We start from the raw sequence: 72089 nt of genomic DNA on the forward strand, positions 1-72089 counted from the left end.
TAGAAAGTCAGGGCCTCCCAGGCTATCATACTGGCACTTCATCCTTTCTAGGCTGGATATTTGTCAATATTTTTTTCTTATCATTCTGCATTGACTGGGATAACCAGTAGAACGTTGAAGAAGAATAGTGATAAAAGACATCCTTGCTTTATTCTTAATCTAAAATGGAATGGTTTCAATATGTCACCATTAATTATGGTGTTGGCTGAGGTGTCTCTAGAGACCTTTTATCTGGCTAAAGAAAGTTTTCTTCCCATTCCTGGTTTACTAAGAACTTTTTTTTTTTATCTTGACTGGGAATTGAATCTTATCAAACATGTTTTTTGCATATGATGATATGATCATCTATGAAAGCATAAATTAATTAATTTTCTAATATTAAACCAACTTTGTATTCTTTGGTGAATGAACATGTTGACTTTTGAACATGTTTATCTCCTTTTTGTAAATAACCAGAATTTTGACTTATTAATTTTCTATTTTTCAAGTATTTTTTTATTTCTCATTTATTAGTAGTAATTTCTTTCTGTTTTTTAAGTTTATTTAGTTCATTCTTTTATTGTTTTTAATTTCCTGAATTAGCTATGTCACTTATTTGTTCATTTTCATTTATTCTTGTTTATCGGCATAATTATTAGGACCGTGAATTTTTTCTAAAACACTTTAGAGTTATCCCATAGCTTCAGATGTTTATAGTCTTAGTAATAATATTTTAGAGAAATTCTTTAATGTGGGTTTTGATTTCCTTTTTTATCTGAGATTTATATGAACTTTCAGACCACATTGTCTTAATATTTTGTTGTTGTTTTGTGATTAATTTCTTGTTTTGTTACAATCTGATTGGAGAACGATCTCTGTACTCTTTCTATCTTTGGAAATTAATTATGATTTTCTTTGTAGCAAAATTAATGGCCAATTTCTGAAATTGTTTTATAGTTAGGTTTTTCATTTTTTTTTTTTTTTGATGAATTGATTGGTCATGTGCTATAAGAGACTGTTACAGTTGTGTTTCCATCCATTTCTCCTTGTACTTCTGGTAGTTTTTAACTTATGCTTTATGTGATGCTATGTTAGTTGATGCATACTTATTCTTCATCATGGATCATAATGTATATCACTGTAAAATTCCCTCTGTTGCTTCATTTAATTCATTTGGCTCTAAATTCAGATTTGACTGATATACATATGACAATCCTTGCTTTCTTTCTTTTTGCATTTGCCTAGGTTGACTTTGTTCTTTCTTTTATTGTCAGCCTTTCTGAATGACTTTGTCTCTCTCTTCTTAAAGCAATGGATTTGCTTAATATATGTAACAGATATTTGAGAAGAAATAAACCACAAACAAGTATGTTTTAGCTATTCAAAGGGCAGCCTGAATTCTTGAGAAAATTTTCTAGTTTGAATTTCTTCCTTGTAAGGAATAATGTAAAATGGCCCAGAGCCACCAAAAGCATATTTCCTGTTCTCCAGGGGACAGAGAAGCAAAAGGTCATACGATTTTCCCACAAAGAAATATGGAGGAAACTCACTTCATGATTGCACATTTCTTTCTTTTTGAGAAAAATTAATAATTCTATTTCTTTTCAATTACTTCAAAGTAGAAAATGAACTGTTGGACCAGTTTTTACTAGTAGGAATATACCAGCTCTCTGAGTTAAGCTTGGCTTCTATGGTCTCTCCTTGCTTAAAAATATTTTTGATGATGACAAACCAAATTCTTATAGGTCTGTTGAAATTGTTATTTAATTACTATTCTGTACCTGTTTCTGTCCTTCAGTCAGTACTTTTCTTTAAAAAAATCATCATTGCCATCATCATAATCATATTCTCTGAGGGTCTTTTATTCATTTAAAAATACGTATTGAGCTGTGAGCTATCAGATGTTGTATATAAATTCATGATCTCATTTAATCCTCACAAATTTGTGAAAGGTGTTATCAAACCAGCCTTATAAGTGAGGCTAGTGAGGCTTAGAGATCTGAAGAATGTTACAGACCATAGGTTCATGCAGTTCGTAAATGACAGAGCCATGATTTGAACACAGGTCTGTCCCAATCCTTTCCTTTTTTAATACACTTGGTGTCCTCCCTATACACACAGAGAGCAATTATATAGAAATATTGGTAGAAAATAGCAACACTCCAGGCTGTAATTTGAGTTTTATAATCTTCTGTGATGATATTTTAGCTATTCCTTTCTTAAAAATAAAAAAGGCCTATATGAGCAAAACGGTACTTGGAGAGATCATGAACATCCATTTTTCTAACTACTCTAATTTCTCGCTTTGAATCTAAAAGGACCACTGGATATCTGTAACACTTGGCCCAAATTACCTTTTCCCCTAACAGAAGAGCTTTTCCGTAATCATGTTTTAATGGTGTACTTTCTGCCTTTCTCAAAAGTCTTACAGCAATAGCCAAATAACACATATTTCTGCATCTGTGGAAAGACACCAAACAATCAATCACATTAAAGTGGATGTGTATGGGCCATGGAAGAGTGGGACTAGGACTCAGGAATAAGCCTGAGCAAGAAGATAGTAAAAAATATACAAACTAAAACAGAACATGCAAACACGGATGGAAAACAAACAAAAACAATGAGCACATTGCCCCATTGCCGAATACTAAGCATACTCAGCACCCAAAGCTGACTCAAGACTTACGGAACACACAAGCACACACATACACACACACAGACATACAGCCTCCCTTGAGGATTATTTTGGTAATGTAATATTTGCCATCTTCCCTATTTGCCTTAACAACCAAAAACCTCAAAGTCAAATTTGAATTCAAGTCATGGCAATTATTTTAACTCCCCCAGTAAGCATATTTTATATCTACTCTTTGTCTTGAAACACATTTTCTATTTAAGTTTTTTGTTTTGTTTTGTTTTGTTTGTGGTGCGCAGGCCTCTCACTCTTGTGGCCTCTCCCGCTGCGGAGCACAGGCTCCGGACGCGCAGGCTCAGCGGCCATGGCTCACGGGCCCAGCCGCTCTACGGCATGTGGGATCTTCCCGGACCAGGGCGCGAACCTGTGTCGCCTGCATCGGCAGGCAGACTCTCAACCACTGTGCCACAAGGGAAGCCCCTCTTGGGTCTCTTTTATGAGGACACTAATCCCATCCATGAGGGCTCTGTCCTCATGACTTAATTAACTTCCAAATGTAATTAATCACCTAATACCATCACCGTGGAGGGCTAGGGTTTCAACATATAGATTTACGGGGCGTGGGGGAACACAAATATTCAGACCATAGAACTTTCCTTTCAGCAAAGATCTTACTCAGTTCAGTCAAGAATGACAGGCACCGAAGGGGGTCATAAGGTTGTCAGAGGAAGACGCTCTCAGTTTTCTTGCTTCAACACATAGGACAGAGAGAGGTAAAAATTATGTCAAAGTATCTTGTGGATTTCACAATCTCTATCACATAAGTACTACCCTTAATAGTATTTTACACATTGCATTAACTCTGACCCATCAGATCTTACAAAATAAGTAAATTAATTTACGTTACCAAATAATTAAAGTGTGCCGTAGACTCTTTGATGTTTTTGCTGCCTAAAAAAGCATGTTTCACTATACTCTGCTCAAAATATAAAATGTGTATTGATGGCTCTCTTCCAACAGGACTAGAGCATGCCATTGGCTACGTTTGGTGGAGTTTTTCTATGTCTCATTTCAAATGATATGTACCAAATGATATTTCAGACATGTAATATTGGTCATGGTTCACAGCTGGAGGCCATTGATCGCTGTATCATGTAATCAGTGTGGGCTAGCATAACAAAATAGCCTAGACTGGGTGGCTTAAAACAACAGAAATTATTTCCTCACGGTTGGGGAGGTTGAAAGTCTGAGATCAGGGTGCCAGCATGGTTGGGTTCTGGTGAGAGCGCTCCTTCTGGCTTGTAGATGGCTACCTTCTCATTGCATCCTCACATGACAGAGACAGAGAGAGAGAGAAAAAGAGACAGAGGGAAGGAGGCTCTGGTGTCTCTTCTTATTAGGTTGTCAATCATATCTTGAGGGTCCCACCCTCCTAACCTTATCTAGACTTAATTACCTCCCAAAGGTCCCATCTCCAAATATCACACTGGGAGTTAGAATTTCAACATATGAATGGGGGGGGCACAGCTAGGTCCATAGCAATTGATTAATAGGAATTATTAGCATTCTTTCCCTTCCTCTGCCTGGTGCAATTCCTCAGTTCTTGGTAGTAATCCTCCCTTTTAAGGTCATCCATATTTGGCATCCATATTGGCTTTGTACTTTGTTATGAAATATAAATATCTTGCTTTCTTATAATTTTTACCTTTCTATTATCCATTATCTTTTTCCTGTAAATAGCAGCCTGATTTTCCCTTGGAAAACCCATTGATCCATTTATGTAGAATGTGGTATGGATTGGCCTGACCTGACTTTGGCTCCAGAGTTAAATACTTAACCTAGGTATAAACCAGTCAGCATATTCCATCCCATGTCTCATACTGATTAAATTAGAGTTAGGCAGGAACTAAATTCAGGGCAATTAAATCATGCCAATTTTTATCAGAAAACCTACAGAAGAATAGCTCTTTTGGGTTGGTGTTGCTGAGAGAATATGGTCCAGAGATGGACTGCTGGCAACTATCTTGTCCCCTTGATGGAAGCCAGTGAGTGAGAATGGAGCTAGGATAAAGGATTGAAGAGCTGAACAGGAGACATACATTCTCAATGATATCATTTAAACCCCTGGATGCAGCAGTGTCCTGAAATTTACCATTGGACTTCTCACTTAGAAAAGTCAATTATTTTAGTGTGAGTTCACCCAGCAGTAGTCCCGGAGATAAGGATGATAGTGCAAGTAGTTTGTGTAGGGATTGAGCCCAGAAAATACTGGCAGGAGAGTAGTTTAGTGAGACAGGCAAGATAAAAAAAGCCAATTAAGGGTACATTATCAAACAAGCTGTCATTCTGGGCAACAGGAACCAACTCCTACTGGGGAACTCCAATATAGAACACATGCTTCAGTTATCCTGCCTGAGAGGCAAGGGAGCCGGGGTGTTTATCCACCAACTCCTGTCGCTGGTGGATGAATGCTCCTAATTATTAATTCTAGAGCACTTCCAGCCTCCCCCACTCAAGGCCAAAGGAGCCTGCAGGTAAAGAGTCACAGGTGCTGGACGTCAGCAGTCAGGCCAGTGAGAACGGAAGTGTTGGGTGCAGAGGGGATGTCCACCAGAGCCGAACAATCCATTTCTGACATTCCTTAAGTCCACTTAAATGGGGTTTCTGCCACTAAAACTGAAGAGCTCTAATTAAAACCATATGCCAGCTAGATATAAGTTCCCGAAGGTCAAGGATCCTGTCTCTGGTTCTTTCCTTAATTCTTTACCTATAAAGGACACAGTAAAACTTCCATGGTTGATTTTTAAGAGCACATTTTATCTGTTAATTCCAGCAATTTTTTTAAAGAAGCAAGGAGATTACACATAAGCAGAGCTATGGTTCACCAGAAATATAAACAATTTTCCTCCTGGGACCACGAAATTTATGGGAAAGAGCAAAATGTTTATTCAAAAAGCTGATAACAAGAATTTGTTCATAAAAGCATCTGTACAGATTTGTCTTGGGGTCAATATGAAATCTGTTCAACCCACTACTACGTCTGCAACTAAAACCACATTGATTTCAATAAAATAAAATAGCATTTTATCTGCAGAAAGGATAATGAAATTCATTGTTTAGCAGTCAAGAACAAAATCAGAGAGTATCTTTTTTTCAATTTCTTTATTGTGCTAAAATACACTCAACACAAATTTTCCATCTTAACCATTTTTAAGTGTACACCTCAGTGGCATTAAATACATCCAAACTGTTGTCCAACCATCACCACCAGAACACTTACCATCTCTCAAATCTGAAACTCTATGCCCATTAGATAAGAACTCCGCATTCCTCCCTCCTTCCAGTCCCTAGAAACCATGATTCTACTTTCTATCCCTGATTCTGACTACCGTAAGTGCCTCATATAAATGAAATTATACAGTGTTTGTATTTTTCTGATTAGCTTACTTCGCTTATCATAATGTCCTCAAGATTCAACCATATTTGTAGCATATATCAAAATTTCCTTCATTTTTAAGGCTGAATAATGTTCCATTGTATATACAGTAAGTCCCCTACATACGAACATTCAAGATTTGAACTTTCAAAGATGCGAAAGTGTGTTCGCATGTCCAATCACGTAAGTTAGTTCACGTGTCTGGCATACATTGTCATGTGCGTGCATCTTCTACAGGTGGTTGTGTTTTGTGTACTTTACTTACAGTACTGTATGGAGTACCGTAGTACAGTATCTTTATTTCAAGCCCAGGATGTGAGTGAGTGAAATTACAGCTAGCCCTCCATCTCCTTTTGCTGACACTCCTCTCCCTCCTCCAGTCAGTAACTTTCCTTGCCTGTTCACTTGATGTCAGCCCCTGTTTGCAAGCCCTTGTACTGTATTACTGTACTTTTCAAGGTACTGTACTGTAAGATTAAAAATGCTTTCTTTATTTTTTGTGTTTGTTTTTTATGTATTATTTGTGTGAAAAGTACTATAAATCTATTACAGTACAGTACTATATAGCTGACTGTGTTAGTTGGGTACCTAGGCTAACTTTGTTAGACTTATGAACAAATTGGACTTGTGAACACACTCTCAGAATGGAACTTGTTTGTAAGGGGACTTACTGTATCTCTTTTGGTTACTATTTGCATAGAATATATTTTTTACATTCTTTCACTTTTAACCAATTTGTGTCCTTAAATCTAAAGTGAGTCTCTTGTAAACAGCATATAGTTGAATCACCATTCTAAAAAAAATCCATTCTGCCAATCTCTGTTTTTTAATTGGAGAGTTTAATTCACTTACATTTAAAGATATGAAGGGACTTTATTTTGCTGTTTTTCTCTATTTGCTTTATAGCTTTTTCCCCTCATATCCTGCATTATTGTCTTCTTTAGTGTTGATTTTTTTATAGTGAAACATTTTAATTCCCTTCACATTTCCTTCTGTGTATATTCTGTAGTTATTTTCTTTGTGGTTACCATGGGGATTACATTTAATATCCTAAAGTTATAACACTCTAATTTGAATTTATACTACCATAGCTTCAATACCATACAAAAACTGCTCCTTTTAGCTCCATCCCCAGCCCTTCAGTTGTTGATGTCACAAAATTACATCTTTATATAGTGTGTCCAAAAACATAAACCAATTGTTTTTTTAATGAATGAGTCTGTTAAATTATGTAAGGAGCAAAATGTGGAGTTACAATGGTACCAGATTCTATAATTGCCCGTGTGTTTACTTTTACTTCAATCTTTACTTCTTTATACAAGTTCAAGTTACAGTCCAGTATCCTTTCATTTCACACTGTAGGACTCTCTTGAGCATTTCTTGCAGTTCAGATCTAGTGGTAACCAACTCCTTGGCTTTTGCTTATCTAGGAAGGTCTTGATTGCTCTCTCATTTTTGAAGCACAGTTTTGCCATATATATGATTCTTGTTGGCTTTTTTCCCCCTTTTAGCACTATAAATATATCAGTCCATTGTCTTTGGCTTCCAAAGTTTCTGATGAGAAATCTGCTGATTATCTTATTAAGGATCTCTTGTATGTGAAGAGTCACTTCTCTCTCCCTGCTTTCAAGTTTCTCTGTCTTTGGTTTTGACAGTTTGGTTATAATGTGTTTTGCTGTGGGTCTCTTTGAGTTCATCTTACTTGGAGTTTGAGGAGATTCTCAGATGTTCATATTAATGTACTGTATCAAATTTAAGAAATTTTAGCCACTATTTCTTCAAATATTCTCTCTGCCTCTTTCACTCTCTTTTCTTTCTGGGACTCCCAAATGCATATGTTGGTCTACCTGATGGTGTTCTATATAGGTTCTGTTCACTTTTCTTTGATCATTTTCTTTCAATTCTTCAGACTTGATAATTTCCATTGTCCTGTCTTCAAGTTGGCTGACTCTTTAATAGCCTGCTCAAATTTGTCTATGAATTCCTCTAATGAATATTTTTCATTTCAGTTATTGTACTTTTCAGCTACAGAATTTCTTTTGGGATTCTTCTTAGGTTTTTCATCTCTTTATTGATATTTCCCTTTTGTTATACATCATTTTTCTTTACATCCTCCATGTCTTCCTTTAGCTCTTTTAGCATCTTTCAGACAGTTCTTTATCTAGTAAACCTGCCATCAGGTCTTTCGCAAGGACAGTTTCTGCTGGTTTATTTTTTCCTTTGAATGAGACATACTTTCTTGTTTCTTTGTGATTTTTTGTTGAAAATGAAACATTTGAATCTAATAATCTGGTAATTCTGGAAATCAAATTTTCCCCCTTCCCTCAATGTCTGTTGTTTGTTGTTGTTGTTTTATTTTGGTTGCTTTAGTGTGTCTCTGTGCCAAGGATTAGCCTGAGGTGTAAACTTAAGGTCTTTTCATGTCTTTTCTGAGTCTATGCCTTTCCCAGGACATGGGCGGTGACTTTCTAATTTCCTCTATATATGCAGCTGCTTTTAAATGTCTTTACCATCTGGATCCTAATGGGGGAAAAGAGAAAAGTGAAAGTGGGGAGGGAAGGTGTTGGCCCCTTAAATCCCCTAGAAGTCAATTCAGCCTGAGGGGAAGGGTCTTGAAACAATGGATGGAGATGCAACAACACTGTTGCCTGCTTCTGTGACTCTACCTCTAAAATCAGAAGCAGTAATCAGTGATCAGATCACTGATCTTCCGTATTTGAAGGAGAGGGTCTTATTTCCCACTCTGGCTCCCCAAAACTACACGCAAGCTGATTCAGGAACACATGTACAGTTGCCTGCCACACCTGGGGTTTGGGGGATGGGTGACTGCTGCCAAGCTAAGCCTTCAATAGACTGCAGAGTTCCACAATAGTTACATCTGACATATTCTGCCAGTGCTATTGTTGCCTGGTTGGGGACATGGATTCCTGATGCTTCTTACTTCATCATCTTCCCAGAATCCTCCCCCAGAAGGTATCTTTTAATTCAAAGTAATAGATGAGTATAATTAGCGCTAATACTGGACATCACATGTAAAACATAAACATACGATTGTATTATTTCAAGCATGCACAAACTCTCAGTCAGCAGTTTTCTCCAATGAGTCAGAAGTGGTTATGGGTCTATCCAACTTAGACACAACTGACTAGCTTTATTTAGGTTTCTTTTTTTGCTTTGCTTTGTTTCTTAACAGTTGGAGATCAGCAGTTAACTGAGTTATATAACTTTAATTTTCAACATTAGAGTAATGCAATAGGAGCTACAATAGTGGAGATTTTAATAAAATAAGCAGTGTAGTTGTGGTCTCTTCAGTACTGTGTGGTTCATCAAGTAAAACTGGCATGTGTGCTCAGCTACCCTGTGGGAAGGTATGCATTGTTTAATGTCATAAAGGACTGCTTCCTCCAGAAAAACAGTTGAAAACCCTACAGCCGGAACTCCCTTCTTTGTGAGAAATGAGATTAATGGCAGAAGGCTAATAGATGAATCTGTAATCAGAGAACAGCTCAGGTGCTGATCTTAGCCACATGCCCTAGGGTCAAGCACAGGGATATTGCCTTCTTTTCCAAATGCTCACAGAATATGTTCTCACATCTGATAACTCAGCTTTTTATACAATTGGCTCTCATTAGGAAGACAGCCTTCAGCAGACCATTAATTTATTTGTGGCTTCTAATTATTATAAATTAAGAACACTGAGGTTTGATATAGAAATACAAGGGGTTCCCAATTTATTATCCATCTGGATTCCCAGTGCTTAAAAAAAAATAGTCAGTTGTTAAAAATGTTTTTCCTATGGGTGTAATGCGATATATGCAGGTTAGATTACAGACAGCTCTAAAAGGCTTATCAACCATTATGTTACTATCCCAGCTGTAGAGTTCAACCCAGTCACCTAACACTATTTCCTTGAGAAAATATGACAAGAAGGCCAAACTTCAGCTACTACAGAACCGACTCCCAATGCACAAGGGGCCCAAAGATCCATTTTCTATGACTTGGTACAGAAGTCTGAGGTGAATGGGAGCTTTGGGGAAAGTGAGAATTAGGGTCAGATTCTTGAGTGGAGCATAGAGTTAAATAGGAGCTGGTACTTGGATGAGAGAATAAGAGATAAAGAGACTTAGGGTCCGAGTCATATGACAATCTCAGGTAATTTTTAAATTCTGAGGCCTATTCCCTAATTTCCTCCTTTCTGTTATTCTACAACCTCTACTTCTTGGGACTTGGCAGAAAGCCTTGCTGTTACGGAAGACACAGACACTTTAAGACAAGAAGGAAGAAAGGAAGTACTTCAGGCAAGAGCTAAGTGGAAATTTTTGTGCCACTCACAGGTATAAAAAACAGACGAAAGTTGGTATAACACTTTAGAAACTGGCAGTTTCTATCAAAGCTGAACATGCACTTTACTATGACTTAGTAATTCCATTTCTAGGTATATACCGAACAGAAACACATACATGTAGTCACCCAAAGAATGTACTAGAATGTTCATGAAAGTTCTATTAAAAATACAGATTAGAAAGTGCCCAAAGGAAACGTCTGGTTCTGGAGGAGCAGAGTGGGGGTGAGGAGTGCTAATAAAGGTTAAGGGAGGTTAACAAGAAAAAAAAAAACTGCCCAAGTGTCGCTTATTTCCCTAAATGGATATAAAAATTGAGATATGTTCATGTGAGAGAGTACTCTACAGCAACAAGAACAAACATGCAACGAAATGGATGTAGCTCACAAAAATAATGTTGAGTGAAAGAAACCAAGCACAAAAGATGATACACTGTATGATACTATTTACATTAAATGTCAAAGCAACTAAAACTAATGGATATTATTAGAAGCTGGGATAGTGGTTTTGTTGGGAATTGTAGTGCTGGAAAGGGACATACTGATAATGACTTGGTGTGGTTACGTGAGTAGCTCAGTCTGGAAATATTCCTCTCACTGTATCCTCATTAAATGTGTACTTTTCTGTATATACTTCAATAAAAAGTGTGTGTGTGTGTGTGTGTGTCTTGTTTTGTATTGTTTTTACAGCATAAAAACCACAAGTGTTGTCAGTCTAACTCACCACCAGGAAAATGAACCTCTTCTTGCCTCTGAGTGACTAACACTGTCTCCTGATGTGACTTTTCCGCATCAGCTCTGACAACAGTTAAGAATGTCGGTATACAGGAAGGAACAGAAAACCGATACTGTTTTAAATAATCTGTAATTTCAATTTTTTTCCTGAAATACATTATATTATATGTTTGAGATAATTCTAGTACAAAGTATAATAAAACTAGCTGTATAATAAACAGTTTAAGTCATTAGTAAGTGGAAAAGAAACATTTACTGGACAAAGTAATGTTACCCTAATGATTACTTGTTTGTGCGTTGCTATACTGTGTTAATAATTTGCTATTACCTTGCTGTTTGATACGTAGTGTGAATTTCTCTGTCACTGTAATGATTGTAATGACAAATTTTCATCTTACTGCACAATCAAAATGGTATTGATAGGAATGAACTCCAGAGGCTGGGCCTGAGCGGAGAGGTGGTTATTCAGGCTTAGTACTCAGTTATATGACCTGAACCTCTCAACTTTTACCCTACCTGTTAAATATATGCTGTGTCATTAAGTGCTTTCAAATCTAAAAAAAGAAAAGTCTCCCTGGTTTTCAGTCTGATCATTCAGGCAAATATTCAGAGTCAGTTGCCTTGACACTTGCCTCCTGAACAATTCCCACGGCTCCCCTTTCCTCCTCAACTGTGGTGCCATATGTGGATGGATATCTTGCCCCAGGGGTGATAGGGACACCTGTCAGCTCAAGTACAGATTTACTCACTAAGGCACACGCATCCTCCATCCCCCGTCTTCTGCTCTGAATCTGCACATTTAGTGCTGACACCTGCCTGCACAGCCTCTAGGGAGCTGCTTGCATCCAGCTCCGTGTGGGGCTGGTGTGCACCCACAGTGACTGGCTGCTATCCCAGGCCCCTGCAGATGAGATCAGTGCCTCGTAAACTCACCCTGTCCTTGCAGCAAACACGATAAAGCAAAAATAATTACAAATTCTGTATCCAATCACATGGCGCCCACAGCTCAGCATTCAGCATTTATAAATGTGCTGATCTGTTATTGGATACTAATCTGGTTCCTTTCTGTGTAGAGAAATATCACAATAAATTCAATGAGCTCTCATGAGAACTGCCCAGATCAAGAAGCTTTTTGTTTCTATTTAGACTGCACAATACCCTGTTTGATAAACTAGCTGTGCTAAGCAGTGGCTGAACAACTGAATTTAGACTCGTGGAAGCCTGGATTGGGCTTATAATGAATATGAAATAGGATATCACTTCATTCCTAGAGAGCTCTGACTCCCCCCGACTCAAGAGGTAATGTTTTCCAGGGGAAAAAACGAAGAAACTTGTGTCATCTATCCCACCTTTGCTGCCTATCATGTATGTAAAGAACCAGGAATGCACCCTAGCTAGAAGAGACGGTGCTGAGGATTTTGAAATAATTAAAACTGAGTAAGCTGAGTCACTTTAGGCAAATGGAAGTTGGTCTATAAATGTCCCCACTGAACTCCGTCCAGTTCCAGAAGTTCCCTTCCTCTAGCACTTATGTAGGTGTCAGGTCTTGCCTGAAAACTGGTTTACAAAATGCATAACGGAAAGGGGTGGACAACCCAGAATTAGAATGTAGGAGATCACTTACGTTTCACTTAAATTTAGACTTCATTTTGTTTTTATTATCTTTCTTTAAAAGTTTAATCGCACTTGGAATTTTACTTCAACAAACACAGTTAACTATAAGTATGCGTATAATAAACCACATATACTCACATAGTCATAGAGAGAAAGACTCTAAAATTGGGAGATTTATTTGGATATCAGTTACTACTCACACAGGGAGCTGCCAATAGTGAACCAGCTAAAGATAACTAGATCCCTGCCCAAACCTGTCAGCACCAATGTTTCTCGTTCCATCATTATGTTCCGTTACATACTGAGGACTTCTTAGTCTGCCCTCATTATAATTTAAATAACCTTAGCTCCACATTAAGCCAGCAAAGTGAATGCTTTAGTTTTCTACAGAAAATAGGACAGAAAATGTGTTCCTTTGGCTACTGGGCAGAGGGTAGCAGGAGAGGAACCCAGAAGAAGGGGAAGGGGGGGCTGATGACACATTTTGTTTCCTATGCAATTTTTTCCCCTGAGGATTAGCTGATAGGACTTATCTGGTTCTCAACCTCTTCACCCCTCACAGAAGTGCTTTTATTTGATGGATCCTGGGAGGTTCAACCTGACCTTGGTCTTGAACAGTTCTGATCTTGGAGAAGCAAGATTTCAGCACCTCTAGTCCAATTCTACAAAGTCGTATGTGATCTGCCCCCATTTTGGCCTTCCCCTTACCTCTCTGATCTCATCTCCTACTATTGATAGTTTGCCACTTGATCGCTCCCTCAAAGCACACAAGCCTCCCTCCTTTCTAGAAAATTTCGGATCCTTTCTAGACTCAGAGCCTCAGAGACTTTGCATTTGCTGTTCCCTCTGCTTCCTTCCCCTGGGCTACTCCTCCCCAAGATATTTATGTGAATTGCTCCATCTATCTTTTTTTCTTTGTCTTTATTCAGTTGTAACCTTAGTGATATCTTCCCAGACCACCCTATTTAAAATCACAACCCCTTCCAATGGTTCCTATCCCCCTTCTTGCTTTATTTTTCTTTAAAACATTTAACCTCATGTAGCACGGTATGTATTTTACTTTCCTTTTTTTCTTTATTTCTTGTCTCCTCTTACTACCTGCCATATGAGAACAGGAACCTTTGTCTCTTTTGGCTTTATTCCTGGCATCTAGTAGTGTGCCTGTTACAGAAAAAGCACTCAATAATCAATTGCTGAATGAATGCATGATTTAATTATGCAGGCCTGATGAATTGGCTTCTGCCTTATTGCTTAGGCCTAGATCTTGCTTTGGCAACTTCCCTTCACTATCAGCAACTGTTTTCTTAAGATTTGGGTCCTGACCCTGAACTCTGACCTAGGTTTGTCTTTCACTGTCTCCTAACCGAATTTTCCCTAATTCCAACATCCTGAGTTTCTGAGCATTTCTATTCCTGAATTTCTCCATCATTGTAGGGTCCCTGTCCATAGGATCATTGATTACCTGGTTTTCATTTAGTCAAAAAATCATTTTTCAGTGTCATATATGGACTGAGAATTATGCATATCCCAGGGACAAAACGATGACGAGGACAGAACCCTCGGATATCTGGGTGCTCTTACTGCCTTAATACCCTCTTTTGTCTTTCAGCTTAGATCTTTAGTTCTTCCTGAACAGCTCTGTTCATCTTTAAAGATGAGGGTCTAGTTTCAGGTCCAAAGTCTTTGGGTGTGGCCCATTCTGCTGTTAACTAACAAACCATACCTCCTAGAGTTTGAAATTGGAGGCCAGCCCTGCATAATGAATACTGCAAAAAAATCATAAGAACACCTGAGTACCCTGTTTTGTTGATTTTCTACTTACTGATTTTTTCCTTCAGTTATTTTCATAAATACTGACCACTTTAAAAAAAAAAACAAATTAAATATATTTTACTTAGCAAACCACTCTTTCCTTCCTCTTCTCCTTCAGGACATTCTTCACTTAGCAACTTAGGCAATGCCAAGCTTGTTCAAACAGCCAAGGGTTTAACTCTTATAAATCTGAAACTCCCCCTTTGGCTTAGAAGTGGGCAAACTTGTACTTTTTTAGGCTCCCCAGTTTTGTTTGTACAAGTTACTGCCTCATGGTTTTGATATTCATCAGGTATTTTAACTACTGAAAGTCATTACTTTCTACAAAGAGCTTCACTTAGAGAAGCTTCATGAGATACACTCTACTTCATGAGAAAACAGTGGTTGCTCTGAAACACAAAGCCTAATCCAATGTGAAGGTCATGTAACAGCCCATCAGATAAGTGTCCAAACCCATTCTTTATCTGGTATCTGGTTATTGTTAATGCTCCTAGTGTCTTGAGTTCACAAGCCCTCTACAACCAAGCACATTAATTGAATACAAATGTCATCAACTTCTCTTCGCTCTCTTTTCCTAGGAAGGAGGTTGAGGGGGAATATATCCTGTGCTTTGACATCACCTGCAAGCTATATGAGTGCACTTATTGGTCCAATGGTTAATTTATCAATCATAGTTTTCATTCATCTTCCAGTATCACCTTAAAAGCTCAGTTCACAGACCCGGAAGAAATGTGTCCAGGATTTTTTAATCTCTCAGCCCACAATCTGCCCATTACACATGAGCAAATTTTTTTTTTACAACCACATTATAACCAGGAATTAGGTTTCTTCTATTGCAGATCCAAGTTGAATGGACTGTATTATAAATAATTACTTTCCTTAGTCTAATAAATGGAGTGGCCATAGTGAAAGTTAAGGAAAGGTAAGCAAAGCAGAGGTGCCAACCCTCGGGGCAGAGTCCTGGCTGCTGACTTCTCAGTTCAGGCTAGATTGAGCTTGTATCCCCACGTATCCTAAGGTTTCAACACCCCCACCCCAAATCCTCAAAACAGCAAGGTTATTTTATCATTGTAACCTAATACATATTCCCTAGAAAAGCTTTATTGTTTCTGGACCTCAGAGAACACTCAATTTCTATCATCTGAAAACAGTGAGAGAATGAATTTAATCATTTTAAGGCCCAAGTAGTAGACCCTACTTCCTTCTTTCATTCTTCTGGATTGTTCTATGAATAAAGTTTTCTCTCTGGAATCTTCCATCCTTTCCTCTCTGATGATTATTTTTCCTAGACAGCTTACACTATCATCTTAATAAAACCTTCTCTGATATTGATACCTCATCAAGCTCTCAATGGGTCCTCCTTTCCTTTCATTTCTAATATCTTCATAGAATAGTCAAAATGCTCAATGCCTTCATCCCTCACTTTATAGTTGCTTCTTAACTCCCTGTAATTTGAATCCCACAGTCACCAATTAACTATAGTTTCCAAAGCCACCAATGAAGTTTTAAATACCAAAAGCACTCTACAGTTATTAGTCTTCTTCAACATTCCTCCTCCCTTGTGAAATTTCCCCTTATTGGTTTCTACTTGTCTATGGTGTGTATTTCCTGATAATTTCTTCTTTAGCCCTTCATTCATTCTCCTTTCTATATTCCCCCTTAAACAGAAACATTTCCCAAGACCCACTCTTTAGTCTTCTTGCCTTTATCTGGCATGCTCTACCTTGGCGATTTCATCAAATGTTTCAACCATCATCTCTAAAGCAAATCACTCTTAACTTTGTCCCTTGCACTGACATTTCTTCTGAGATCTGAACTCCCATTCCAATTACTCATGGTTCATCATTGTGAAACTATCAAAGCTGGAACCATTAATAAACATCTTCTAAACAGAACTCATCATTTTCCCAGAAGCTGTTTCTACTCTCCCATTTACCGTCTTGGTAAATGTCACCTGAGTATGCATATCACTTCTTAGAGAAAACTTTGAGTAAAGGAGTTACCGCCCTCCTATCCTTCAATTAGTAATTAAATCCTGCTCTGCCTCCACACTGTTGCCCACAATTATCCACTCCATCCTTTCCCATCGACTGTCTTCTCATCCAGGCCCTCCTCTGCTCCCTCAGGCACATTTGCCATGTCTGCCAAACAGGGCGCTTTCTCCAGGTTCTCTCATCCATTCTCTCACTTTGAGCCGAGTTATCTATCACTCTAGGGCAATCATCCTAAATGGCTCCCTCTACTGGATAAAGTCCAACCTCTTTGGCTTCCTTTCAAACCTCATTGACCTCATACCTTCACCTAGAGCCTACACTCTGGCTACCCTTTTCACTTATGCTTCCCAAATGCACTATCAAGCCTCTGTGCCATTTGTAATCTTATTCTCCTTGTCTAGAATATTCTCCTCACTCTCCCGTTTTATCTGGGGAACTCCCACTTATGGGTACAGGTCCAGCTTAAATTTCAAATCCTCTTCACAATAATCTCTGAGCAAAGGCCATGGCTCCTCTTTATAGATTGTGAACTCCTTCAGTACTGAGGCTTCTTCTTACTCAGGACCTAACTCAGTTCTTCATACATGGCCGCTGCTCCATGAGATCACTTACTTTGCAAATATTTATTGATTCCTTGCCATATAGTGAGCATTATTTTTAAGTGTTGACAATACAGTGATGGAAAAAGTAGATGCAATATCCACCTTCACAGGGCTTACAGCTTAGGGAGAATTATAATAGATAACCACTCTAATGGAACACCAGGGATTCCTTTAGCTTCACTGCATTTCTTGTGCCTTGTATGATCTTTATTAACCCCAGAGAGTAACTTCTTTTATATGAAGTTGCTAGTTTCCCTAAACTGCTAATTAATGCATAATTATCCAGTAATAAGTGTAGATATCAAGAGGAAAATTAGCATAGTGATCTGATGCCTAAAGTTTACCTTTTTTTATATATATATACAAAAGAGGAGGACTGAAGAAAGGATAGAGAAATCCAGTAAATGTGTAAATATCAAGGTGCATGTGCATGTGTAAGTCTGTTTTTCTGAGGCCGTTGGAAGGATATAAGTGAAGGGAGAAAGAGGACTATATTAAGAAAGGCTGGAGAGGCACAGTGCTGAAAAAGACAGGGTGTTGAGTAGTAGCTTAAGCCACAGTCTGCTGTTATATTTTTGGGTGATTAACCTGTTGGTTCCAGAAATCACACGTTTTGTGACCACTATTCTACAACATTACTGAGTTTTCTAGCAGTTGGCTGGATTCTTCCAGGAACTGTTAGGTCTGCAATTACTTTGTTAGACAAGCTGAACACAAGGTGGTCACTCAGTTCTATCAAAAATGAGGACAGCATTTCATGCAATGAATTTAGGAAAAGGGAAGAGTGAGGCAATTCTTCATGCTACTTTGGATTCATTGTAATTGGCTGTAAAAATGTCCATAGGATTTTCCCTTAGGAACAAGATACATTATAAACTGCTTGGCACTGCTAATCTTTCTAACATATGTTTTTTAATTTCAAGGAGGAATTTACTCTTACCATTTATCTCACCTAAAAACATGTAATGTTATTACTAAAACCATACTGGTACAAAGGTTGAGATAAATCATGTGGGTTGATGGTAATTTATAAATGCTAAACTGTAATTGGGCTTAGAGTTGTACCCAACAGCCTGCTGACATTCCCACGCACGACAGGAAGGCTCAAGCAACACTTTCTCAGAGAAGCTTTCTCCCGCACAAATTGGAAGGTTCTCAGAACACAGCCAGCTTCTCTGCTCCTGATGACTTAATGAGAACTCTGAATGGAGGACCTGCCTCCATTTTCTTTTCTTTTCTTTTTTTTTTTTTTTTTTTAATTTTCTATGTCATGTAAAATTTCCAGTGATTGGCTGAAGGAAGAATGCAACTGAGGGTCAAAGTTCCGAAGTTACTTCCTCTTTTTCTTGGGAGGCACAGAGCCATGTCTGGAACCTCGGTTAGAGTGTCGGCCTGACCCGTGCACAGATGCCTTCCTCTTCCAGCTCATACTGCGACTCTGTTCCTCTTCCTCATAGCGACTTTCACAGTCAGCTTTTTGGGCTTCTTCCTCCAGTTCACCCCAATCCTGTCCACTCTCTTCTTCACTGCCCAGTGATTCCTTGGAATAATCTGATTCTTCAGCTTCTGATGAATAATATTCCTCACTGTCCTCCTCCTCTTTTTCATAGTCATCCTCTGAAGGATTAAAAGTCTCATCTTTGATTTAAGACTCAGAATCCCCTTCCTCAGTATCACTCCCCTCACCCACAGGTTCCAGGAAAGACCAGCCACCTTGTTCGAAGAAGCCCTCAGGGTCATCAACATTAGTCTTCATAATTGTAGTCCAGTTGAGGGGCTGTACTCCTTCTGTGTACTTTAGGTCACAAGAATTCAACCATTCCTTGATGGGGTCAAGAGAGGCAACATGAATGGCATTGATGGTTGTCACTTTCTTGCTGTAGTCCTTGTAGACGATAACTGTGTCAAAGTTCTTCCGGTGAAACTGGACTCGCTCCAAGTGAATCAGCTCCACTTCATCCAACGTCACCACAAAATGTGGCCATTCTGTAGCATTTACCAGCACAATACTAGTAGGCTGAAGGAGGCAGGTACTCCTATAGGAGCTCTGTTAAATCCCAAGTCCCCAAAAGGCACTTCAAAGTCCAGTTCCTCCTTAGTTAGAGCCTCTACTTTCTCAATGAAATTTTTAAAGGCTGTTTTCAGTTTGTGCCTCATTTCTCATTCCATCTACTCAGCATGGAGGTCATCTCGGTCATGCATATGCTGAGCTTTCCCCAAGTCTGTGGTGATGTCCAGCACCTCTTTGCTCTCCTTTCCTGGACTCCATGGTCCCTTCATTTGGTCAGATCCCCTCTGAGCAAGATGAATAGCGATGCTACATGTCCTGACCAACGTCGTCCCAGTTAAGGCCTCCAAGAAATCCAAACACTAGGTCCTCTGTCAACCTTCCAACTACATTTCAGCCCACATTTGAGGTTTCTTTGCTGAAGACACAATTTCGCTGAACACAAGAGATCGGGAAAAGTGAGGGTGGTACTGAGAAGAATAACCATGGATAAAAATAACAGTATTTCAAAATGGGGTCCAATAGGAGACCAGAGAAGTGATTTCAAATGAGAAAATAATAAGGGTTATTATTGTTTGAGTCCTTAGGATGTGACAGGAGCTGTACTAAACATTTTGCACCTAAGGTCTCATTTAGTCCTCAAACCATCTACCTATGAGGTAGGTTTTATTATTTTTCCCATATACAACTATGGAAAGAGACCCAGAGAAGTCAAGTAACTTCAGGATTTCTGCCTAGTAAGTAAAGGAGTGGATACATGAATCCAGCTCGAGATGAAGTCAAAGATTTGACTTTTAACACTCTTGAGTATTGCTCTCATTAATTCTAGAATCAGCAATATTTCAATAATTATGTAAAAAATACAAGACTGTCTTAAATACTTGCATGGTATTTATTAACCCCTAATAAAAGAGATTGTTCTTTTCAAAAGCCTTATTGAAAAGAAACCACTGACTGCAGTCTACTCCACATTTCTGCTGTTAACAATTTGGGGGCTCCTTAGCAGAGGGGCCACGCCCCATGCTTGCTGTGCTCTGCACCTTTTTTCCAGGCACACCTGAGTCTGGAGGAGACCTGACTGCATGAGGAAACTCACAGAGTTCCCCCAACTACTTAGCTCTTTTAAAGATGCATTATCTAGAAAGCAGTATTATCACACACTGCTTTGTCATAATCCATTAGGTGGCTGTGTGGCAAGAAACTTATTATTAAAATAGAGTTCAAACCCTCAGACAAGAAATTTCAAAATAAATGACAACAGGGCTTCCCTGGTGGTGCAGTGGTTGAGAGTCCGCTCTGCCGATGCAGGGGACACGGGTTCGTGCCCCGGTCTGGGAAGATCCCACATGCCGCGGAGCGGCTGGGCCCGTGAGCCACGGCCGCTGAGCCTGCGCGTCCGGAGCCTGTGCTCTGCAACGGGAGAGGCCACAACAGTGAGAGGCCCGCGTACCGCAAAAAAAAAAAAAAAAAAGTGCTAAGAACTTTATAAATATCTCATTCTATTCTCACTAAATCTCTAAGATCTATGTTTTATTCACCCCCATTTTACAGATAAGAAAATGGTGCCTTGAAGAGGTTAAACAATTTGCCCCCGAGTCTTACAGTCATAAAGGTCAGAGCCTAGGCTGAAACCCAGAGCTATGGAGCTATAAAGTTTGATTCTTAACCTTGATCCCACACTGCCTCTCACCAGCATGTGCTGACAGGTTTTCACAAGTGGTAGAAAAGGGATACTTGATAGAGAGCCACCAATTGGACATGTCATGAGTATGCACATGGGAATGTATGGAACACGGGAGTTATTTATTGTGTGTGCCAAAGCGATATAAGAAAAAGACTAAAATCACTGTTCTCGAGGCAAAACAGAGGACTAAGAAATATAATTTGTCATTGGTTTCATCATCTAATTCCTGGATAGCTTTGGAAAGTAATTCACCTCTGTTTCTTTAATTTACAATTAGGGAGAATATTTGCCATCTATCTTCCTCATAGGAATGTTTTAAGGAAAACTAAGATATGGAACAATCATTGTAAATACTTCTCATTTGATAGATTAATGTATCAGTGTCATGCCATGTTAAGGAGTTTCAACTTTATTCTTTAAGCAATAAGTTGCTGGGGGAGATTTCCAGGGAGAAGTATAACATGACTAAATTAGCATGATGCAGAAGGGACACTGCTGAAACATGTAGAATGGATTGAAAAAAGTAAACTTTCTTTAAGTGTGCTGATGTGACAGCAAGGTTACAAAGTAGGTCTGAAGCAGAGGAGGTTGGGTGTGGGCTGAGTGTGGAAAGATGGGAAAGAAAATGGTCAGTAAGAACACACAAGGAGAAAAGAAGCATCTAGACCTGGGAGCCAGGCAGAGGATGCTGCTTTACCTCACTGCTTTCTCACTGTTTTAGAAATATCAAAACAATGTGATTACTTTGAATTCCAACCAGGAGATTTAAGATTTGATGGCAATATAAAATGGGTGTGCACTAATACACCTCTTAGAAGCGAACAGTTAGAAAACAATTTTTTCAAGATCCTTTCTAGTTCTATGGGAAAAGGAAGTCTTTTTAATGTTTTAGCTAATATCTGGAGAGGAGCATCACTTAGGGCCGTGTACAAAGCTATGCAACACTCTGACTACCAAGAAGATACACATGCAAAGCTTCTCAGATTATTATTTTTACCTTCTATCTCTCAGAAGAAATCAAATGAGAGTTTGAAAATTGATTACAATATTTAGCTTTTGTGTGACCTTGACCAAGTTACTTAAATTCACTTACAGTTTTCTCATTTGTGAAACTAGAATAATCATAGTAATAGCTTTAGAGGGATTTTGTGAGTATTAAATGAGTACAATCTACCTATAGTCAGGGTTCATATTTTAGTATCAATACATTTTAGTTGTATGAGTATCAATGATTGTGTGTTTGAAGGAATTGTGTGCTATGAAAGACTGTGAAGGTCAAAGGAGACAGGACTCCACACACCGTGCTTGTACTTCTTTTGATCTTCCCTAGATGATATCCACTCTTTTTAAAAGATATAGCACATAAAATGATGCTCAACATTGCTAATCATCAGGGAAATGCAAATCAAAACCCACAATGCAATATCACCTCACACCTGTCAGAATGACTATCATCAAAAAGAGCACAAATAACAAATGTTGGTGAAGTTGTAGAGTAGAGAAATGGGAATCCTTGTACACTGTTGGTGGGAATGTAAATTGGTGCAGCCATTGTGGAAAACAGTATGGAGGTTCCTCAAAAAACTAAAAATAGAACTACCATATGACCCAGCAATTCCACTCCTGGTTATGTATGTGAAAAAAGGCAAAAACACTAATTTGAAAAGACACAGGCACCCCAGAGTTCATAGAAGCATTATTTACCATTGCCAAGATATGGAAGCAACCTAAGTGTCCATCAATGGATGAATGGATAAAGAAGATGTGGTGTATATATATATATATATATATATATATATATATATATATATACACTACTTAGCCATAAAAAAAAGGAAACTTTGCCATTTGCAACAACATGGATGGATTTGGAGGGTATTATGCTTAATGAAATAAGTCAGACAGAAAAAGACAAATACTGTATGATATCACTTACAGGTGGAATCTAAAAAAAAATAAAACAAGCTAGTGTATATAACAGAAAAGAAACAGACTCACAGATATAGAGGACAAACTAGTTGTTACCAGTGGAGAGAGGAAAAGGGGGAGGGGCAAGATAGGGGTAGAGGATTAATAGGTATAACTATTATGTATAAAATAAATAAATTACGAGGATATAGTGTACAACACAGGGAATACAGCCAATATTTTATAATAACTATAAATGGAGTATAACCTTTAAAAATTGTAAATCACTATGTTGTACACCTGTAACATACAATATTATACATCAACTATGCTTCAATAAAAAAATTTTCTATGAGAAAAAATATTCTCTTTTCCATTTTCTGAAAGAGTTTGTGCAAAATTGGTAGTTCTTCTTTCTTAAATATTTGATAGACTTCATCAATGAAGCTATCTGGGCTTGGAATTTCTTTGTGGAAATAATTTTAATTATGAATCAAATTAATGTAATATATAGGGTAGACTTCCTATAGATACATAAGAAGACTAAATTAACATCGAATTATCTACCTTTATAGTTTGGATTTTAGAAAGAACTTTGAATCTCTTGAGTTATAAGAATTTTTAAGAAAAAATAATTAACAAATCAGTACTGTGGCTAAAACAAGATGAAATAAAGAGTGATATTTAGAAAGGGGGTTTTAAATTCAGTAGAAATACTGATGCAAGGAGAACCTTTTATTAATGTTAAAAATGTCACTCTTGTTGCCCTTTCCACAAGAATGCTCTGTTTTATACTGCAGACAAATTCCTTTAATCTAATTTATTTATTACAATAAAATCTCTGTCTGCTTTATTACTCCTCCTAGTAGGGTAGGAACTGAAAGTCAGATGGCTCACCCTGTGTCACGCAGTGAGTCACAAGGTGGGAACTAAGTTTGGGGGTGGGGTCACGTGATCAGGCCAGTCTCTTAGCAGTGCCTTCAGCAACTTACTCATCACTGTTCTGAGCTTCCTGCTGCTCACAGCAGCGTCTTCCTCCCTCATCTGAGTTTTTCTCTGCTACCACATCTCTCACCCCTTTTCCCTGACCACACTGTTACTACAAAGGACAGACTCCTAGCATCTTTATGCCCTACATATTAGGCTGTGTCAAAGGACACATATAAAAACCTGATTTGAAACCTGCTGTTGAACACTTCTGTTGACAGAGCTGGATTCCTGATATGCCTGCTCTATTTACAGATAATTTCTCAGCCGTCCTGGTGTTTGCATTATTGTCTCAAGTCCCAGACAGATACATCTCTTTGTTTGACCTAAGTCCTGTGCTCCTGTACTAACTTATTAGTCCTTAAAGTGTGATCCCTCACCAGCGGTATCAATATCACCTGGTCACTTTTTAGAAATGTAGGTTCTCAATCCCTCCAAAGGCATGGGGCTCAGCAATCCATGTTTTAAAAAGCTTTCCATGTGATCTTGACACACACAAAGGTTTGAAAACTACTGTTATAGCTGCAATAGGGGAGGAGGAAGCAGAATTTGGCCTTTTTGATTCCAGAGCGGGACCAATGCTCACATGATGGGGGATTAACAAAAAAGAAGATGTTCAGATATTGAATAGCAAAAAAAAGAAAAGAAAAGAAAAGAAAAAAGCCTATGTCTACTGTACATTTTTTACAACCATCAATTTCAGAAAGACTTAGAATTTACTTAATATAAAAAAAATAGCTTTGGTGGTATAGTGGTGAGCATAGCTGCCTTCCAAAAAAAAAAATACTAGAACAATTCAAGCTCAATTACACATGGCCCTACTTCACTACATTCCCTATTCTACTACCTCTGCTTTCAACAGTAAATACCTGATGTCCATTTCGATTTCAACAGTAAATATTTGATGCAAGATGAACATGGTCTCACATCTTAGGTATGAAAGTAGCTTTGATTATTGGGTTGTTTTAATATCACCTATTGTTTGAAGCTTTGTCTACAGCTCAGATGAATATGAGTTGTTGCCTTTCCTGACAGCTATTTCTGCAGAGTTTATAGGATTAATCAAATAAATACTTGATTTTGATTCAGCTAACTGACATCCCCAAATATCCATTGGTTGGTGCTATTTGACCTCATCAATCTCCAAACCAAAATGATGTTATGTACACAACTCTATTTACTTTGGTGTGCAATAAATCATCTTTCTACTTGAAAATAGTAGCACTACTATTGGTTTTGTTAGGTAATATTTATTGAGTGCTTGCTACCTACTAGGCACTGCTTTGACTTTACACGTATTCAGTCATTTATTATCACAACCCCACCACATACATACTAGTTTATCCCCACTTTCATTAAAGCAATTGAGAAAAAGTGAGATTAAATAATTTCAACACATATGAGGTATCACCTCACACCCATCAGAATGGACAGCATCAAAAAAATCTACAAACAATAAATGCTGGAGAGGGTGTGGAGAAAAGGGAACCATCTTGCACTGTTGGTGGGAATGTAAATGATACAGCCTCTATGGAGAACAGTATGGAGGGTTCTTAAAAAACTAAAAATAAAACTACCATACAACCCAGCAATCCCACTACTGGGCATATACCCTGAGAAAACCATAATTCAAAAAGAGACATATACCACAATGTTCATTGCAGCACTATTTACAATAGCCAGGACATGGAAGCAACCTAAATGTCCATCGACAGGTGAATGGATAAAGGTGTGCTACATATATATAATGGAAATATTACTCAGCCATAAAAAAGAATGAAATTTAAAACAAAAGGAATGAAATTGAATTATTTGTAGTGAGGTGGATGGATATAGAATCTGTCATACAGAGTGAAGTAACTCTGAAAGAGAAAAACAAATACCGTATGCTAATGCATATATATGGAATTTTAAAAAGCGGTACTGACGAACCTAGTGGCGGGGCAGGAATAAAGATGAAGACATAGAGAACAGACTTGAGGGCACGGGGGGGAAGGGGAAGCTGGGATGAAGTGAGAGAGTAGCATTGACGTATATACACTACCAAGTGTAAAATGGAAGGCTAGTGGGAAGCAGCTGCATAGCACAGGGAGATCAGCTCGGTGCTTTGTGACGACCTAGAGGGGTGGGATAGGGAGGGTGGGAGGGAGGCTCAAGAGGGAGGGGATATGGGGATATATGTATACATATAGCTGATTCACTTTGTTGTACAGCAAAAACTAACACAAGATTGTAAAGCATTTATACTCCAATAAAGATGTGGAAAAAAAATAATAATTTCAACAAAGTCACACAGCTAATAAGTGGTGGAGCTGGGATTTTATTCTAGGCAGTTGACCTCACACTAGGCATACAACCATAAGGTAACCACTGTCCCAGTGTTTCTGGGACTGAGGGGTTTCCTGGGATGCAGGACTTTCAGTGCTAATACTGGGATAACCCCAGGCAAACCAGGATGGTTGGTCACACTGCAACTACTATGCTGCAAGATGTATTTATGTCCTTTTTCCCCCCTTGAGTGGCATTTGAAATATATCAAGCTAATGGCTGACTTCCATAGTTCCAGGAAACAGTAGACCCATGTGTCTGTACAGGGGCACAAGGCTCTTAGGTGTCTCTACTCCATTTCCATCATTCCATTCCAGAGTGTCCATTACTCAAGGTCATCACTTAATGTCCCCTTTCAGGAGACAGGATCCAATCTAAAGAGCTTTGCTGTTCCAGAGATGTCCCTGGATTTCCCCAAATATTCCACTAAAAACTAGGGTAAGAGATTCTAAGAATTTGCTTCAATATAAATTGCCCAATTGTTTTTCTTTAAAAGAACATAAAACTCTTCAACAAAAACTCCAGCTCATTAGTTTCAAGTTTGTAATAAGGAATTATAAAGGGACAACCCAACAAGGAATTGGAGGGGGAACAAGGAAAGGAAGATAGAAGAGCTAGAACATTTAGCAGGGATTTAATTTACTTTGCAGTTTAAGACTGAGAAAGATAGCACAACACAATGTTCCTCAAACACACACAAAATTTCACAGTTACATGGAAGGGAGTACATGAAGTCAACAGGAGGACCCACCTGCAGACTAGTGTCAATAATTCTCACCTCCAAACCTCAGGAAGGACCAACTCTCAGCCTCCTAATGTGAAACTGTGGGAAATTCCTTCATGATAGTGAACCCTCTATTAACTGAGCTATCTATAATAGTTAGATACGTAAATACTGATATTTAAAAGAAAGGATCCTTAACTAATTTATTAACTGAGCTATCTATAATAGTTAGATACGTAAATACTGATATTTAAAAGAAAGGATCCTTAACTAATTTATTCTGTCCCCATTCCTATCCCCACAGACAATCTCTTTAATTGTTTACCTGTTTCTTGTAGTAGTTATGTCTTTAAATGGTTATTATCTCTAGATAAAAGCCTCACACAGCTAGTTCTAGATTTTCCAGTTTTTCATATTATCTATTGACATCCTTCTCTATCTGTTGAGTTATGTTGTTTTGGTTACTAAGAAGAAGAGAGGACCTGAGAGGTCCTTGGATCACACCTTGAGAACTGCTACTCTAGTTCTTGGATAATTCCTCCTTTCAATTTTACTATCCTCTCTTTCTGGAATTTCATAGTTATATGTTGGATCTAATATATTGATATTCCATAACTCTGAATTTTTCCCCTCTATCTTACAACTCTTAATCCTTTTGTATTACTTTCTAGAATATTTTTGCAATTTAAATTTCTACTGATTTTTGTGTGGGTGGAAAGAATGTCAAAGAGGTCTTTCTGTTTTCTGATTGTTACTTAGTGTATTCTTTCCTTCCTTTCTTCTTTCCTTCCTTCCATCCTTCCTTCCTTCCTTCCTTCCTGCCTCTCTCTCTCTCATTCTTTCTTTCCTTCATCATAACAGCTGATGGAAAATTTTGGTGAAACTTTCTAAAGATACCAATGGGAGTTAAAAAATTTTTTTTTCTCTTCCCTGTTTTTTACTTTTTTTTCCAGTTTTATCAATGGTCATTTTTAAGAATGAGGCAACAGGAAGCTGATTGAGAGGCCTGGGTATGTGGGTGGGACTTGTCAGTTAACTCTGAGATGACTGGACAAGAGTCAGTCATCTCACTGGAGACACCTAAATGCCTGAATGGAGTGGACATTGATATCTTTATAGAAAAGCCTTTTATTTCTGGCTTGTGGTGGAAGTAATGAACATAGTATATCCAAATCCTGAGACAATGCAAGATAAGTTAAGCAACTCATTCAAAACTATTCAAGGAATCAAAGACAAAATTAAAAGTAGGACCTGGGTCTTCTAATTTCTAGTTTGCTTTCCAGTAAACCAAGCTGCCTTTTGCAAGGACAGCTCAATTTAAATTCTGGCCATGCCATTTACTTGATGAGTAACAACTAGAGTTTTGGTTTCTGCAATTGTAATTAGATTATTGTAGGATAATAATCACCCTACTTATGTATTCGTCACAGAATTGCTATGATTGATAAAATGAGACAATATTTGTGAAATTGTCTTTCTTATAAACTATGTAGTTTAATACACATATTAAGTATAAATTTCCTACATAATAAAGTAACTTGCATATACTTTAAACTTATTTTCTTTTCAAATTAGACTTGTGGAAAAGATATTACATTCATATGATTCCAAAATCAAAAGAGTAAAAAAGAACAAAACAGGAAAAGAATTGCTTCCACAGCTGCCTCAATCCATGTTCTTATCTCCTAGGAATGTGTACGAGTAACTATTTCCACGTAGCCCTGTGTTGTCAAGTTTCTGGATATTTGCCCTTCTAAAAGAGGTGAAAAAGAATAATCGTGGCTGCTCTGGTTACCTATTGGCTATTTCAAAAACCATGCTAAGTCAGCCCTTAATGGCTTAAAACAAGATAATCATTTAATTTACTCACAAATCTTCAATTTCAGCAGAACATAGTGAGGACATCTCATCTCTGCTCCACGCAGTGTTAGCTAGGACGGCTCAACTGAAGCTGGAGGGTCTCCTTCCAAGATGGCATACTCTCATGGCTGGCAAGCTGGTACTGGCTGTTGGTTCCTGTCCACATGGGCATCTCTACTGGAGGCTTGTGCTTCCTCACAGTATGGTGATTGTGTTCTAAGAGAAAGAGACAGTACGTCCAGTGTCTAGAAGCTCTGGCCCAGAAACTAGCACTGAAACACCTCTGCTGTATTCTGTCAGAACATTACAGACCCCAGATATAAGGGAAAGTGACACCACATGATGGGAGGAATGCCAACTAATTCTGGGGCCATGTTTTGAGACCACAAGTATGTTAATGTTTGAATTAGTATTTCTTTATTATGAGTGCAGATGAACAGCTTTTTACAAATCTAGAGTTGTTTATATTGCCTTTGCTTTACTGTCTATTCATATCCTTTTATTATTTTTTCCCTATTTGTTTAGTAGACATTTTCTTATTTATTTCAAAGACAGTTTTATATGAGGAAGGTGAGTCTTTCCTTTGTGATATGAGTCACAGATAATTTTCCCACTTTTTCACTTGTCTTTTTAATTTGCTTATAATATTTTTACCCTATGCATTAGTTTTTTTAATGTAGTTGAATTTTACAGTCTTTTGTTTTATGGCTTATAGATTTGAGTCTATAATTTAAAAAACTTCCTTCTTTATAGGAGTTTACTTGTATTTTTATATTATTTTTTATTGTTTTATTTTTTACATTTAAAACATTGATTCATTCAGAGTTATTTATCAGGATATATGCATGAGGTATGCTCATTTTTCAAAATGAACTTGAGAATCACCTCTACTAGATATAATCCCTCGATCTAAAAACAAAAAAGAATAAGGCTTCCCTGGTGGCGCAGTGGTTGGGAGTCTGCCTGCCGATGCGGGGGACGCAGGTTCGTGCCCCGGTCCGGGAAGATCCCACATGCCGCGGAGCGGCTGGGCCCGTGAGCCATGGCCGCTGAGCCTGCGCGTCCGGAGCCTGTGCTCCGCAACGGGAGAGGCCACAACAGTGAGAGCCCCGCGTACCGCAAAAAAAAACCACAAAAAACAAACAAACAAACAAAGAACAATAACGAAATCAACGGTAAACAGTTGGCATTTTTATTGGGATCATGCTAAATTAATAAATTGACTTAGAGAGAATTGACGTTTACACAATGAATGTGCCTATCAAAGAACAAGGTACATTTTCTCATTTCTTCAAGTATTATTTTGTGCCTTCAGAAGTGTTCAAAACTGTTTTCTCGTATAGGTTTTTCATATTAGTTTTAAATGTTTCCTTATTTATTATATTTATTGATACTACAAATGGAATTTGTTCTTCTATGTCCTATTGCCATATGCATAAAGCCCATTGATTTACCATTATTAAATTTGTACATCATTATATTAATAAATTTCTTTATTGTTTGAAGTAATTTTAGTTTAATTATCTTGCAGTTTTTAAGAATGAAATAATATTTTCAGTTACGATAATTTTAACTTTTCCTGTTAACTTCTGGAACTCTAATTTCTTTTTCTTTTCCTAAATGCATTTGTTAATATCTTAGTCCAATTTAAATTGAAATGTGACAGTAGACATTGTTTAATGTTTTCTGGATATCAACAGAATATTTCTTTTTTTTTTATTTTTTTAAACATCTTTATTGGGGTATAATTGCTTTACAATGGTGTGTTAGTTTCTGCTTTATAACAAAGTGAATCAGTTATACATATACATATGTTCCCATATGTCTTCCCTCTTGCGTCTCCCTCCCTCCCACTCTCCCTATCCCACCCCTCCAGGCTGTCACAAAGCACCGAGCTAATATCCCTGTGCCTTGCGGCTGCTTCCCCCTAGCTATCTACCTTACTACGTTTGTTAGTGTGTATATGTCCATGACTCTCTCTCGCCCTGTCAAAGCTCACCCTTCCCCCTCCCCATATCCTCAAGTCCGTTCTCCAGTAGGTCTGCATCTTTATTCCTGTCTTACCCTTAGGTTCTTCATGACATTTTTTTTCTCCTTAAATTCCATATATATGTGTTAGCATACGGTATTTGTCTTTTTCTTTCTGACTTACTTCACTCTGTATGACAGACTCTAGGTCTATCCATCTCATTACAAATAGCTCAATTTCATTTCTTTTTAAGGCTGAGTAATATTCCATTGTATATATGTGCCACATCTTCTTTATCCATTCATCCGATGATGGGCGCTTAGGTTGTTTCCATCTCCGGGCTATTGTAAATAGAGCTGCAATGAACATTTTGGTACATGACTCTTTTTGAATTATGGTTTTCTCAGGGTATATGCCCAGTAGTGGGATTGCTGGGTCATATGGTAGTTCTATTTGTAGTTTTTTAAGGAACCTCCATACTGTTCTCCATAGTGGCTGAACCAATTCACATTCCCACCAGCAGTGCAAGAGTGTTCCCTTTTCTCCACACCCTCTCCAGCATTTATTGTTTCTAGATTTTTTGATGATGGCCATTCTGACTGGTGTGAGATGATATCTCATTGTAGTTTTGATTTGCATTTCTCTAATGATTAATGATGTTGAGCATTCTTTCATGTGTTTGTTGGCATTCTGTATATCTTCTTTGGATAAATGTCTATTTAGGTCTTCTGCCCATTTTTGGATTGGGTTGTTTGTTTTTTTGTTATTGAGCTGCATGAGCTGCTTGTAAATTTTGGAGATTAATCCTTTGTCATTTGCTTCATTTGCAAATATTTTCTCCCATTCTGAGGGTTGTCTTTTGGTCTTGATTATGGTTTCCTTTGCTGTGCAAAAGCTTTGAAGTTTCATTAGAACAGAATATTTCTTGATTGTTCCCATAAAACATGCTGGCTCAGTGTTTTGTTTTTGTTTTTGTTTTAGCATTGCTGATGATGGTCATATGCATTTTCTTCTTGGTTCTATAATATGACGATACAGGTAATAATATTAACTTAACTTACATTTCTAGAATAAAGCCACTTGGTAATGATCTACTATTTTTTAAGGAACTACCGAGGTTTTCTTTTATTGAAGAATAGTTGATTTACAATATTATATTAGTTTCAAGTATACAACATAGTGATTCAATATTTATATAGATTACACTCTAAAGTTATCAGAAAATAATGGGTATATTTCCCTGTGCTGCCCAATTTTTCCTTGTTGCTTATTTATTTTATACATAGTACTTTGTATATCTTAATACTATACCCCAATCTTGACCCTCCTCCCTTCCCTCTCCCCACTGGTAACCACTGGTTTGTTCTCTACATCTGTAAGTCTGTTTCTCTTTTGTTATATACATTCATTTGTTTTATTTTTAAGATTCCACATATAAGTGATAACACAGAGTATTTGTCTTTCTTTGCCTGACTTGTTTCACTAAGCATTCTACCCTCTAGATCCATCCATGTTGTTGCAAATGGCATTATTTCATTCATTTTTATGGCTGAGTAATATTTCATTGTATATATAAAGAGAGCATATCTTTATTCATCTGCTAATGGACACTTAGGTTGTTTCCATATCTTGGTTATTGTACATAATGCTGCTAAGAACATTGGAGTGCATGTATATTTTAGAATTACTGGTTTCATTTTCTTCACATATATCCCCAGAAGTGAAATTGCTGGTAGTTCTATTTTTAGTGTTTTGTGGAACCACCTTACTGTTTTCCATAGTGGCTGCACTAATTTACATTCCCACCAACAGTGTACAAGTGTTCCCTTTTCTCCACATCCTTGCCAACATTTGTTATTTGTAGACATTCACACATTCTGGCAGGTGTGAAGTGATATCTCATTGTGGTTTTGATTTGCAGTTCTCTGATCATTAGTGATATTGAGCATTTTTCATGTGCTTGTTGGTCATCAGTACATCTTCTTTGGAAAAATTTCTATTCAGGTCTTCTGTCCGTTTTTAAATTGAGTTGTTTGTTTTTTTTGGTATTGAGTTATATGAGCTGTTTATATATTTTGGATATTAACCTCTTATTGGTCATATCATTTGCAAATATTTTCTCCCATTCAGTAGGTTGTCTTTACATTTTGTCAATGGTTTCCTTGGCTGTTCAAAGCTTTTAAGTTTAATGAGGTTCCAACCAAAAAAAGTATTGCCATGATTTATGTCAAAGACTGTTTTGCCTCTGTTCTCTTCTAAGAGTTTTATGGTTTCCAGTCCTACATTTAGATCTTTAATACATTTTGAGTTTATTTTTGTATATGATGTGAGAAAATATTCTAATCTCATTATTTTACATGTAGCTGTCCAGTTTTCCCAGCACCACTTATTGAAGAGACTATCTTTTCTCCATTGTATATTCTTGTCACTTTTGCCACATATTAATTAACCATAAGTGTGTGGCTGTATTTCTGAGTTCTCCATTCTGTTGCATTAATCTATGTGTCTGTTTCTGTTCCAGTATTATGCTGTTTTAATTGTTGTAGCTTTGTGGTATAGTCTGAAGTCAGGGAGCATGATACCTCCAGCTTTGTTCTTTCTTCTCAAAATTGCCTTGGCAATTTGGGGTCTTTTATGGTTGCATATACATTTTAGGGTTATTTGTTCTAGTTCTGTGAAAAATGTCACATTTAATAGGGGTTGCAATCAATCTGTAGATCCTTTGGGCAGAATTTTAACAATACTAATTCTTCCAATCCAAGAACAAAGGATATCTTAGTTTGCAGCACAGGGGATCTCTCATTGAGACACATGAGCTCAATAGCTGCAGAGCACAGGCTTAGTTCCTCCGCGGCATGTGGGATCTTAGTTCCCCGACCAGGGACCGAACCTGCACCCTCTGCATTGGAGGGCGGATTCTTTACCATTGGACCACCAGTGGAGTCCCTATCTTTCAATTTTTAAATCACCTTCAGTTTCCTTCATCAGTGCTTTATGATTTTCAGAATATTGATTTTTCACCTCCTTGGGTAAAATTTTTGCTAGGTATTTTATTCTATTTGATGTGATTTTAAACAGGATTGTTTTCTTGCTTTCTCTTTCTGATATTTTATTATTAGTGTAAAGAAATGCAACATACTTCTATGTATTAATCTTATATCACAAAACTTTGCTGAATTCATTTATTAGTCCTAATAGTTTTGGGTCGAGATTTTAGGGTTTTCTATGTATTGTATTATATCATACAATATACTTCCTTCCAATTTTACTTCTTCCTTTTCCATTTGGATGCCTTTTATTTATTTTTCTTGTCTTATTGCTGTGCCTAGGCTTCACCTCTGCTCAATGGCCATCAGCACCCTATCCAGGGTGAGAGTGGGTCCCAAGTTGCTGGAGTAGAAGCCCTGACTGTTGGGTTTGAGCTGACTCTGTTCCCTTTAAGTGTGCGCTCTCCCCTCTCCCAGAATTGGCATCTTCAACCCAGACGGGAGTAGTGCTGGAGCAAGAGGGGCTGGTGCAAGTGCTCAGCATGGATCTGGACATGGACAGTGGCTGCCCTGATCACATTCAGTGATGTGGATGGCTTCTGATGTGCTGCCTGTTTAAGCACCAGTAGTGACTGTCCCCTGCCCTGCTCAGATGCTACTCCAGGTCTGAGTTGCCTTTATCCCTCACTGCTGAGCTCTCCCCTCAGCCACTGCCACTCTTGTCCTGGTCATATTGTAGAGCTGTGTCATGAAACAGGCAGGGCCAGAGAAGATGCTTAGCTCAGGCAGGCGCATTCTCCAGAGAGGCTGCGGGAAACCTGCAGTTTCAATCCACCCCCCTACCCTGTTAAAGGAATAAGCAAGCATGTGCGTGCTTCTCATGAGTGGGGTCCAGGTTTCCCTCAGCCCGTCTGTTAGTCACTGCCCCTCCAACAAAGCAAAGGGACTTGTCTTACCTGCGTCTGACCCCAGGGCGGTGGTGCCCAGTATGTGGCTTGAACTGCTCACTCCCCAGGGAGAATCTCCACCCAAGCGATGTTCCTCTTCTTCTGAGTCCCCTCCCAGGAGCACAGTTCACAACCTGATTCCTTCTCCTCCCTTTCTACCCGATTCCTTGTGTTCCTTTGTTATAGCCCTGGTTGTACAGGAATCTTTCTTCCAGTCTCTGGTTAGTTTTTGTTCCACGGGTAGATGTATGATTGATACATTCATGGGGGAGGTGAGTTCTACATCTTTCTACTCGGCCATCTTGGTCTCCTCTCAGGAACTACTGAGTTTTATTTGCTAATATTTTATTTTGGATTTTGAACTTTATTAATAAATGAGATTGGTTTATAGATTTCCTTGTTTGTGATCTTTGTCATTCCTTTGGTATAAATGTTTTACTTGCTTTATTAAATGCACTTAGGGACTTTCCTCCTTCTCTATGATCTGAAACAATTTAAATAACATTGGAATTATATGTTCTCTAAAGATTTTATAGAATTCTTCCAGGAAAACGTTTGAAGAAACAAAAGCAACTTTTGGACTACTTTATTTATTTTTTGGAAATCTATCTGCCTAGATTTTTTTTTTCTAATCTTTTGGTTAAGTTTTGGTAAGTTATATTTTTCAAAATATTCTTTATATTATTCAGGTTTTCAAAGTTATTTGCATAGAATTAAACAAACAAACAAATGAAAACCCCCAAACCTCATGATTTTTTAAATTTCCCCTTTTTCTGTGGATCTACCTTACATTGTGGTCTGAAAGTTGTATAAGCTCATTTCCATGAACTGAAAGATTAAATTATTTTTATTTCCAGTTTTTGAAAGAAGAAATTCCAGTAAAATGTTAAGCTTCTGGGCTTTATTTAATTCTTGCCACAAGAATCTATCTATCTATCTGCATGATAGATTTATCCTGATGACAATTCTATCCTCTTATGAATATTAAAGTCTACTTTAACTGGATTTAAATGAAATTCTTTCCTAGAAGGACATCTTGGTGATGATGTACTGAGTATTTTAACCGTTCAAAAACGGTCACAAGCTCTTTACAATCCCTCCAGAGAGTGCATAAGAAGACATAACTCATTCTATAAACAATACTTTGACAGTATGAAAATGGCCCTTATGCATTGAAGAATTAGTTCAATTAATACCAGTCTTCAATTAAGTAAGAAATTTTACTTTAAAATCCAGCTAGTGTTCGCTTTTGATTGTTTATTCCATAACAGTTGCTGTCTTTTAAATGAATTCAGCAGGCTGCCAGCCTGTTCCTCACGTTAATTTTTTCAAGCATTTGATATGTTGCCAGAGCATGTTCTGCCATTACAAAATCATTCAGTAACAGATTTTCAACAACCAGTTTCTAAGAAGGAAGAAAGAAGGGAAGGGAGAAAAAGAAAGAGGGAGAGAGACAATGACAAACCAAGGACAAATCCTATGAAATCCCTTCTGTTCCCATTTTTTAATTGTTTCTTGCCTTATTTTGCCATCCCAGTAACATTTGTTAAGAATGTGATAATACATTAAAGGCTACTATATCTTAATATCACCTCAATAACAACTTTTCATAAATTCTTCAATTTTAACTTAGGACTCTTAAGGAAGGGTAGATGTCCACAGCAGCAAAATTGACAGAGGTGCCCTTTAAAAGAACCAGGAACAACATCTTCAGTGCACTGGTCACGTCAGCTCTTTTCTGAGCATAATGATCAGGGATACAAAGCAATGACAGGAATTGTTACTGACTTTCTCAGTGAACTTCTCAGGCTGAAGGGCATTCTGTGGAAGAAGCAGAAATGATGGAAGGTTAGCAATTATTTTAGCTCCACGGTTAGATTATCTGTGGTCTTGTTTAAGGTGATCATAGTTATTGTTTTCTTCATTAGGCAATCAAAGCAAGAAAGAAAATGTTCCTTAACCAATAGAAGCAGATAAAATATTTTCCAAACCTTCTTTTGGAAGAATATACTGAAAAGAAGAAGCTAATTTACAAATTAATGGGACTAAATACAACTTGTAATTGTTAGCTGATAGAGGCCCTGGCTTCAGCCCTGACGGCCAGGTTGGTGGGTTTCTTCATTAGATTTCACCAAGAAAAATTTATATCTTGCCTACTGTGAAGAGATGAGAGTATAGGAAGTAAATGATGAAAAAAAAACAATGGTTTTTTTTTTTCATTTTCTTTTTTTTTTTCTTTTAAATGTTAGTAGTTAGATAATTACACTTAAATATTGACTGGCTCTTTTACATACACAAAAAGGACAGTATTATACTTAAATGTCAATCTCATCCTCTGAACTATGTCTTTTTATGAATAATTCTTTCCCCTCATTTTTAGAAGTTTAGGAATTTGCTCCAAAATTTATATTACTAAGGGTTTTACATTAATTAATGATTTACATTATTTTTAATCATTTGTATCCCTGTGAGAATCTGACAAAATCTTATGCTTACAGATGACTATTATTCAATAATGACAAAAATAGAAATGATATCCTCAAGAGGTTTATAATTAATTTCAGGAGTGTTTTCAGCTTAGTTCCCTGCATCTCAGTAACCTCACCTACAAAATAAAAAGATTTGGATGAATAATTTTGAGGGATAATTCTGTTCCTAAAATATCTTTCTTATATTTATATAGTTTAAATAGACTATTTTTTTTCTTCTTTAACTTGGTAACCCACTTTAATTGGCACCTGAAGCAAGATTTTCTTTCAATGTTTATGATGTTTCACTATCAACTTTTTCTGTAATTATATTCCCATATTTTATTTTACTTTTTTAAATTGTGATATAATTGACGTATAAGTTTATATTAGTTGCAGGTATATAACATAATGATTTGATGTATGTGTTTATTGAAAAATTATCACCACAATAGGTTTAGCTAACATCCATTGGCACACAGTTATAATTATTTTTTCCTGTAATAAAAACTTTTAAGATCTACTCTCTTAGCAACTTTCAAATACACAATGCCTATTATTACCTGTAGTCCCAGATTTTAAAGGACACTATCTATTCCCACCTCTTTGGCCATAGAGGATAGTTCCTTTTGATGATCTGTAAGTTGGCAAACCACTGATGAATTTTGATCATTTACCCAAAGTGTGTCTCTCTCTCCATTGAGGTAAAGTTCATTTACTCACGTCTGACATTTGTCACAGAAGAGACATCCGTGCTTCAGAAGGTTCAGAGAGCATCCAAAGTGTTCATAGTGATGTGGAGATGGCTGTCACGCAAACAGACAACAATGTTTAGGAATCAGTCTGGAAAGATGATTTGCTGAGTAGTTAAATTTGATAATTTGTTAAAAATTAAAATACTAAAGTCGATAATCACAGGAAGAGGGCACAAGAGATAAGTATAACCATTCAGTGTTAATAGTGTGATACTGAGAGGAAACATTTTCACTGTTACTCCATGAAGTGCACCCTTATCTAGTTTTCATTTCCATGGCTGGAGCTCCCAGGGATCAAGCCAGTTACAGTATAAGTCGAAGCCAACACTGAAACTCAAAAAAGTAAACGTAGGGAAACTAAAAGGAAGAATTACAATACCCAACCTAGACTAGTACTTTACTTGCAAAATGTGGCAAGTATTGTAGTCTGTCCCCCGTATTTGTTCTCCCTTTCTTTCATGGTAATTGAAATAAATTACCAAAATGGAAGCCTACATTTTCTTTCTGTTGGGCAAATGGTTTTGGACATTAAAACTGGGTTTCCCAGCCTTCCTTGCTGTTTGGTGTGGTCATGTGATTATGTTCTTAGATGAGATGGGAGTGGAAGTTTGCTCTGGCAGCTTCTCTAATCCTCCTTACGAATAAGCTCAGGCACACCTGCCGCTGCTTGTCTCTTCCTCCTTCCTACTGCCTGGGACACAGCTGTGATGGCTGTACCACGAAGATACAGGCACACACAATGGAAGTAGCCTCGTTAGCGGGCAAAGGCTGGGTCACCGTGGATTAGTGCTGCCATATCAACCCTGCATTGTGCACCTCTGGACTTTACATGAAAGGTATAGAATTTTATCTTGTTTAAGCCATTGGTATTCTGGGACTCTGCAACATGTAGTGAAACCCAATCTCAACAAATATGTATGGCAAGTCAAAATATAATGAAATTTTGGGAATTCCCTGGCTGTTCAGTGGTTAGGATTCCACGCTTTCACTGCACAGGGCACAGGTTCGATCCCTGGTTAGGGAGCTAAGATCCCACAAGCCGCACGGCGCAGCCAGAAAGAGAAAAAGAAAAGAAAAAAGTATACATACGATGAAATTTTGTAAAAGATTTATGGGTGTGACAGATCAAACATGGCTCTGAAAGTATGAGAAAGAGTTCTAGTATGTTCCTTATGTGCAGGTTGAGAGCCAGAATCTCAGGTGTCATCCCGTAAACCATCCCTGTGGTCTTAATTGGGGCCTAATCCTATTCTGGCTGATCATAGATCTGATTTACAGTATTAATTCCTATTAACTTCTGGGGGTTTTATGCAGAACATCCTAATAGCTAAGACTAATGCCCCAAAATATTTGTAAGTAATTCTAATCAAGTCTTCTCCATACTTAGCTGAGAACATGTCTCTTTTCCAGGTGATCCTATGTGTATAAAACATCTGTGAAAGACTGCTTCTCCTGGGTATGGGGGTAAAAATTTGACTAATGTGTTTGATTGATTAAACCATTTTAGCTCAGCGTTGCACTGACTGAATGAATGTTAGCAGTAGATGTTCTACTGTAGTCTCAGGGATAAATATTCAGAAGGTAATGGAATTTTCCACCACTTCTGTATCGGTTAGGATCTGTCCAGCTCTTACTGTTGTCATTGTTTTGCATTTCCTAAATGTATCAGAGACCTCTATCATTTATATTGATTTCCTTTGTTCACCTGAGGAATTTTGACAGAAACAAAAATAGTCTACAAACATTTAAAAACTCTCTTCCTCGAAATCCCCTATTGTTATCTCTCAGGTTGGCAGAAAAAGGAAAGCTTCCTTGAATATTTCAGGATATCCTTTCTTCTCCTAGTTTCTTGTTCTTGCACATGGAAGGCAGTTTCCTAGCTTAGTGTTTGTTATGTGTACAAATCCCACTTTGTTCACTGACATCAGTGAATCAAAACAGTTTTTTATTTCTTCTTTTAAGCAACACCATCTCCCATCTCGCCTTGCAGTCACTAACTGTAGCATTTTTTTTTTCATTTTAATCTCACACACTAATGACATTGTCCATTTCTACTTTCAGTAATTTACTTGCCTTACTTGGCACTAATTTATTATCTTGCTTCACTATGTACCATTGTCGGTGGGAATGTAAAATGGGGCAGCCACTGGGGAAAACAATGTGGTAGTTAGTTCCTCAGGAATTTAAATATAGAGTACAATATGACCCAACAATTCTACTCCTTAGTATTACCCAAGAGAAATGAAAACATATGCCCACATAAACTTGTATATGAACATTTATAACAGCATTATTCATGATAGCCAAAAAATGGAAACAAGTGAAATTTCCACCAACTGATGAATGGATAAACAAATGGGGTATATTCACACACTGGAATATTATTCAGCCATAGGAAGGAATGAAGTCCTGATACAGGCTGTAGCCTGTATCATAGACGAAAACAGAAAACATCATGTTAAGTGAAGGGAGCCAGAAGCAAAAAGTCATATATTGTGATTCTATATTTATGAAATTTTCAGAAAAGGCAAATCAATAGACACAGTAAGTGGATTAGTGGTTGCCAGGGGCTTGGGAAGGGAGGAGAAAGGGGACTAATGGGAAGAGGGTTTCTTTTGAGGATTGTGATAATTTTCTGTTATACAACTTTGTGATGGTTGTACAACTTTGTGAATATATTTAAAAAAACCACTGATTCGTAAATTTTAAAAAATAAACTAAAAAATCGTATATAAAAACTTGTCATCTCGCTAACTAGAAACATTCATTCTGAGAAGGGTATGAGATGAGGCATTAGAAGGGAAAAATAATCTGACAGATATTGTATCATGTCATCTCGAGCAGAAGGAAAAGGAGAAAGTGGGGGGCTGTGGTGGTATGATGAATTGGGAGATTGAGATTGATATATAAACACAATATGTATAAAATAGATAACTAATAAGAACCTGCTATATAACTAAATAAATAAGAAGGAAAAGGAAATCTTCCCAGGTCCCTTTCCCTTCATTCTCTAGCTCTGTTCTTCCTGAAGCTGCAGGAGGAGAGGGGAAGCAGCATTGAGGCAAGAGTGACAGAGCACATAGCAATCACCTGTTACACCCAGACCCGTCACTGGGGTAGAAAAATTCAGGATAATCACTCCAGGCTGGTCAGTGACAGTTACAGAAAGTGACAGGAAAGGGAGGAGGGGTTATTTGCTGGTTGGTATTAATAAAGAGCTAAGACTCATACAACATTTCAGCCCATAAACATCTCATCCCAATCTACCCAAACAAAAGCTTGCTACATGCCAGTCAAAAGCATCCCATATGCATCCCTCTTGGTCTGTGGACCTTGAGAGCTGGATCCCTTGAACCAGATTTGAGCACATGGCCTTCAGTTCTATGCTTTGAGGTTAGAAGACAAGAGACCTCACTTTCCTCCCAGCCATGCAGGGTTGACTGACATCATTCCAGAGAATAATCAGTTCCAGGCTGCTCTTAGGAGCCACAGCCCATCCCTTTGTATCTATCAGACCTAACGGCCTTAGAGGGGAAGAATGGAGAACTGTGCTGAGGCGCTGGGACCAGCAGGCATCTGACTTTGCTGAATGTGGAGCTGCAGCCATGACCTGGAGAGGCCAGTCTCTAACCCCCTGCAAGCTAGATGCCCAGACCTGACCTATCAGCTGTGTCACCTCTACTGCCACTCCCACACCCTCAGCAAGGCTGGAAACCTTCCCAGTCCACCTGCAATTTGCCCCAGATGCTACAATCTGTGGAACGGCTGGACTCTTTCTATTTAGACAGTGAAACAGGAGCAACCTCTTTCTTCATCTCAATCTTTATAGATCTAGGGCAGAGATGGGTCATTTCCATCTTGCATTTCACAGCTTGGGAACTATATTAGGCAACCTGGCCATTGAGACAAGAAGTTTTGATTCTTCCTCCCCAGGTCAATTTATATTATTAACTTCTTTGAACCCCAAATCCCTTCTCTGTAAAATTATAATAATAATACCTTATTTGAAAAGTTGTTTGTATTCAGTGAAGACAATTACGGCAGAGTACCAAGCCCAGCGCTGGTTCACTGTCTACTGACGATAAATGTTGCCATTATTATTGATGTTCTTGTTTGTATTTTTAACTACAGAATCCTGGATAGGGAGGCAGGCCAATTCACTAAAAATCAATTCTTGAACTAACTACTTTGCAGAATGACAAAAATTTACAAACTGTAGTTTTAAGTAGTTTTAATGAAAATATTTTTATTACATGTAATCAAATATATTTTTCTGCATATTGGCTAAATTGAGCTTGATTGGCTACCTGATAAAATAATCCTAATAGAATGCTAAAATGGTGGCAAATAATAAATTTACTGGATGTACCAATATGAACCACTTTTTCCATCCAAATTTTTGGCATTCAGCATGTGACTTTTTACTTTTTCAGATGTTTTGTCATGAAATGATTCTTTCCAAAATGTAAGCACACTTAGAATCATTTTACCAATTCCCCGAATGGCATGTCAGCCTTAAATTACATTTTTAGCAAGTGATTTTTAGTTTAACTAATTTACATTGTAAAACACAGAAAATTAAATTTTAATTAAAATTCATTTAGAATTAGAATTAAATTGAATTTTCATTAAATGAAATTTAAAATGGAAGAGCATCAGAAATAAATCAGAATTAGCCAAGAGTCCTATCAGAGATAAAATGCTGATATTTTGGTTTCTATCAAGAATTTCAGAAACAGAAAGATAAGTAACAGTTTGCAGAAAGTTTCAACTTAAAAACAGAAAACTGCTCAAATCAACAGAAAGGTAGTAAGGATATTTTGCAGGGAACACTTTAATGGATTGGGTGATTTGTTCCTCAAATTAATTTGATATTTAGTCATGATCTATGTAAAGTTGTAAGGAAAGCTAAGGAATCTTAGCTTTAAAAATTAAAGCTAAGTTAAAGTTAAAAATCCAAAAAGACATTAAATTTAGATGCTAGAGTGTTAACAAACTGAAAGTGATGTTTAAAATTTTGAAACAAAAATCAATATAAACTGAAAAGTTTCTACTTGAATTGGTAAATATTAACTGTGATCAGAAAAATGTATTTAATCATCATGACTATATTTGGACATTTTTCTAAAAGTTGTTAAGCCATTTCTTTAAAGCTATTAGTTCTCAGCATATTCATCTCGGACCTCTGTAAGGGAAGGAAAATAAGCGATTTTAAATGCTCTAGATTCTGCTTCCTTCTGCATGACTTGGAGAGAGAGGTGCTGCAGCCTCATCCCAGGTGAGCATTGTGGGGGAGTCCTGGTAAAGGAACAAGACTGTCTGGACCCAGCTGGACCATAGGAAGTTCTACCCACTCCTCTCCAGCCACCCGAATGGAATACCTCTTTTTGTCCCATGTCCCTGCCACATCGTCTCTAGGGTCTGACTCAGGAATTCCACCTCTACTTGCAGGAAGTAGAAGCCCAACTGAAGGAAGGAACCACGGGGCTGAGCATTGTTGAGCCATCACTCCCGGGGTCCCCAGTGGGAAATGAAGAAAGAATTAAGTTACCAAATGATTAAACTGACAAAGAACCAAACTTATAGATTTAAAATAAAATAAAATGAAACACAAAATGGTTTTACCAGCTTGAAAAGCAATAGCTTAACAACTTTTAGGAAAATGTCCAAATATAGTTACTAGTGATTAAACATTCATCTCTGAACCTGGTGCAGTATCCTTCCTGGCCAAGATCTGTGTGGCAAGAGGCCTGGCCCACAGGTTTTACTCACATGAGTGAAAGGCAGAAGCTGAGACACACAAATCAGAATCACAGAATCCCGTCCAATGGAGCATATGGAGGAGGTGTGGACAGAAGGAGCCGAGGATGTAAGCAGGTGAAAGGCAATGACTGGAAGCCAAGATGAGATGCTAAACAAGACCAGAGAAACAGGATGAAATTGGAGCTTGCCTGCATGAATTCCAGGGACTGAGGTGATGAGCTAATACCACTGTGGTTTGGGTTTGTTGCTGGGGATTTCGTTGGTTTAAAGATAGGAGAGTAGAATTCACAGGCTCCTTTCTGTGGCCCAGCAGTGAGATTTTACCCTTCATTCATTCAGGCATCTTCCAGGCAGCCCTCCTCGGATTTCACTTGTTCTTGATTGAGCGCCCCTGGTACTCACCTAGATGAGGAACAGCAGAAGCATGAGCTTCGGATGTGGAATCAGAACGGCCTGGGACTCTCCAACGCCACTGTCTGTGAGACTGCAAAATTTACCTAACTTCCCGATGGTAGGCATCTGCAATACAGAGATAATTATACCAACTTCATAGAGTTGCTGAGAATACATGAGATCAAATATGTGAAGTGCCAAGAACAGTGCTTGATAAATAGTAGGTGCTTAATAATAGTGGTAGTAACCCCCTTGCCTATAAAAATCCCCCCCTGAGATGACTTTCCTTCTTACTCTTGATGTATCTGGCCTGATCACACTTCTTTCAAGAAACCTATCTCTTCAAATTAAGAAGTGAAACCCTGGGGTTGAGTTACACACGGTTGTATGTGATTGAATGCTTGTGGTTTGCTGCTTATCTGAGTCATTTGTCCTTCCAGACTTCCCCACCAACTTTCTTACTGGCACACAGATAAGATTAAACTTGTTATATTCAGTAGAAAAAAAAATCCCTTGCTTATTATAACTTCATAAAAACTGGCTCATGGGTATTTTTCATAGTTGCTCCCATTTTACTGACATTTTATGATGTATAATAACTAACAATAGCAAACACTTATAGTGGCAGCACGTTAAAAAAAAAAAAAAAAAAAAAGCTGCCACGTGCCCAGGCAGCCAATTCTGCTAAGGCAATTGCATTTCTGAAACATACAGTGCCCACGATCAGATCTTTTGGTGAAACCATTATGAATTTAGTAGCTAGTCTCATAGGAGTTTCTAAAGGATTATTCTCTGAAAATTTTCTGGAATTATTTCCCCTGTGTCTTTTCAGCCTTTTAATTAACACTGAGTTATGATCTCTAACCTAGACATAGGGGACTCCTTGAGAAAGCTCATCGGTCCTTACTGCATCTTTATAGTATTTCCCAGGGCGGTATCAGTATCCCAGTCCCTGACCTGCCCAAGGCAAGTTGTGTTGAGTAATGTGTCCCAAAGGCTGTGGTCATGAGACTTCTCTGTAAGGGTGTATATACACTGTGCAAGAGATTTTCCAATATTTAGCACTTCCATGGAGTGAGTCTAGAAGCTATTAAAATTACTGGGGATATCAACTGAAAAAAAATGCATAACCTAAAAGTTGAGAATTATGTTTTATTCGGTGGATTTTCTGAGGACTTAAGCCCAGAAGACAGCCTCTCAGAGAGCTCTGAGGGACTGTTCCAAAGAGGGAAGGGAGGAGCCAGGATATACAGGAGTTTTTACAACAAAAACCAGGTAGTTGGAACATCAGATGATTACTGTTAATTAAAGAAAAACCAGACATCTCGGGGTAGTGAATTTAGAGCTTTTCTACGTACAGGAAGATGCAAGAGTCTGGGCCCATTGAAATCATTCCTTTGGCACCTTAACTATCTAGGGCCAGTATCTGGTTCTTTCCCATCCTGAATGCCCTCAGGGTGCACTGTTGAGGCAGTGGCTGACGACTTGGTGGCTGGCAGCCTGTTTGTCTCCACCCTGAGTTTCTTCAGAGCTCACCGTTGGAGCGGTTATAGTGGCTGATGGCTTGATGGCTGCAACATCCTTTGTTTCCTGATATGGCAAGTGACATTTTTCATCCACAGGAACATCTGCTTAGAGAATGAAGGAATCAGAATTCTTAGTCTTTCAGAATACTGAGAACATAGAAATGGTTGTGTTTGAGATGCCATGAGTAAACTGTTAAGGGAGAAGAATTTTCCTGGGACAGAATGAAAAAGAAAAGTCAAGAGAGATAGATAGACACAGAGACACAGAGAAAGAGAGAGAGACAGGCAGACAGACAGACACAGAGAGAAACAGAGAGAGAGCTTTCCCACCAGTGAGTAAGAAGTTAGAGGAGGGCTAGGAAGCAGGGCAGAGAGGATGGCAGCACGGGACCAATGTTTTCCCATTCTTACTTCATTGTCCTGTTTCTCTGTCGCAGCACTTCTTCGTGTTATTTGCTGCGTCATCTTCTGTGGAGTAACGTGGTTCTTCAACCTGAACACGAACCCGTGAAGAGGGAAAGGGGCAGTGGAAGAGCCGCTCTCCTAGCTGCTCAAAGCACTCCTTTTCCAGAGTAAAGGGAGCGTCATTTTCCGAATATTCATTTTTTGAGATTATTTCTATTTAACTGGTTTCCAGAACAGATTTGAACTAGTTGGTTATGGTGTGATGGTCTAAATACCATTCTCCCAAGGGAAAATGCAGGTACATTCAGGTTAACTTTGCTTATACAGCAAAGGCAATCATTCCAATAGTTCAAGTTCAGAGATATGAGATGATAGTAACTGGAGTCTTTTTTCCTTTCCTCTTTTCTTTCTTTCTTTTTTTTTTTTTTGAATTCGGATGTAGAGATAATAATCTATTGCATAATTCAACAGCACATATTGAATATTAATGATATTCTACAGGTATTTAACACTTCTTATCTAATAACCCCAAAATGCTTGCTTTTAGCTATCACAACATATATTTTCTGTTAGCCTAATAGATTACAGAGGCACTTCCAATTCAAAGGTGTAAAGATGACAACTCATAAGAAACAATGTTAGGTCCCACTCTATCTCTTTGTTGTTATGAGGAAACTTCCTGCTTCAGACTGGCAGAAAGTCACCAAGAGGGCCAGGAGTAGAGGAAGAAACCGTGGTTTCAGTTTCTGAACGAACTCTCATCCGTAATGCCCTCCCCAATCAGTGAAGCTCTGGGGTCCCCCATCCCTCTGCATATACAAATTCTTTGGCACACTTCCTGAGAAACAAACTGATAGCTAAGGAAGATTTAGACCCTGACACCCACAGAAGGCAGGGGCTGTTTTAGCACATGCTGCACAGGACTAAGGATATCTCCTGCCGTCATATCTGCATACCTTGAAATTGAATTTTAAAAGGTCAGAATCTAGATATATAAACATTAAAAAATATTATCCCCTAACTTATTTGTTTAGCTTCTAACACGTGTTAATCTCCTTCTGTTTTATCTGTAGTTGTGGGAGGTCTATGCCCAGAGCCTACAGAGAGCCTTTGTCAGGGTGGCTCTGCACTGTCAGCAGAGGGGGCGGGGCTCTGCCTGGGCCCTGGCCGGGCTGGCAGCGCTGGGGTGCAGTCAGCACTGGCTCTTGTCCCGATCAGGCCACTTCTTAGCCTTGCTATTGGCCCAGAGACCAACTTTCTGCTGCCATGGGACAAGCCCGTGTCCTGCTGGCTGGTGGATACCTGATGTTGCTTCCATTTGCCATCCAATTCAGTCATCATCACACCACTTTTACAATCTGGACGCCTCAGCACATTCCTGGAAAAAATGAATAAATGTAAAAGATCATAAAGGATTTATTTGTATAGCTCTCAAGCCCATCAAAAAAAAAAAAGAAAGAAAGAAAGAAAAGAAAAAAAAAAACTGCTAAAAGCCATAGTATTTGCACTCAGTCAGGGAGAGAGTTAAAGAGCAAATCACTTCCCTTTAGGAGAATTTGCTGTGTTCAAAGATAATTAAGAAAGCAGCCAGACCTCTTGGAAGCTGATGCTTTCTGAAATAGAGAATTTCCAAATGCAAAGTGTTCCTGATGGCAAGATTAATTTCTTCTTGTGCCCCTGTGCATTCTTGATGTGGCATATATCCTGGGAAAGGCATAGGGCAAACTCAGAAGCTGAAGCTTGCCAAAGGATACATCAGTATATCCTGCCTTACCGTTTCCCATTCTCTCCACACTTCGGAAAGAAAAGAATGCAGCTTTTTTTCATCCATTACCAGCCTTACAGAAGAATAATAGTTTATTTGGGACAATCATGTCGTCCCCCCTTTAAATCCATAGACGTCTAATCCAGTGCAGACGCAGGGTAGAGACAAATTCATCTCTCAGTGCTGAATGTCTTTCTGAAATAACCCAGAGGAGTGGTAACCTGGGCCCAAAGCAAAAAATAATCTTTTTTATAATAAAGTGATTATATCTAAAGAGTGTTATTCCAATATAATATTTCAACGCTACCTCAAATCCTATTTGCTCTGACTGTGGAGGGGATTCAGGATGGAGAGAAACAGGATCCTGGCCCTAGGTAAGGTGCATACTGCTAAAGGACTGATTCCAAAGAGCCCGGACTTACATCTTCCCATATAGGAAAAGTGCTAAATTCATGAACTTGAGATGTCTGTTTTTTCTTTAATCAACAGTCATCTTTTGATGTTCCAACTGTCTGGTTTCGGTTGCAAACATTCCTCCATATGCTGGCTCTTCCTTTACCCCTTCAGAGCAGCCCCTCAGAGCTATGGGAGAGGCTGTCCTCCGGGCATAAGGCCTCAGAAAGTCTGCTGAATAAAACGTAATTCTCAACTTTTGGGTTGTCCTTTTTTATTCAGCCGACATGACTCTCTAGACAGCTGTCAGCTGGTCAGCTTCAGGCACTGGGCCCAGACCTCTGGATCCCCCTCTAAAAGGTCAATTCCTGCCATCTTATCTGAGTTTCTGGGTGTGGCGGGGAGGAGAAGAGCGACCGTGCAGTCCTGTGTCCACCGAAACCTTCACAGGTGATGACCTGATACACCCCTTCCTCCTTTCCTGTCCCCCACCTTCTCCCCTCTTCCTCCTTCTCTAACCCTTCCCCTCACTGGCAGCTTCCCTAAAAGATATTACTCAGCCATATAAAGAAACAAAATTGAGTTATTTGTAATGAGGTGGATGGACCTAGAGTCTGTCATACAGAGTGAAGTAAGTCAGAAAGAGAAAGACAAATACCGTATGCTAACACATATATATGGAATTTAAGAAAAAAAAATGTCATGAAGAACCTAGGGGTAAGACGGGAATAAAGACACAGACCTACTAGAGAATGGACTTGAGGATATGGGGAGGGGGAAGGGTAAGCTGTGACAAAGCGAGAGAGTGGCATGGACATATATACACTACCAAACGTAAGGTAGATAGCTAGTGGGAAGCAGCCGCATAGCACAGGGATATCAGCTCAGTGCTTTGTGACCACCTAGAGGGGCGGGATAGGGAGGGTGGGAGGGAGGGAGACGCAAGAGGGAAGAGATATGGGAACATATGTATATGTATAACTGATTCACTTTGTTATAAAGCAGAAACTAACACACCATTGTAAAGCAATTATACTCCAATAAAGATGTTAAAAAAAAAAAAGATATGCAGAACAGTTGACTGCCGTGTTGCTGTTACTACCCCGCAAGTATTTTAGATAAGTTCTAGTTATGAATAAAAAAGGTAATGGCTGGAGCTGAAAGGCAAATTGGGGGATAATTGTAATTTTAGTCAGCAGTACTGTGTGGTGGTGACATCTGGACTTTACAATCAGCCTGAGTCTAAATTCTCCCCTCACTATTACTCGACTTTCATGGAAACTTCCACAGCCTCAGCTTCCTCATGTGCAAAATGAGAATAATTCAAGAATTAAATGAGATAACATATGTAAAGATCTCATTATGTTTCTGGCACATAATATCTGTTTAATAAGTGTTAGCTATTATTGTTAATTCCAAACCTATAACACCTCCTTACCAGTGATGTCATATTTAAAGGCCAAGAAATTATTAACAGTAGCAAAATCCCCAACAAGTTTTGGAAAACTGAGATTGAAATGGAAGAAATAAAACCTCTAAATGCAATAAATGTGTTACGGAGTATATGACAAAGCCAATACTTTTCTATGAAAGGATTGTTATACTTTGTAGTAAACTTGAAACTAGGAACTTAGTAGAATTAGTAAAGGTCAGACCTCTGGACAAAATACCTGCTCCCCTGGGCATTGAGTCTAGTAAAATTACTGACCTTCTCCCAAACCAGGCTGTTCCTCTATATGAAACAGTGTTGAACATGGTTTTTGGTCTCCAGAAAAAGATACTACAAAGTATTACTCTTGATTAATAACAAGCATCTTCTCTGTTGAATTGTGTCCCCCTAAAAGATATGTTTAAACCCTAACCCCCAGTACCTCAGAATGTGGCCTCATTTGGAAATAATGTCTTTACAAAGATAGATTAAAATAAGGTCATTAGGGTGGGCCTTAATCCGATAAAACTTGTATACTTATATAAAGAGGAAATTTGGATAAAGAGACAGGTACACAGAGAGAATGCCACTTGAACGTGAAGGCAGAGATCCAGGTGATGCATCTACTAGCCAAGGAAAGCCAGAGATTGCCAGTAAACCTGCAGAAGCTGGGACAGAAAGAAGCAAGTAACAGATTCGCCCTCTGAGCCCTCAGAAGGAACTAACTCTGCCAAAAACCTCGATCTTGACTTTCTAGCCTCCAGAACTGTGAGAAAAGAAATTTCAGCCGTTTAAACCACTCAGTTCGTAGTACTTTGTCATGGCAGCCCTAGAAAACTAACACGTAAACACAGTGATCACAACCATGACTATATTAAAATGCCACAGGTCATACTGAAAATTATATTGAAGAATCACAGCTCCCCAGGCCTAACAAATAAATACATACCCTTAAAATTCCTCTTGTTTTCCTAAACTGTTGCAGCTGCCACACTGGCAGCAGCCTCAACCTTTCTTGTTGCCGCTGCATTATTGATTGCTATTTCATATTCTCTCAGGCACCCATTAGCTCTTCTGTTGTGATTGTTTTCTGTTTGTTTTTCACCCCGTTACGTCTTTAAAATGATTGGCATGCAGCCTTATTTTGTATTTCAATATTTAAGACTGAGAGTCAACTCAGTCTGGAAAGCAAGTGGGGGGCTCAGCTTAAAGCAGCACACTTAGCTCCAAGCACCCATGAGGGCTGTAAAATCTCCCAGAAGCGCTGGGTTCATTGTGTCTGTGGAGTTAGGTTAATTATAACCTAGTGTTCTACCTACACCATCCCTCAGACTTCCTTTCACCTTGATCATGATTTTAGCTGCTAACATGACTCATCTATCTGGTCTTTTCTCCAGTAAGAAGATGAGTATTACAGAAGACTTTTGCCATTCTTTGGCTCTCCAGCATCCAACAACTCACTCCAATCAACACCCTAATACAGGAGTCCCCAACCCCCAGGCTACAGACTGTTACCGGGTGAGCCAGCAAAGCTTCATCTGTATTTACAGTCGCTCCCCGTCGCTCTCATTACCGCCTGAGCTCCACCTCCTGTCAGATCAGTGGCGGCATTAGATTCTCACAGGAGCTTGAATCCTACTGTGAACTGCGCATGCGAGAGATATATGTTGCGTGCTCCGTATGAGAATCTAATGCCTGATGATCTGAAGTGGAGCTGAGGCAGTGACGCTAGCACTGGGGAGCGGCTGCAAATACAGATTATCATTAGCGGAGAGGTTTGACTGCACAGAGACCATGATAAATCAACTGCTTGCAGACTCATATCAAAACCCTATCAGTGGGTGTCAAGTGAAAAAAAGCTCAGGGCTCCCACTGATTCTGCATTATGGTGAGTTGTATAATTATTTCATTATATATTACAATGCAATAATAATAAAGTGCATAATAAATGTAATGTGCTTGAATCATCCCCAAACCATCAACCGTCCCCCCTTACCCTGGTCCGTGGAAAAACTGTCTTCCATGAAACCAGTCCCTGGTGCCAAAAAGGTTGGGGATTGCTGCCCTAATATCTCATTAGGGGAAGTCCCAAAAAAATATCCCTTTTGGGAAATTCCCCAACAATGACTGCCTCCACCCAGGAATGAAGGGACTCAAAACCTTCCTGGCCCCTTTGTGTAGTCAGGGAGTGGGCATAAAACCAAAACTCAGTCCATCAGGCCTCCTTCCTGGAACTTTGAATTCTGAGCAAGTAACAAATCCTTTTGGCTTTCAGAGTCATCCCAACAGCAACACAAAGACCAGATGGTTTCTGCATTATAGTTCCTGCTGCCAAGCCTGAGGAGCTGCCTGGAACTGCCAGTTTTCCAAGACGGATGCTCCAGACTCTTGTTAATACTTGTGCACCTGATATGCTTCTGATATACATATTCTGGCTTTCTTTTTTCATTTCTTTATCTTTTTCCTTCCCTTCCTCCCTCCATTCCTTCCTTCCTCTCTGTCTCTCCCTTCCTTCCTTCCAAACTACCTTCCTTCTCTCTCTCTCTCTCTCTCTCTCTCTCTCTCTCTCTCTCTCTCTTCAACCACATTTGGTCTCAGTGGCTTACAACCAAGACTCTTGACAGATTCAAGGCCTAATGAACAGAAACTACCAGACTATGGTACAGCTTCATCTCATATAAGTGGTGGGATATGAGGAAAATCTTATACCCAGTCTGAGCCTGTTTGCTCATGTGGAATGTGAGTCTGATATCTGCCTTCCTAAACTCTGAGCTTATTGTGCAATCCAAAGAAGCTCTTTATTACTGTTAAGCAATGGAATAATGATAATGGTGATGATAATGATAATAAAGATACTTTATTAGAGTTTCATAAGGTAAATATTCAGGAAAAAGAAATACATAGATGTGAGGTGGAAGGTGGAATACTTAAAGCACTTTTAAAAATTATGTAATAAATTTCTTTCTGAGTGTTAGAATAAAATATTTGAAATTCACACTACATTTCAATGTACCAAAAAAGAGAGTCATTCCTTAAGGGATGCATTTAATACTATGTAAATAATGCTGCTCTTCATTTATTTTTCTTATAAATATGAATTTCTTTGTTTCAGATTTTCTTAAGGGGAATTCTATCTGAATGTGTTACAGCTAAATTCATGAGTCCACCCATATCAGATTGCATATCATATCCCCAAATGCAATGCCTGTTAGATCTTTTGTTTGTACCTTAACTGCTGGCTATCTTTTTTCAATAAACATTTTTATTGAATTATACATTCAGAAGGGTATACAAATCATAAAGGTACAGTTTATTGAACTATCACAAAGGGCACACACCCATGTAAGTGACAGCTAGGTCAAAAACTGAATACTCCTAGAACCTGAGAAAGTACCCTCATGCCCCTCCGAGGCCATACTTTAGCTTCCTGAATTGCCCTTAATTTTAACACCACAGAACAATTTTTCCTGTTTCTGAATTTTATTTAAGTGGAATTATAAACTATGTATCATTTTGTATAAGGCTTCTATAGATCAACAATATATTTATGAGATTCATTCAGGTTTTGAGAGTAGCAGTGGTTTTCCTTCATTACTGTGTGTTATTCTATTGTATAAATCTACCACAATTGGTTTATTCATTCAACTCTTTGAAATGTTTCCAGTTACAAATGATATTGTTTTCAACATTCTATTTTATCTTTTGGTGTACATATGTATTTCTTTTAAATATTTACCTGGGGATGTAATTGCTGGGTCATAGAATATGAAGATGTTTAACTGTTATAGATAAAAAATAGTCTTCCCAAAGAGGTTCTGCAGTGTTCTGCATCCTTGTCAACACTTGGCATTATCAGTTGTTTTAAATTCTAGTTATTCTAGTCGGGTTTAGTGTTATCTCCTTGTAGTTTTAATTTTCATTCCCTTGATTCTAAGCACACAACAAAGAAAAACTACTTTATCTTTTATTATTTACACTGAGGGATATGCAGGGAGACAAACTGTACCCAAAGTGAGCTCAAAACTTTACAGCCTTGCCCTCGAAACAAATACACGTACCTGAATCTGCATGTGTGTAGGAGAGCAAGTGTATAACTGAGGAGTTCTTCAAATAGCTTCCATGCAGAATTAAATGTTTATGAAAAGATAAATAAGTAATAAACACAAGCTAATGTGAAACTTACATATATTATTAAAATTCAACTTAAGCACAACAACTATTTAGAATCTAGACCAACAAAAGATTTTTTTTCAGGGAGTGGGTTATTTTATCATAAGGTTTGCTAAAATTGCTGGTCCATGATGATATTCAAAAGCACACCACCTAGATGATTTTATTATCATTTTTAAACTCTCTACAGACAACACAACCCCTTATTGCCTGCACTCAGAGTGGACCACTCTCACTGCCCCATCCTTGGTTGCCACTAAGGGATTTTATGCCTTTATATGTTGAATCATCCTTGCATTCCAGGAATAATTCCCAACTGATCATGGAGTATACTCTTTAAACTTTTTTTCTGATGTCCTAAATGATTTCGGCCCCATCCCAATTTACATAACCTACTTTGAATGGGTTTCTGTGCCTTAAAACTCAAAGAGCCTGGTGCGTAGTGGATGCCAAATAAAATATTACCTTTGGACCTAAATTTATGGGTTTCTCTGTTGACTTGGAGTGGAAACTGTTTCTTGGAGGCTAGTGGGAGTCAAAACATCATACTAATATTAGCATCTCTTCTTCTAGGGAGTTAGAGAATCAAAAATAACTAAAAAATAAAAGAGCACTTTTGTGGGAAGTTAAGGAAGGGACTTGACCCTTGGCATCATTAGCTTACTTGAGCTTGCACTCATCTCTTTACTGTCAGTGAGTTTACTGGTTGGCAAATGGACATGGTAAGGACAGCACCAACTTTCAACTAGATACAGACAGGAAGAATCAGAAGTAGGAATATACTTTATTGACATGTCATCATTTCTCTAGATACCATGATCATTTAGAGACATGATTTATGACATCTGTTTACAGTTTACAAAGGCATTAAGAACCAAGTGACAGTGCAGTAAGATTGCATGAGACAATACTCCTGTGTTCCCCCTGACTTTATTTCTGTGTTGTATCAGTTATATGACAGTTATTTAACCTCTTTACTGTGACATACAATGGTAGGGTGTGCTATGCTGTATTAACATAATTATGCTCCTTTATTGACTATGAAAAAAGAATTTTTCAGAAGTCCTGGGCACTGCAAACAGTAGCTTCTTCAAGCTAATGCACAGGAGTGTCAGCACAGAACTGCAGAGCTTAGTTAATGGAGGCCGAAATTCTGCACTACTAATAAAGCATGGTATTTAAGAATTGAAGTGAATTAGCTATGAGGTTTAGGCATGGAGCGCTAGGAAATAAATATTTTATATAATTACAATGTAAGATTAACTGTCTAAATATTATTCATTGCCTTACAATTTTTAGCACTTTATCCCTCAATAATTAATATTATTTACTAAATATCTATCACTATCATTAAGAGGTAAAATACTATATGTAATAATAAGTATTATGAAATCATTATTTATACATATCAAACATGGGGCTGAGGAGGACCTGGGAAGGGAAATCTGGGCGGGGGCCAAAGGCCGCCTGGAATTTATAACTTTATTATTATATTTAAAACAATAACTATTCAAATTTCCTGTACACGATTCATTGCATGATAATATATAACATTTATTGTTATATAATGACTAGTATTTCATTTATTAGTATTTTGTACTAGTAGTACTAGCAATTAGTAACCATTTACTAAATAATAAATATATAGAAAATGATTTTAATTATATGCGAAGCCTCTCCCATCTCTCCCCCCACTTCACCCCCAGGCTACGATTCCTAGAAGAACTGGGCAGTAATTATCACATTTTCGTGCTTCCCTGAATGATCTACAATTTGTGACACTTGAGCCATGTCTGGAAGGATGAATGGGGTTAGTTAGGAAAGGGGAGATCGAAGGTCTTTCCTGGGAAGGGCCAGCAGGTACAAAGACATAGAGACGTCTGGCACCTCAGAGGCTAGTTGGAATGGCTGGGGGCTGGCTGTCACCCTTCACAGTCTCACATTTCTAGTGCAATTTCCAAGTGTCCTCTCTCTTCAGCAAGATAGTCAAACTTCTTGAACAGAGGCTGACTTCTAAAAGAGCAAAAGTGAGATTTGCCAGGTCTCTTAAGGGCTAGACCAGAATTTGCAGTCATTTTTGCCACATTCTGCTGGTCAATGCAAGTGACAAGGTCAGCATAGATTCAAGGGGAAGAGAATTAGCCCTTACTTGTTGATGAGAGGACAGACATATGTCTGTAACCATGAGGAGAACTGGATACTATTATATGACACAGGATTGTTCCTTGAAATTTGGGAATGAGAACATCCCAGATTAGCCACACCCCTTCTACTTTTAAATTTCACTGTGTTTTGGACTACCTTACTCAAAAATTGCATTTCTTTTATTACATGAAGGAGAAAACAGAAGGAAAAGAAAAAAGAAATCCCTGTACAGGAAATCTGCTTTTGAAGTTCCCCAAACTAATTAAGAACACACTCAAGTCTCATTTATTTTATATTATCCATAAAATAATCCAAAGTTAACAGGTATTTACCTATGCCTGTTAGAGCATTAATTTCACTAGTAAAATCATCTAAAGTATCAAATTCTAGACATCTGTTTAAACTAATAATCTTAAAGAAACTTTGTCTAAAGCAGAGTTGTGGCTCACTAGATGAAATATTTTTATTAGATTTGAAATTAGATGAAGTTCATTTGTAGAAAACAGACACCGCTTCAGGTACTTAAGAAGAAAGGGATTTAATACAGTGAATTTGGTGCATACAAACTAACTGGAAATGTTGGAGGTACAAAATCCAGGATGCTGTAGATCAACACCACAGAACAAGCCCAGCAAAGGACTGCTAACTGTCATCATCAGGAAGCTGGCAAGTCAGGAAGCTGCAGTCTCAAGTGGACCATCATCTTAGTCATCATATAAGGAAAGAGTATTTCCTACAATTGTTGATCGGGACAAGAGGATGGAAAGCCACCACTTAAATGTTGACCTCTGGAACATGTACGCATAATGATTTATGTAAGGGCAAAAACAAATTAAAAATAAGAAAAAAACTTTAATTCTTTGTATTGAAATAAAATGAAGCATTTCTCCCTCTCCCTTTTCTTAGAACATTCACTTTAGAAAACTTATAATTCCTGTTTCTTTGAAATATTTGTAATTCTTTTTAAAAACTAAATATGCCTCTTGCCAATTTTATAACCCAGGAATGTTTGCTCAACCTAGAAACCAACTCTGAAATGTTAGCATCAAGGAAGAAAACGTCCCTATCTCTCAGTTTTTATGGGAGGGTAGAAGCTGGCTCCTGCCTCTAAGTTGCAAACCTACCTCCTGTCATAATGATATAAGAAATTTATTTTTCCTTTGGGTAAAGGCAATGAGCACAAGTGGTTACCCTAATTACCAAGTGAATTTAGGACCAACTCTGTGTGATAAATTGTGCTGTCCTGTGCTGTTTATCTTGAGAACCCAGATGGAATGGGCTGTGTCTGCTCGGCTGCACAAAAGGGTGAGATTCCTTTCTCTCCTTGCAGTCTCCTACCAGATTACCTGTAATTCACATCACATTCTGGTTCAGGCTTGTTCAATAACAACATTTTTTTCTTTTCTATTTTTGTGGGGAGGATTTCTCGGTTGGCAGGGGATCTTGTTTTTATATTTCCCCAACACTTGCATGCCACGGCCTCTGTGCCTCTGTTCCCATTTATTTTTTTTTCACTTATTCAAGTCTTGCATGAGTGCATTTGATAGGCAAAACCTAAATCACACCCAGAACCCTAATTTTGGGTGAGCCTGGGAAATGTTTTTAGCTTTCCAGTCCCTACAATGTATGTTTCATCAAAAGAATGAAGTTCTAAATTTCTAGACAAGTAGTGAATAAGGCATCATAAAAATCATGTAGTCTACATGAGTTTAATTCTCTGCTTTAAATCCTGGAGGAACTCTAGTATTTGAATTTTTCTAACCACGAGCTGCAACTAATACACACCTCAGCACATGCCAGGTGTCAGTGAGAATTAATGATCAGCTCTGAGCATCTTCCCTGCCAACAGGCCTGAGCTAATCATTCTACTTTTTAGCTATCACAACAACTGTGCAAGTTGGCTATAATTACCTGGATTTTGCTCATTAGGAGACTGAGGTTCGAACAGTTTACATGTCCTGTCCCAAACTATACAACTAGAAGGGGAAAATTCAACGTTTAAATCTAGGTGGTTTGATCCATTCCCCTACTTGTCTCATGATTTTCCCTTTTTACCTTCAGGTACCTAGATCAACCCAGTGGGGTTTCTCCTGCCATATCACACACAGTCTCAATGCTACTACTAGAGTTAAGAAAATGCTTTCAAGATAAAGAAGTAGAGGCTTTTCTAGATGTGGCTTAACTCAGGAACGTGGTTTGCAGTACCACCAGCTGCCCCTGCCCTTCTGGCCAGCCTGTGCCCAACGGCTTCTGTGGATGGACAGCTAGAGGGGGAGGCAAAGCAGCTTCCCAGCGGGGCTCTGCCTTTCACCACAGGACCGTATTGGGTAGGTTACTCGACTTTTCTAAGCCTCGACTTCCAAATCTGTAAAACAGAGATAAAAACTCAGGCTGCCTCACAGGTCTGTGAGGACTGAATGAGAAAACAGATGCAAAGCACCTGCCCCATAGAAATCACCAAATGAAGGTCAGAGCCCCTGATGATTTTATGATGATCAAACTTAACACTTCACGAAGCAATGCATTCTCATTTGAGACAGCCTGAGTTACTGACAAATGGTTTCTTATATAGAGCAGAATTTTGCCTCTAGTACATTTTATTCATTGGTCTTAAGTATTCCCTCTGGGAAAAAAGCAAATTAGGCATCACACTCTTCCACATGACAACCCTTTAAATAGTTGAAGGTACATTTCCCCCGTTCACCCATATGAAACTTGTGTCTGCCAACTTCCCTACCCAACCCACGCTCAAGTTTTTATATACAAACTACTCTTTAGCCAGTTCTCCTCAAGTTTATTCTTGGAAATATTTTTAAACTGTTGGTATTTACATTTATATTCCATTTTATTTCACAACAGCTTTGACTATCATCTCAGCCCCTCAAGAGTTTTTTTTTTAATTGAAATATAATTGATTTGCAATGTTTCAGGTGTACAGCAGAGTGAGTCAGTTATACATATATATGTATATATACATATTCTTTTTCAGATTCTTTTCTTTATAGGTTATTACAAGATATTGAATATAGTTCCCTGTGCTATACAGTAGGTCCTTGTTGTTTAGCTATTTTATATATGGTAGTGTGTATCTGTTAATCCCAAATTCTTAATTTATCCCTCCCCCTAAGAGCTTTTTAATCTGGATTTCATTATTCTCTATATAAGCAAGGTCTCTGGATTAGCTAGGATTAGGTTTGGCTATGAATTACATGACACTAAGATATATATACAGACACTTAGGTTGTTTCCATACCTTGGCTGTTGTGAATAATGCTGCAGCGATCATGGGAGTACAGATATCTCTCTAGATAATGGTTTTGTTTCCTTTGTATGTCAGAAGTGGGATTGCTGGGTCATACGGTAGTTCTATTATTGATTTTTTTGAAGAACCTCCATACTGTTTTTCATAGTGGCTACAGCAATTTACATTCCCACCAACAGTGCCCGAGGGTTCCCTTTTCTCCACACCCCCGCCAGCATGTTTTATCTCTTTTTCAAAATAACCATTCTAACAGGTGTTAGGTTATATCTCACTGTGCTTTTTATTTTCATTTCCCTGATTAGTGATGTTGAGCACCTTTTCATGTACCTATTGGTCATTTGTATGTCTTCCTTGGAAAAATATTTATTCAAATCCTTTGCTCTGACTGCTCCACCCACCAGCCTTTCCCTCTCTCTCCATATCTTCTGGCCTCCCTATTCCCTGAGACACAACAATATTGAAATTAGGCCAGTTAATAATCATACAATGGCCTCTAAGTGTTCAAGTGAAAGGAAGAGTCACACGTCTCTCACTTTAAATCAAAAATTATAAATGGTTAATGTGAGTGAGGAAGGCATGGTGAAATTCAAGATAGGATGAAAGCTAGGACTCTTGCACCCAACAGTTAGCCAAGTTGGGAATGCAAAGGAAAAGTTCCTGAAAGAAATTAAAATTGCTACTCCAGTGAACACATGAATAATAAAAATCAACTGTAACAGCCTTATTGCTGATATGGAGAAAGTTTTAGTGATTTGGATAGGAGATCAAACCAACCACAATATCCCCTTAAGCCAAAAGCCCAATACAGACCAAGGCTCTAATTCTCTTCAATTCCATGAAGTCTGAGAGAGATGAAGGCACTGCAGAAGAAAGGTTTGAAGCGAGCAGAGATTGGTTATGAGGTTTAAGGAAAGAAGCCATCTCCATAACATGAAAGTGCAAAGTGAAGCAGCAAGTGCTGATATACAAGCTGCAGCAAGTTATCCAGAAGATCTGGCTATAGATGATTAATGAAGGTGGTTACACGAAGCAACAGACTTTCAGTGTATATGAAACCACCCTATATCGGAAGAAGATGACACCTAGACTTTCATATCTAGAGAGGAGAGGTCAATGCCTGACTTCAAATCTTCAAAGGACAGGCTGACTCTCTTGTTAGGGGCCGATGCAGCTGGTGATTTTACGGTGAAGCCGATGCTCATTTACCATTCCAAAACTCCTAGGGTCCTTCAGAATTATGCTCAGTCTGCTCTGCCTGTGCTCTATAACTGGAACAACAAAGCCTGGGCTTCAGCTAAAACAGCAGAAGCTGACCTGCTCCCATACTCCTTATTTGCTGCATATACTTCTCCAATGTGTTGAAGCCCTTCTTCTAATCTAGTTTATATCCCAAGTTTGTATCCACCTTGACAATAAAATTCTTCCACTTACTCTAGGACTTTTTGAAATAAGATTATAATGTCCCAAGTCATGTAGGGACTGGGTTCACAAATGCCCTATATATATCTCACTTCTTAGCAGTAGCCACGGTGATTGGTTCAGTGGGTGAACACGTGAGCTAAGTTGTCCAGTCTGTCTGTGGAATTTTTATATAGCAAAATGGGGAAAAAACGTATTCTTGCTTTGATCTGGAATCACAAAATTTGGAGACTCTAAGCCAGGAATTAGCTACCTTCCCACACCCCCACCATGTATATGAATCCATCTCTCTGCAATAGAAGAGGACAAAATCAATAAGCAGTAAAAACAGAGACAAAAGACAACCATGATGGCATTGTGTCTCCAGGTCCTATATCTGAAGTTCCCCAGTTTGCCCAATCCCTGCAGCTCTTCCTTGGCTTCTCTGAACAACCCCCTAGAAGACTTCATTAAAACAACCTTGGTGCTTAATCTTTCTTAAGTTGGAGTTTATGTCATTGCAAACATAAGAATATTAACTGTAGCAGAGATAGCTGACTCTTATGCCCAAAATGTATGCATTTCCTTCCTGGAGTTGCTACCAGGAACTGCAACCCAGTCAGGCAACACACTTTCCAACCTCAATACACCTAGTTGGGGCCATGTGACTTGTTCTTAGTAATGGAAACAAGTGTGTATTAATTCCAGATCAAGATTGTTAAGAAGTGGTTATGTCTTCTTCACTCTTTTTTTTTCCTCCACTAGCTGAATACAGATAAGCACAGTGTCAGATGGTGAACCTACAAGACAGAACGAGGCTGAAATCCTAAATCACTAGTTGGAGGAAAGTTTCCCACTAATTTCTTTGGGAGTTGATGTGATTGACAAGTAAACTTCTATCATACATATTTGAAAAATTATATATTTTGAGGATTGTGTGATACAGCAACTACTCCTATCCCAAGTAATTCACTAACTATTGAAGTCTTTAATCTCAATTTTTTCATGGCAATTAAAATTTTCTTTGAGCTTAGGAATGAACATGAAATATATCCTAGAAGAGGTATCACTTGAACCAAATCTGGAAATATGAGAAGAATTCAATTGTGTGATAAAGGAAGGGAATGGCATTCCAGTGGAAGAGAAGCACATATGCAAAAAAGTACAGCAAGAAAAATCATGGAATATTTGGAGACTAGTAACCATTTATTATTCATAAAGAAAGAAGAAGAGTAATGGGATATCAGTTGAAGTAGCAGGGGGGAACCAGATCATAATATGTCTTGGACCAAAACAAATTCTATGAAACTCTGGGTTCCCACAACCACAATGATTATATCACCCTTGACAGAAAGAGCAAGTAATTCTTTATAGAAATTTTTTTGTAGGATTCATGGCATGTATATCAAGAGAAGAAAATGTTGATACTCTGCACATAACTAATGGAGTTAGAGTTTGGGCTAATTTCTGGATTGAACTTGAACTTGAATGTAGTTAATGGTCTTTGCAGTAGCTTGGGATAAAACTGCTTAGTAAGAGTTCTTTGTATGGGATGGTGGCAAAATAATCTAAATGAATTCTTTCTTGCAGGATATAGAAATGAAAAATACTCACAGGGAAAGCAAATCACTTAAGCAATGGCTGTATCCAGAAATATTGTTAACAATTCTCTGTGAGGTTTATGGAATAAGCCAGTTATGGAAGTATCAGGACCCAAGGCCAACTGATAACAAGAAAGTGAGACAGTAGCCAGGTTACCTTGCTTTATCTTGCTTTCTTGTGTTAATCCCACATAACCAGTGGTGATCTGGGTGTACCACTTCCATGCCACCTTAGAAACGACTGCACTCAACCTATTATGCCACACTAACGAGTTCCTATTCTATGCTGAATGTGAAATTTACTCCTACAATAAGGTAACAGCCATAATGTCAACTCCCAGGAAATACAATTGTATTTTTAGTCCAGGCTTATTTGACCTCTAGTAATCAATCATGGACTCTGACATGGAAAAATTTTACATTAAGTGAAAGAAAATAAATGGGTTAGAGGAAATCAACTGAAACAACTGTTTTATAACATGCAGGAAAGTGATATTTTAAAATAGTCCATCTGTTGACAGGATATTGATACTTGGAAATTTCTGTGTATAAACTTAGCAGGGTTTTGGCCTTTCATGTTGCAACTATGACTCTTACTGGCCAGAAAGTAGCCATGGAGGCAAAGGGAATACTGTTTAGATACTGACAATAAATGAGATAAAAATCCAATAGAAGGATTGCACATTGCAAGAAACAGAGTAGTTGATTTAGGATTGTATGTCATTTGGGCAATCGATTTCTCAACCTGTTTTTCACAAGATGTTATTTGGTATTTTACAATTAACGTTTCTGACCAATGATGCTTGGAAAATGTTAGCTTCAATAGATTTGAGCAAGTTTCTTAACTGAAGGATTTTTCAGAGCCTGTAATACGCTAAGCAGCATTTTTAATGTCTAAGAAAGAATTTCAAGCATACAGCCTATTTCTCTAACTTATTTGACCTTACAACATTTTTTGGTAAAACATCTTAAACAATGCTCAGAATTACTAGTTTAACTAGTTCCATGCACTGTCATTGTGGCCAAAGAATTAATTTTTAATTCAGTCTTTCAAAATTTGTATAAGAGAATTTAGGTAAAGTAATTGTTTAGTATTGTAATCAGGGGAAAATTCTTACCCAAAAGAAATTCTGCGCCTGGACTTACCATGGAAACCTCAGTCAGAATAAACAAAAGGGCCATATTTACCAGAGGGATATGAAGTGTCCTCTCCATGGGAACGGAGTGAACACCAAGGACATGGTCCCTTCAGGTCTTTTGATCATACAAGGACAGCGCTTCTCATCTCAAGTAATAAAGTACCTTACACAAATAAAATTCATTATTTTATGGTACAGCTACTTAAAATGCAATATTTTTACTGCTTTTATAGTCAAATGACTAAGCCTATCTTGGTGAGAACAGTAGTATTCTTTTTTACTTAGAATACCAAAAGATTATCTTTTCATTAAATATGGTCATCTTCCTTAAAAAATTCATTGAAAGATATGTATGGGTCTGGTTGACTTGCAATACAAAGAAAAGTTAAATGGAACAGTTATTCCATCTGTCTGAATTAAAATGAAATCTGCAAATTCTGTAAAATGAGAGCATTAAAATTTGTTTCCTGTCATTGTGCCAACAGCTAACAGGCTACTTCTGTTTTTAACATTAAATCTCCACAGAGGAAGCTTACTGAGCTGAGATTTTTGTTATAATATTGAACACAGTCTAAGGAATACTTTGGTTTATTGTTTTTTTCAAAATTCCAAGGCAGATACATGAATCTATCCTAAGAACAGTAAGAACTACACAGAAGACCTAGGATGCCTGGGAGTCATAAAACATGCATTCAATGTGTAGTTCTGCTAACATCTTTCGACAATGAGCAAACTACTGCAGGTATCATTTCCCCAACACAAAATGAAAAGGTTAGAATTGATCAACCTAGATTTAAAAAGCCACTTGAAAATAATCTTCTAATGTGTCAGCCCCTTCAGCTGAAACTCAAACTCAAATAAGTAGAATGATAGTGGGTTCCAGGGTCTCATGAGTATCACTATTGCAAAGTAATGCAAAGATTTCCAAAGGCTATTTCAATGTGCTCTTGTGAAGCCCATTCCTAAAAGGAGGTGCCTATTGATTTCATACAATGAGTCTAAGGAACCTCTGGAGGTCAAGTAAGGAAGGGGTTCTGGAAGGAACAAGTTCTGCAGAGTTCAAAGCTACACAGGTTTGCCCGTTTGACAAACCATTTATACACCACAAGATTTCCATTTCATTTTTCCTTGATTTTGTGACTTTTCCTGAACCTTCTAATCTGAATTTGAATCACATGTAAATTGGAACTAATATGTGAGCCCAAATCATATAAGATTGCATATGGAAAGTCATATATTCAGGGGCTCATTTTAAAAGAAAGTTTATTTTTACATCTTTGAGGCATTTGTGTGAATACTTATGACACCTAGTGGTCAAAAACTGGGAAATGAGATGTTTAAGGAAGAGGAAGTGGGAATGGCCTGAAAGAGGAAAATCTATAGGTAAAGGAAGAACAGCTTTTTAGCAAAACACTTGTCCATAAAGGTGTCTGATTCTGGAATCCTTTATATAAGAAGAATCAACTTAAAGGAAACAGAAAATGCAAAGGGTCACATGATCCTTAAAAATAAAAAGAGTCTAAAGAATCTGGAGCTCTGCCATCTTCAGAGAACGAAGAAGAATTTCATCCACTTGTATTCTTCCAATCTAGCAGTTTGAAAAACAATCATTCAAGAACTTCTGCGATACATGGATGCACACTGGTCTTTAGGACAGTGAACTGACAGGTCAGCATCTTTTCATTTTGTATCAGAACATCTTTTTATTTCCCATGTGTTGATGCAGTCTTTAAAAAATGTTTCCAGTAAAAGAAAACTCTAAATTATTCATGACGTCTACTTTGCAAAATCTTCAAAGAGAAGAGATGTAAAATATGGAATTCCTATTCAATAAAAACAGTAGCTTACCTTCTCTTTTAAAAAAGTGAGAATCAGAAAGATAATGATAATCAGAAGAGAGGAGATGCACAGAATTCGAATGAATTTGAAAAAATAATTCACTGGGATGGGGGGCAGGCAGGAATGAGCACAATGGGTTACAGGGAAAGCGTCGTTAATAATATTTCTAGAAATTGTTACAAGTGATCACTCCTCTTTGTTCCTCTCTCAACTTTTTAGCATTTCCAAATGAGATCCACCCTAGGAACTTTATCACAGAAGGCCTATCAGCTCTACTATCCCCTTTCCTTCATATATTGAGTATATTCCATACTTTAAAACAAACCATAACCAATTGCTTAGACTTCTCCTATCTGAAGTATATTCCAAAATATTAGTTGCTCTTATAAAATTTATTTTACAGGCTGTAGGGATAGTGTTGAATGATGTCATGTAATTCCCCCCTTTTTGAAAGCAAAGCCCTAAACATTCTGGTATATATGCCTTGCCTAAGAAGGATGATCCCATTAATATATCAATCTAGTTATTAATTTCCATATTTAATTTAGTTTGAAATTTCTCAAGAATTATTTGTTAATTTGGATTACCTATACCACTGCTTCCCTTCTATTACTGTAAATAGCCAAGAACTGGGAGGCTCTGGAGTTCTTTCCAGACACTGAGAATTGTCTGAGAATTGAATTGGTTCAGTACATAAATATTTCCTATAATTTTGAAGCCAAAAGAGTTTAAATTGGAGTTAGCTGCTTAGTATAGAGAAGGAAAGAAAGGAAGAAATAGAGAGAGAGGAAGGAAAGGAGGAAGGAAGGAAAGGAGGAAGGAAGGAACGAACGAACGAACGAACGAAGGAAGAAAATAACTTCTTAGAATCTAAATGCCTAGTAAACATGTTTTCATAAACTGAGGGAAACCAAAATACTCTTTATGCATTGAAGTTTCTCTTGAGATCTTTCTTAGAGCCCTGTCTGGAAGTCAAGTGAATGGGACCTTGCAGAGGCTCTACCATTAAGCCTCTGTGTATCCTTGGACAAGTCACACAAACATTCTGTATCTTCCTCTCTTCATCTTACAATATGGAGATATTTTGCTAGATGATATCTAACTAAGGTCCCCTCCGCTTCAGAATTGATTTTTTAAATAGTTTATTGTATTTACTTTTTCTTATCTTATTTTCTCTGCTGATTGGGCCCCTCAAGTTTCCAGTTCAATACCCTTTGAGATTGGAACCAAGAAGAGGAAAACAGAGCTAATATCTGTTTTTTCACTGTTATGAGAAATGAGAAAATAGAAAAATATACTGGAAGATTATCTTGGGAAAGAAAGAACTACTGTTTTAAAGCAAAATAAATAAATCATGAACATAATTTAGGCAGTGACATATAATGTTATTTTTTTGTGTTAAGCTCAATAATTACGACATTTTAAAATACTATTTGTTTGAAAGTTAGGAATTGGTAATTAGTGTTTTGAAGGTAGGAAGGGAGTAGGCTTAAAAAACTTAATGGTTCAAAAAGCTAGAAATTGCTTTTAACAATTCTACATATTTCCAGAGAGATTCAAATATGTGATATGGGGTTGTATTCTCCTAAGTTTCCTTCCAGCCCTGAAAATCTGAGAGTCTATGTTTCTCCTGGATTTTTCTACCAAATGGCCTTTCCAAGTACCTCCGGGCTTAGAGTTACTTAATTTCATGACTCCTATTTGCTGAAGGAAACCAGAATGTCATCCCAAAGTATGCCTCTTTGACATAAAAATTATTTTGAGTTGAAGGCAATTAAGAAGCAGTAAATGCAGATAAAGTTACCTTCTTTTCTGCCTAAACACAGGAAATAAATTCTCCTTTCACTGGAGACAGACTCTTAGCCCAAAGAAGGCACCAGAAGAATCTGCAAAACAAGCTTGTTAAACTAACTCTTATCTTCCAAGTTACTTCTTCACCGTTTACCACCCTTAGCCCAAACCCCTTTTTGTTTTTGTTTGTTTTTTTAAACCGGTGAATTGTACACTTTATTTTTATTTATTTTTTTAATTTTTATTTATTTATTTTATTTATTTATTTTGGCTGCGTTGGGTCTTCGTTGCTGCGCCGGCTTTCTCTAGTTGCAGCGAGCAGGGTCTACTCTTCATTGTGGTACGTGGCTTTCTCATTGCAGTGGCTTCTCTTGTTGCAGAGCACAGGCTCTAGCCGCGCAGGCTTCAGTAGTTGCGGTGCCTGTGCTCACTAGTTGCGGTGCGGGCTCTGGGACGCATGGGCTTCAGTAGTTGTGGCTTGCAGGCTCAGTAGTTGTGGCACACGGGCTTAGTTGCTCCACTTTATGTGGGATCTTCCCGGACCAGGGATCGAACCTCTATCCCCCGCATTGGCAGGCGGATTCTTAACCACTGTGCCAGCAGGGAAATACCCCAAACTCCTTTTTCTTGTCAATTCTTTGCAAATTTATTGTTTCTTTGTCTAAAAGATACAAATGCTTCCTGCTCCAATCACTTCTTCCAGCCTTCATTCTCCTGTGCAAGCTCCATGTACATGTAAAAATTGAATACAATTTGTATGCTTTTCTCCTGTTCATCTGTCTTTGTCAGTTTAATTTTCAGACCCAGCCAAGGACCCTAAGAAGGATGAGAAAAACTTTTTCCTCCCCTACAATACCAACCAACAAGAACAGGAAAGTCCATCAGTGGACTGATGAAGACAGGAAAGTGAGAAGATTTAGGAATAAAGATCATTTTCACTGTTTTTACCATCTTTTACCTGGTGAGGAAATGATGAAGTGTAGGTAGCCTAGAAAGAGTAAGAAAATAGAAGCAGGATTGTAGGCACACTAGTACTACCAGGCAATGCCTGGAAAAATATCAGTGTCTTATTTGTTTGTTTTTAGAAGAAACTGTATTTTTTGCACTCTAGCCCCTCCCCAAAGGAATGAGTTTGTTCAAGAAGCTCATTCACGTGGTATCAAGTACTATTTGTAAGTGGGTGATGTAGCTTGTATACTTATAGTAGCACTTCTAAGGAAGTGCTGAAGAAAATCCTGTGGCTGAGGAGAGTGTTAGATTGTTTCAGTTCCTGTGATATTTATTTAATATAAACTAAAGTGTGAGAGCACACATACCAGGCACACAACTCAGAGAATACTTGCACCCTGTCCCAGTGGACATTTGCTGTAAGATAAAAAGCCAGGGGCTTCCCTGGTGGCACAGTGGTTGAGAGTCCGCCTGCCGATGCAGGGGACATGAGTTCGTGCCCCGGTCTGGGAGGATCCCACATGCCGCCGAGCAGCTGGGCCCGTGAGCCATGGCCGCTGAGCCTGCGTGTCCGGAGCCTGTGCTCCACAACGGGAGAAGCCACAACAGTGAGAGGCCCGCATACCGCAAAAAAAAAAAGTCAAAGCTATAGGGCCTACTCGGCTAGTATTCCTTTTCCAAATAATAAATTTACCATAGAACTATATTTTTTAAATCTACCAGAAGGGTTTTGAAAGGCAGTGAAAAGATTAATTGTGGAAAGGGAAAAACCCAGGATACAGAGGAATTAAAGAACCTGTATTTTCCCTTTTAAACTAAATTCTTATTACATTAGCCTGCTTTTGTTGAGGCTTATTTCAGGGTCTAGTTCAATACGCTTGACTAGCAGAGAATTACGGAGTTTAAAGAAATCTACACCATGTATATTACTTATGTTTTATACTGTAGTATATGCATTCTGTTCAAAATGATTCTGTGTTTGTTTAGAGAGCATCTTTGTTTCCATGTCAGTCTATTATTCTATAAATCTACTGAGGGCAGGGGACATTTCTAACCCCACAGCTGCCTCAAAAAATATCAGTCTATAACAAGAATTTCATGCATGCCACCCCGTCATTCCATTTTCTCCATCATTTTAGCAGCCAGCAAGAACTGCCCTATTTGATGATATACTATACTACGTGCCCTTGTCAATCTTCTGTAACCCCCAAACCCAGCATATATCTCAACTCTGAGCAAATTGGGCTCTATGTCTTCCTTCCCTGTAATGAATCTTCCCTTCTGCTACATATTAACAAAACAAACTTCCAGGAGCCTACCTCTCATCTGTTCTTCCTTCTCTAAGGCTGCCTTTCTAGAAAGGAATGCTACTGACTTATAGGCCTTTCTGCTTATCCCAGAAAGTCTTTTTAAAATACATTCTTGTCTTTGTGCATGTGAGCAGTAGGCAATCCACTGTCAAGTAATTCCTTTTAGAAAATGCACTGACTCCCAGGTGACATTAAGTACAATGCCATGAATTCTCACTCCTATGGCAAATGATAACCATATTTGTATTGGTAAATGGTTATTAGTTTTCTTGGGGAGTTATTATAAAGGATTACATGCAAAATGTATTCATATCCACTCAAAAAATTCCAGCATACTTATTGGAGGGCAGAATAATTTTAAATGTCAGAGAACATAGATAGCATCCATTGAACTTCCTCTACCTTATTATCAAGTAACCTACATCTCTCCTCAATTCTATTAGGAGCATTTATCATTTCAATCTGTTGACCTGCATTTTGGTACTTAGACTCTGGAGTCTCTTTAAATTAAATAAAGCAAGATAGCCCCGACTTTGGTTATCTATAAAAGCAAAAGACTGAAAACAATCCACATGACTATTAAGCCTTTTTAAAGAACTGTGTAATTATTAAAAAGAACAAGGCAATTCCAGAGGGGCTGATGAGACCTTTCTCCAAGATTGGCTGTTAAACTAATAAAGAAAAGTACAGAGATGCATATATAATTGTACCTGCATTTACAGAGAATATTGCTAGAAAGATAAATAAGAAACAGACTACCATGATAGCCTCTAAATGGGAGACCTGAGTGACTGGGCACAGGGGTGTAGGGAGACATTGTTTACTCTGTTGAAACAGAGTCCCCCTAAAACCAAGTTCCCCTGCTGAGTTTATGATTACTCTCTCTCTCCAAACCTTTATTCCCTTTCTTGTCCCTTCTGACCTCAATCCTGTGCTAATTGAACACTAATCAACCAGAGTCAGATGACTAAAATTGCTGTTGTTGATAACATGTTACTGTACTAAAATTGCTATTACAGAAATCATTATTAATATACAAACCAGGTTGTTTCTCCAGAGCAAGATGAGCTAACAGACCCCTAGCCATGGACCACCTGGCCAGAGAATCGTAAACCAGAGACGTCCTGACTTCCAAACCTCCAATTAAGAAATGTCACAAAACGATGATTAACCCCAGCTTCTTTGTTCTTCCCCTTTAAAACACTCCCAACTCAATGATCAAGTTGGAGTGGATCTGAGGCTTGTCTCCCACTCCCTTGCTTGGTGCCCTGCAATGAACACTTACTTTGCTACAAACCCACTGTCAAAGTTTGGCTCTCTGCCCAAAAGCCCTTGCTTGGTTACAATATTACCTTTTGAATTTTGTAATATGTGCATTGAATTTATTTACAGATTTTAAATGATTTATTAATTAAAAACCTCATAGGTACCGGAATTAGACTTCGGCTAGTGTTCTGATACAGTTGCCAAATAAAATATAGGACACCCAGTTAAATTTGAAATTCAGATAAACAATGTTTAAAATTAAAGACAAGTATGTCCCAAATATTGCATGGGACATACTCATACTAAAAAAATTGCTGTTTATTCGAAATTCAAATCTAACTGGGTATCTTGTATTTTTATCTGCTCAGTATGGCAACCCTAGGTCTTGATCCCACCATTTATTTTGGCTGTGACCCTGGAGAGTGAGTTAGGTCAGATTCCTTGAAGCAGAAGAAAGGAGAGGATGAGACCTCAGCTCATCCTGGTTCCGTGGGGGTAGTCAGAGGGCAAGTTCAGCTTCAGAACAAGGGCTTTTGTTCCCCACATCATCCCTGTGGGGAAAGGAGGGCATCTCCAGCCCTCCTCACTTGAAAGTAAAATGTCTCTCCAGTAGGGCTTCCCTGGTGGCGCAGTGGTTGAGAGTCCGCCTGCCGATGCAGGGGACACGGGTTTGTGCCCCGGTCCAGGAAGATCCCACATGCCGCGGAACGGCTGGGCCTGTGAGCCATGGCCGCTGAGCCTGCGTGTCCGGAGCCTGTTGCTCCACAACGAGAGAGGCCACAACAGTGAGAGGCCCGCGTACCACAAAAAAAAAAAAAAGAAAATGTCTCCAGTAGTCCGAAGAGGACAGTCTGCCCGTGAAGAGCCACAGCTGTGGCTTCTGGAAGTACACCAAAGCTGGGAGAGCGAGAAGGAACTATAGAAGCAGATCCAAAGGAAAAAGAAGAAGTAGGTGACTGGAAGTGATGATGAGCAGGGCCATTCCTATTCCTGCCTCTGTTTCTGGGACCTCTATACTCCTCCTATTAGGTACCCAGTGGTATGTAATTGCTGTTACTCTGTGGTACACAACACACCCTGAAGGACCACACCTCATCTTTGCTTTGCCTTCAAAGTACTGTTCCATGCTCTGTCAGGCTAGCATCTTCCAAGTGAGGTACTTCATGGTAGGACGAGCGGATCCCATGTCATGTACACTTTGTCACACCTTATTTAGTATAAAGTGGGTCCCTTAATCCAAGACAATGCTGTTTCAGCAGATCAGACACTCGGTGGGCCCTGAGATAGTGTTGTTAGCTGATACACTACAGCGAGAACAGAAACCCTATATCTGGAATGTGTGTGTGTGTCAGATCGGGATGGACTGAGCCACAGATCCTGCTGAGGAAGAGCTAGGAACTCCTTGCTGCATACACGTACTGAAACATTGCAGAGAGGTCTGACTACCTATTACTGCCTATCAAAGTGCCCCAAATCATGGTTCAAGCAACAATCACTAACAACAATCATTATCTCTCATGGTTTCCATGGGTCGGGAATTCCCCAGGGCTCAGCAGGGCTGTTCCGAGTTCTCCAGAAGCAGAAGCAGACCCTGAGGCAAGACTTTTTGAGCAAGCAACTTGCTAAAGGAAGTCGGGAGAGATCTGGAAGGCAAGGAAGAAGGGGAAGCAGGAAGAGGAGGAAACCAAGGCAGAGTGTGGTCTCGTCAGTTCTGCAGAAGGCTGGCTCCACCTGGTCCACTGTACACCTCTGGAGTGTCCGTTACATCTCAGA

General features: G+C 38.3%; 1 long non-coding RNA gene and 1 pseudogene across 1 annotated transcript; both read right to left on the reverse strand.

Moving 5' to 3' along the window:
* Positions 1-17852: 17852 nt before the first annotated feature.
* Positions 17853-24615, reverse strand: LOC111164969 (FACT complex subunit SPT16 pseudogene; annotated as a pseudogene).
* A 4770-nt stretch (positions 24616-29385) lies between these two features.
* Positions 29386-45782, reverse strand: LOC111164980 (uncharacterized). The gene is made up of 4 exons (XR_002642217.3): positions 45466-45782; positions 43939-44055; positions 37742-37824; positions 29386-36371 (listed from the first exon to the last, which is right to left on the reverse strand). It is a non-coding gene; the product is annotated as an uncharacterized LOC111164980 (long non-coding RNA).
* Between the last annotated feature and the right edge of the window lie 26307 nt (positions 45783-72089).

This window comes from Delphinapterus leucas, chromosome 17 (assembly GCF_059928025.1).
Source record: "Delphinapterus leucas isolate spDelLeu-1000000601 "Yukka" chromosome 17, BTC_Dleu_Yukka2, whole genome shotgun sequence".
In the NCBI taxonomy this organism is placed as follows: domain Eukaryota; kingdom Metazoa; phylum Chordata; class Mammalia; order Artiodactyla; family Monodontidae; genus Delphinapterus; species Delphinapterus leucas.